The following is a 69634-nucleotide window of genomic DNA, read 5'->3' on the forward strand; positions in this document are numbered from 1 at the left end:
TTCGCGATGAAGGTGCTCATGCCAAAGGCGTCCTGCTTGTTTCAGACTGTAAAGGCTCTGACCAAGAAATAAGCCAACTTAATCCACGCTCTCAGCTCCGAGCGTCTTCAGCTCTTCCTCCGTGATAACGAGTCCTTCGGGGACGAACAGCAAAATCTCGATACCCTTCTCCGTTTTCGCCTTTACACACGCCTTTGGAACGTCGCCGTGTCTGGCAGGCACCTCCCATATGATCGCAATGACGGAGATGATCTTGACACCAGTCATGGTAATCACAGCCGCAAACACGAGAAAGAAGTTAACGCCGAACTTTTGCTCGTTGCCACACGCAACAAGTCGAGCCTTGAGCCCGATCAAGCCCGTGCATGTTCGTTTCTTCTTGTACACCCACTTGGTATACAATCGAACGCTGCCAGGCTCGAACTTGACCGGCTTCCACGTGTTATTTGCCGGTAGAGCTTCAAGTCCTTCCTTTTCAGCTGTCTCCCAAAGCGCGCTCTCGGCGCACTTTCGCGCCTGCCTGTAGTTCTTCGGTTCCGGGTCATTAGCGTGGGAATTGACATCTTCAGCTTCGGATACGGTCAAAGCCACAGGTTGAGTGTTCAGCCTCGACTCGTCAACCTCCACGTCTCCATCAGCTTCAGCACGGCGGCGCGACTTGCGGCGTGAGCGACGAGATCTTCGTGGTGTGGAACGTGGTGCCGGTGGCGTCGTCGTCGTGGGAGCTTGAGCAGTCGGTGTCTTCACATCGGATTTCTCCTCCAACGCGCGGATGTTCTGCACATGCCTTGTGACGATCACCTTACTCTCTGAAGGCAGGTACACCTTGTACCCCTTGGTCGATTCATCCTTGCCGACGACGACGCCCTCACACACCCTCTTCTTCATGGCGCGCTTTCCAGGGTCACGAAACACGGAGCACTTTGATCCAAACATGACAATGTCGCGAAGGTTTGGTGCTTCGCCAGTCAGCACTTCGAGCGGCGACTTTTGATCCTCGTTAGCGCGTGACGAGTTTCGGTTCAGCACGTACGTCGCGTACTCAGCCGCGTCACCCCAGAAACTCAGCGGCAATCCTGCATCGAACACCATGCACCGAGCCATGTTGAGAGCCGTGCGATGCATCTGCTCCGCCATGCCGTTTGCAGCTTGATTCCCGACTTCTGACACCTGACGAGTCACTCCGTTTTCTTGGATCCACGTTTCGGTACTCTCCTCCACTGTCCGTGCGAAGAACATGCACACGAACGTCGAACCGTTTTTCGAACTCGACAAGAGAGTCCTCGAACTTCTTTGCAGCCAGGTTCTTCTTCTCTGCCATGAACACCTTGCAGTAGTTCGACTTGTGGTCCACGAAGCTAGCCATGTAGCGGTTACCTTGGCGGTCAAGTGGCGTCATGGGACCCTTCAGGTCACTGCAGATGACTCCTTCGACTTTGTCGATCGGTGCATGTCCCCCCCCCCCCTTAGTCGGTTGATTCGCTCGAGTCTGTTTACCCTCAGCACAAATCATGCAGGGCTTACGGTCACGATTCGATATCTGATGCCGGATGCGGGGTCATTTGCCATACGTTCAATGGTGTCCAATGCCAAGTGACCGAAACGTGCATGGAAGCCCATCAACGTGTCCGTGGCAGCGACCGGCGAGGCTGTGTCCGTACTCGTGCCCACCACGTTCATGATCAGCTGCTCCATATTTGCATTGTTCGTAGCTACCGATGCAAGTCTAGCCACAAGCACGTTGTGCTTCACGTCGACATAGAATACCACTTCGTTGCTTTTCATCAACGCCAACTTTCCGCTGCGCTTGGTGAGAGAGCATCCCTTCGCTATCAGCCGTCCGTATGAGATCAGGTTCTGCGCGAGTTTCGGTGCGTAGTAGACCTCACTGAGCTTCACCTCAGCAGCGGCGCCGTCGACAATAGCTCTCAAAATCACCGATCCTTTCTTAACTACGTCCATCGTTCTACCATCCGGTAGCATGTACGTTAGCCAGTAGCGCAGGATTATTGACAAGATGTCGGCTGGCACCGCTGTCCAGAATTCAGCTCGTAGCGTCAACGGACTTGAAGTCATTACCGGCGGCAAGTGCGAACTTTACGGGCTGGTCCTTGTTGCTTCCAGCGGAACGATCCAGGCAGTTCTTCTTCAGGTGTCCAATCTTCTTGCACTTGTCGCATCGCCGCGTTTCCTCTTGGGACTCAGCCACTGCGTTCACGACTTCCTTACCAAGATGCTTTGGCGCTCGATCTTCATCGGTCATCATCTGTGCCCAAACGACCAGTTTGTTCGCTTGTTAGAGAGGATCCGGCACACTTGGCCATCAAGGCGTGCCTCAAGTCCGGGTCCACGAACTTGACGATGTTCTCCAGCACTAGCGTTGGTGACGCGTTCGTTGCCATCACGAGAGCATTCAAGTACAAGAAATGTTCATTCCGCGACCGCGACGGTTCCTTTTTCGCGCCGAAGAGCTTCATTCCTTGTTGCGTCGAGAGCGCCCGCTTGAACGACAAGTGCATCTGCTCCATCACAAACCAGAGCGTCCGCTGCGTGGCCCACCACCGCATGATGTGCTGCTGGAAGAAGCTCTCAGCTTTACCACATAGAAGCTGGCCGAACTTTTTCACGTTGTAGCGCTCAGGCTAGGCGTAGCCACACGCCTGCTCCGCCATCTCGATCTGCTCAATGAACAGCAGCGCCCACTGCTCGAAGCCGCTCCCAAGTCCCTTGTAGACCTCGCTGCCGTCAAGGTTTCGCGTGAAAATCTTCGCATCTTCGCATCCTTGGCAGGCGGCACTCTCTCGCTGAGATGCAGCGGCGAACGCCGATGTGCTGGGTACTGCACAGCCGGTTGTTGCTACTGTGGCGCCTGTTGAGCTGCTTCTTGGGCCTCGAACGGTGTGGCTTCTGCTTGTTGCCCAGCGCCCAGACCACCATACACCCCAGGCGTCTGCGCACCCATGCCGAAGTTCGACGCGCCGAGCTCATGCAGCTGCATGCGCTGAATGCCCAAGCTGCGTCCGTGCTGCAGTGCCTGACGGAACACGCTCTGGCCCAGCCCAGCCCCCGGACCGGGTGGCGTGACGGCCGCACGCTGCTGGTGCGTCTCCAGCGACCGCTCTAAGCTGTCCACTTTGACCGGGATCTTAGTTATGAGAGCCGCGAGCGCTCCGGCGTCCGGAGTGACCTTCTCTTCGTGATGCTTTTTGCCCCTATCGTGGGCAGCGGGGGAGGAGGGGACTGCCTCCGTAGCAGCGTCTGCGTCTGAGTTGCTGACCATTAGGTTTAAAACCTGTTGGTTTGGCACTTGCTCGGCAGAAGGTAGAAGTGAAAGTGAGAAATATATTCAAAGGGTTTTTTAGCTGGATTCTACACGCACACTACACAATAACCTGAACAGACAGGCGCCTACACTCGATTTGATTGCCCCCAAAAGTGAAACCAAGTAAAAATGTCGTACCTTCAACATTGTCGACTCGACACTTGCGTAAAGGTCCTTGGGGGTCTGGCTTCCAGTCGCCTGCCCGTTGGCTGGCTCTTACATTAATGTCCAACACTTTCCACCACCAGCTACTAGCTCAGCGTTCTAGAACTACAAGGGTCAGTAGCCACCAAACTGCATGCTGGCCGGCGGAGGTGATTTCAATAGAACGTTGGGCCCTCGTGCAGATAGGAGTTACCCCACGGCAGCGTTGACGCATGACTCGCCTTTTCTAAGACGCCGCTTTTGTCCTGCCAGCTCCTGGGCCTAGTGGAGGTCACATGTCCACTCAATAGTGCTAACACGTCATCACCTCAGTACCCACACGTATTACTACAAGGTGGACGGTTTAGCCTTCCATGCGTTGTACCAACTTTTGATATAATAGCTTCCTATTCCCAAAGCCCTATTCCAGCGTTTGTACAGGTGATATCGGGCTACAGTCTGGTTGTGGTACGCTTAGACGTCTTTTACCAATGCAAATATTGTACAGTGGCTCGCTCGCGTGAAGGGTTGCCCTGCGTAGACCACCTTGTAATCGATACACTTTCTGTGTCTTGGACACCTGTAGCTCCCGTTCTTTTGCTCTAACAACTGGTAGGGGAATAAAGTCGTAAAGGAGCCCTTGATTAGCATCGAGATCTGGGCTTGATTATCTGTGTAGCTATCCTTCCGGTCCTAGCCCTACGTACCGTTTTCCAGGGTCTTGCGGATCGCCGTCTACATGAGCAAGCTCTTCTGGAACGCCACAAACATAGCTTTCTTGTTGAAAGGCCAGTTTCTCTATCCTAGTTCATCAAACTCCGGGCTGACGGCAGTACGCCTCGGCTACCTTTCAACCATCACCCTGTACACTAATATCAAAGACGACTTAAACGTAGTCTCGCCGTCACAACGGACGGTGAGGTTTCCAGTATAGTTGACCATTTCATTTGGCCCACCATCTAGTCCTTTAGGTGCCCGACTGCATCATGCATGTATGTCGCCTTCCGCGAAAATGCCTGTTGATCCATCTCGTTTATCAAACGAACATAGCCATAGTCAACTAACTCGTTCCGAGTCAACCGAAAATGTCCCAGCACCACGGGAAGTTGTTGTGCTTCGTGTGGACAGAGTCTTTACATCGTTGAAACTGTAAAGACTCCCTTTTTTATAACAGTCAGCGAATACAACGGGTAGCCGATGGGTAACTGCACATAAGAGAAATAATGGAGGAAACAGGTGAAAACCTTACCGTTCACCGGGTCGGCAAATCATGTGACTTAATATATCCCTCAGTAGCCCCACACACGATGCAGGACTCTACCTGCGACTGCAGCTGCAGAATGAATCTCTGTTCTCCTCCTAAAATTGTTACCTTGATCCACGTTGAGCTTGGATCAGAGCTTCTTTTGGCATTTACGGTGTTGTTCTCTGACGAAGAAGCATTTGTTTCTACAACCGCTTCAGCCGCTGTTCTCGAGCTTCCAACATTATCTCTCTTGTCTAAAGCGCTTCCCTTTCCAATGAACTGGGCGTCTCACAGCTCCAAACTTTCTTTTACTTCTAGTTTTTGCTATCGAACTTCCAACTCCCTTTTATTTCCTCGGCTAGGGCTTTAGCTGGTTCGTCGGACGCTGCCCTTTTGACTGCCCAATCGACTCTATCTTCGACAGCTTCTCCCGTAAAATGCGCTGCTCCTCAAATTGGACCCCAAAAGTGAGCCCTCTGTGCCTCGGCTCGTAGTTGACCAGTGCGAAGTACAATTGCTTAATGAGCATGCATGAATTTATCCGAGGGCGAGACATTCTAAGATTATGAATCTAACCCAAAACAAGTCTAGCTAGTTAAGTAGTTTACGAACCGAAGTGAATATACCCTTCTCTACCAGTAGCTGTGCTAAACATCAGGTAAAAACATTATTCCTTTTTTGCGCTTGGCTGTGTTGTATCGGTATGCGATTGTCAGTATTTGGTGGCTTTGGAGCTTGCGACCATCTTTCTTCGTTCGTCGTGAGGTCTGTCGTTTCCCTTGTAATGTTTGAGAAATCTTTTGCCCCAAGGCTTCGTATGCTTCCTGGATATTGGCTGCTGTCTTCGTCTGCATCCTCCACGGGACGTCTACCGCAAAAACATTATGTGCTCAACATATACGTAGCAGTTACGCCAATCGATGTGGCGACACAAAATTTTAATGCGACGTTAAATCATTTCAACAAACACGCGTCTTCGCACTCATATGCCGTGTACTACAAATTTGTAAAGTTTATGCTGAACACCACTTCTTTGCAACTACCGTCACTCTGTAGTTGCATAAATCCTTTTTGCGACTTTGCGAGAAGGCACTCAGCTGCAATTTACTTCTGGGGGTGCTAGTGGGTGGTGTACATGTACAGACTGAAAGCAGACTTCATACTTATGTTTTCTCAAACCTCTGTTTTAGAAGCCATGGTGCATCTCTCTCACTCCGCGCTCACTGAAAATTCCGCTGCATCCAGGACACATCGGATTGCGAGGCCGAGAACACCTCGCCGAGCGTCGCGAGCTCACAGACATTCAACATCAAGCCCCCAGCGCCAAGACGTCTAACGAGAAGAGCAGAAACGTCAAGTCCCCAGAGTCGATACCTCCAGCGCCAAGACGTCTAACGCCAAGGGCAGCAACGTCAAGAACATCAATGCCATGAGCGGAAACGACAAGATCGGCAACAACGCGAGTTGGGATGACACGTCATCGACAGGGACCACCACCCCTCCTTTGATGTAGCCAGGCTTCACGAAGCTCGGCTACTCAAAGTACAGCACAACCCCGCCATCTTCGCAGTCTTCATCGGAGACGGAGATTTCTTCGCCGATGATGCTGGAGTCTACGCCACGACCGTCGCCACTGGCGATTACTCGCACCAAGAGACGGGAAAACCGTCGAGCTCGACGTGAAGCTTCAGATCCGTACGCTCGGGCGCGCACTCCCAGTGACTAAGAATGTCGACATTTCATCAGCTCTAAGGGCGGTATCCGTTCGGTGAGCGTGAGGCCCGCTGAAATCAAGTTCCGTTCACTTCGCATTGGGGGCTTGTTGGTACCGTCCGGTTAGCCGCACGATGAGTTCCATATGCGAGTAAAGTGCATCCTTTGGCAACAGTATTCCCGGTGGTGCCCCCTTTGGCCCCTGTAACTGGGAAGAACGATGCCGTGCGGACAGCTGCCAAAATGCTCTAATGCAAGGTACTGCAATACATATTGTTGACTGTACGAGGCAGTTGCGGTAATGGCCTACACGAGAACAAGAAGGTGTATCTGGCTCGCAAATTTGCAAGCGTCAACGCTGACAGCTGCAGCAGCTGACGATATCGAGGCAGGTGAAGTCCTCGGCCTAACCTGGAAGAGATGGAGCATCTGAGCATGGAGCGCCATCGGCGCCCAATAAATACTGGATATTGACTCGTCTTGCCCAGCGACCCGAGCGACCTGAGTACGCTGTTCGCGTGGAAATTAACGCTGAGAGGATGGGTGGTCTCATGTGATTCGTGAACCACTCATGCCACCCTGTAGTCAAGCTGGTGGAGGTGGGTAATGACAGGCGCACGACGGTTGTTGTCGTCACCACAGAACGAATTCATCAAAGCAGGAGGTCCCGGCTGACTACAGAGATAACCTCTGGTTTTGTGTGCCGTCACCACGACATTCAAGGCTGCAGCGATCCGTAGCCGCTACTGAGGCCCAAGGAAGACACGGAAGGCTTCAAGCTGAAGCACGTAGCGAGTGATACGTAGTATTACGCTATGGTAAGAATCACGTTCGTTGGTATGCCTGTTAGTATAACGTATCGTCGTAGTCCTAGACGTCACCACTTTAGCAACCTTTACAAATCCTATGAGTCAACAGGTGTCTGCAAATCACTGCAATAGAACATGTTAAACACATGTTTATTTGCTATCACTACGTATGTCATCCCCGGACCCGATGTCATCGTCCGCCGATATATCACCACTAGCAAGCTTGCTGCTCAGCTGTATGGGTCTTCGGGAGTAGTCTGGCCTTGTCTAGTGCGGGAACGAAGAGAAAAACTGTGCCGACGGAGGAACAGCTTAATCCAGGTAGGCAACGCGGCAAACTTGTCTGCCAAGTTGCACGCCGCCGCCACCTTTTTTGTCAAGCTTAGGCATCAATCTGGACACGGCGGCGCCATCTTATGCAGGGAGCCCACCAATAATACAACCTCCGGGGTAGAACAGTTGCCTCAAATAGCTTTCTAAGAACTTGTGAGGCCCTCGCCCATTTTTACGAGCATCACGAATTGTTTTTTATTGCACCATATGTTTATTTGTTTCTTCTTCGCTCTGATTTCGATCTCAGATAGCTCTCCGTAGAAATATGCGATTGCATCGTCGAGTGTCTGACCATTCTTGATGTAGTTGATTGCATCCCGTTTGTGCGAGTAGTATGAAGCGATGTGCTGGAACTTCTTGTGCTTCTTTCCTGGACCGTTACTCTGCGGACGCGCCATGGCGATTTTAATTCTTAAGGAATGAGAGCAAACCTACTTTTACACAGACCCTGGTCTAAAATGAGCCAATATGGAAGAGACAGTAGTTGACTCATATGTTCTGAATCAAAATTATCATTGGTGGAATATAGCTGACCCTTAGAAGTAAACGACGCCTATGACTACGACAATACGATACAGTTTAATTTCAGGTCTTCTTGCGATGTACATTAGACTGGCAAGAGATCTTTTACGAAAGGTCGTTACTTGTGAGCCGTCCGATTTCACGCCAAGGACTCCTAAATTAACTTGAGCTTCGATGAAAGATCCACGATGTCGTCGTGTGGCGACGACCGTTTGACAAGCGCGCGACGTTTACGCGCGCCTACAGCTTCGCGCCAGCTCAGGGAAAGTTCCGTGTATTGCTGGACCAAAGTGCGCTCATAGTCTTAGTCCAAGCTAGCACAGAGGTCCCGCGACTGCGCCGCCCCCATTTGCATCGATTCTCACTTTTGCATTTGCTGTCCATCTCTCAGCCCAAACCTCATCCCTTCAAGACCTCAAGCGACATGAGCAAGACCTCCAGCAGTACTAACGACAGGATGGCTGAGGCTAACCGACCGCTGGACCTGGTGGAGGAGTATCTACCGCTTAGGAAGGACGAATGGGAGCGGACAAGCAACTTCACAACGACACGCTCTCGTAGCTGGGCGAAACGCGACTTTGAAATTCTGCGTCGAACGTTTAAGCCCCTATACAGCACTCGGAAGCCGACTGGCAAGCCCAGCATCCCGCCACACATCGAGCGCGCGGAAAGCTTGAAGAGAGCCATGGACGAGAAGGCCAGCGTGATCGAGATGGATGACTGTGCCAACGAAGATAGCAACGATGAGCCCGACGAAGAGGACGGTCAGGAAGAAGACCGCCCAATTGAACCTGATTTCAGCTTCGACTACGAGCCTGATAACTTGCTGTTCCCAGATCGTGGTGGCGATGGCGGTGCCGTTGCTGACGGCGCCGACTCACCGACCGGCGTATCGCTCTCCACCTTCATTGGAACCGAAGCTTCGACAGACACTGCAGACGTTTCTTCACATCGATCTGAAGAGCCTATTTGTGCCAACGCGCAGCCCGCCTTCGATATTCGTGTGGGGGTGGATGATCTGGAGACGTTTGCGCCCGCCTCCAAACATGGCACTGCACTGCGATCGGCGGGGTTACACAAGTCAAAGAAGTACCACGTCGTTAAAAGGTACAAGCCCACGGTGACGAAGCCCAAGACTACGCAGCGTCCAGACAACCATAAAGAGGACAGTGCACGTGGCATCACCGACATGCAGACTGCTTCCAACCATCTCGGAGGCGGCAATTTGCGAGCCTTACAAGCGAGACTTCAAGCCAAGTGATCCAACGATGACGGCGATCCGGAATGCGCGGAGACGACCTTTGCTAAGACGAAGCGCATCCAAGCCGCCCGTGCACCCGAGGCCCTCAAGAAGAAGCTCACAGCGATCCAGCAAGCCTCCTCCGGCCTCGGAGGCAGCATGATGGAGATGTTGCTTCTCACGCGGGAAAAGAATAAGTTACAAGCCGAGACTCGTCGTGCTGATGAAGACCAATGCCGACGTGACGAACTAGTGCCCGCGAATATCTCTACCAAGCTGAAAAGCGAAAAACCGAAGAGCGCCGTTAGCAAGCAAGCTTAGAGAGAAAGAGGAACGAGATCAACGCGACAGAGCAGTCGCTCGTGCGCGCACGCTGGAGCTGGTGATGCCTGTCGGTGCATTGACCAAAACGACTCATCCTTGAGAGTATTGGGATGTTGACCTCCTCAACGATCAGCGTGATCGACCGTGGAGCAACGCCTTCGATTACCACCGAGATGAAAGAACGGGTCGATTGCAAGAGCTGTATGTTAGAGCGCTGACGAAACCCGGGAACAAGAAGACGCAGCGAAACGCCCTATTATTCAGCGTTTCATTTCCGATAAGCCTTGTTAAACTCCAGCAATGCAGCCAAACACGTTTGAAAAACAATTTTACTCCGTCGTAGTCGATAGATCCATTTCCCCGGTGCGTATTTGAGATATACCGACCATGCGCACTCTGTAGTTGATCAAGCGGAACATGGTTTTGACCCGCAGGCCACAGAGCTCGGGAGCATAGGGCAGCGGGAGGCTGAGCCGATTGTACACCTTCTGGATACTGTCTATGCCCCACTCTGTCGCTTGACGCACCGATGTGATGGTGTTGTGCATCGTCCGGGCGGCGCTTCACAGGGCGGGCTGGGTGCGATTAATTTCGATGGTTTTTAGCAGCGTCAAAATGCGGCCGGACATCTCGGTCGAGCACGGGAACGATCGCTTTAGATATATTCGCGCAGCGACTGATCCGGTAATTCGGAGCTTATGCAGCAAAACCCAGTTCGGCGTACGCTGAGACGCCATTAGTCGCTGTACATGGTCAGCAAAGCCTAAACACGTAGTTTAGGAATGATCATTGCTTTGTTTCATTGTACGCGTGATGTAGGTCCACCACACCAATACTATGTATGGTATTGTGGTAAAGCCCAAAGCGACTTTCCAAGTCCTGTACGGTACGCGAGGGCGTAGGCAACGCTCCGTTACTGAGCGAAAGGCGTTTTGGCGCCCAGTATACTACCCTCTCACCTTCGTGTACACGGCCAAGACTTCGTCGTAAATCTGTGCGCGCGGTTGCACAAAAGCAGCCTGTTCCCGCACCCAATAGGTCTGTGCTTCAGGCAGCCGAAGTCTTTTAGAGGTCTGAGCTGGGTCGTTGGCTGTCGAGCATTGGACAGGTGACGAGGTAACCAATGGCATGCCTCGACCGATGTTCGTTCTTAGCACAACAGCTGCAAGGTATGGTTGTGACGTGGCCAAATTAGCCAATCGGTGACCTTGCGTTGGCTGGCGCTCAATCTCAACTCGGGTTTCTGCCAATTGGTCGGTAGAACTGGCCATTGTCACCGCAGGTGTCCCAGTAGGGTTTGGTCTCATCACCTGAGACGAGGCATTGTCGGTGGACTTGACAGTAGAGGAATCCATGACACCCCGTCCCCGATGCAATGCTGCTCGTTGCAGCAAACAAAAATGCTACTGGGCACCAGTATGCAAGGAGCAACCTTGCAGGGACTTGAGGATGGCTTGACGAGCTCGAGGTACGTTCGAGAGTCAGCTGTCAAGCCCGTGTGCTCCGTTCGAGTGCATTTGCCGCTCCTCTCAACCCATGCGAGTAACATTAGGTCGGTATCCAACTGTGCTACAGCTATACTAACGGGCGAGCAGCGGCATCGTCTAGGCAACGACAGCGTCTGTTGCAGAACCAACTCACAGCAACGGTAGCATTCGATGCTTTCATTGCAGCGCTGCTGCAGGATGAGATGGCGTGGCGTCTTGTCCGGGCTTCACCGGCAGCGGTACTGGCAGCAAGCCACGATGTCTTGCTGAGGCTGAACTTGGCGGCGCTACTGGTGACAGTCCACGCGGGGCCCCATCCGGGCTTCACTGGCCACGCTACCGGCATGGGGCACACAAGAGCCTGCCGTGACGACAGCGCGCTGGACTCCATGCCTTGGTTGCATCCCGGCGAGAGTATGGTGCAACGCACCTGCTTCTTCTCGTACGCAGTATGGCTTGCCGTCGGCGCGTCGGATCTCGAGCCTTAACCACGAGCAGGCAGGACGCAAGGGCGAGGTGGAGCGCAGCTCGCCTCCTTCTCCAAGTACGGTAGAAGATCCTGGTCACCAAGAGCACAGTGCTGCGCACTTGCAGCTCGCGTACGGCAGTACGTCACAGTAGCGTCGCTGGTCACAGCTATTTTTCTTAGAAATCACGTTACCGCTCGATGAGAATCAACCGTCGACATTGTACGCATATTGCAACGTGTAATGTGTGATGCATCCACTGGAATCTAAATACGGTTGCCTGGGATCATTCACGCTATGGGCAGAGGGTACAAATTGAATGCAGCTAACCACCAGATCCAAGCGTCGGAGGCAGTACCATTGGAACACACAAGCGCACGGAAAATGTTCGTTTACGTTAAAAAAACGAGTCAATATTAAAGGTTGAAGCCACGCGATGCGTGCAAGGTCGTAGTCGTTTAGCATCGCTGCCAGCAATTATCCGCTCTTTTCAGCGTACGTGCCAGCGTGCTCGGCGGGACGCCAAGAAGCAGGCACAGCGTCGAGTTATTCATCGAGCCCACCTAGAAGCATAGAGCGAGGCCCAGTACTTGATGCAGATGCTGGAGCTTCGGAGGACGCCCTCTTGATGCTAAAGGCGAAATCCTGTAGAACCGCGCAAAGTGCGAAAGCAGCTGATTGAACGCAGCCCTGGTACATTGGAAAGTCAGCACTTTCTTTTTACTCCCTAAAAATGAGCGGTAGATACAAACCAGGTCAAACTCGTCGCATTCAGAAGTTGTTGTCGCTGCTGACCAGATACAGCGATATCCAGACCGACTCGGTTGGCTTATCCAGGCGTTGAACTGTGAGGTAATGCCGAGATCGCATGGCAACTCTCCAAAACCCCTGATCCAGGAGTTTTGGGTCTCAAGCGTTGACCGCATCCTTCTTGTAGTTAGCGAGAGCTTCGCTCATAAAGAGCGTTAGAGCGGTAGGACAAAAATCTTCTGCTTATCGTATTTGTGGTAGACACCAGCCATGATACGTCGGCGTATATATTTTTTAAACCCGTCTTATCTGCTGCAGATATGGCGGGTACATTATAAATTTTTGGTAGATGTCCACACCATTTGGTGGTTTTGGAGCTTGCGACCATCTTTCTTCGTTTGTCGGAAGGTCTGTCGTTTCCCTTGTCTGTCTCAAGAAACCTTTTGCCCCCAAGGCTTCGTATGCTTCCACAATATTCGCTGCTGGCTTCGTCTGCATCCTCCACTGGATCTTCATCGAGGAGTTCTTGTTTACTATTTTTTTAACTATCTGCGTCCTTGACAATCATCCGCCGCTTTGTGACAACGTTGATCGCCTTGGCGGCCGTGCAGTCTGTATGCTATTCACCGCTGGTACGAGCTTCTGCGGTGCTCACCTCTTCAACAGTGTTCAACTTCATGCGAAATTTAAAGTTCAAAACGGGTATTTTTATAATATCATATACTTTACAACCGTAACCCTGTCCTTGGCTTGACCCTGTCCTTGTCTTGAGCTTCAGATTTGCCACTTAACTTTTCTTCCCACTGCTTCAGCATGTCTTCCTTTGTCTCCAACGTCTGCTGGTATGCTATCGATTTTGACACCGATTCCGCTACACCACCACATCACTGATACGGGGTTAGCAGCTACAACTACGCATACGGGATCTAGACAAAGGCATTTGGTCATTCGGCCAAACCAAACCCGAGTTTGAATGAGAGTGGCTGCTGATACCATTTAAAGGACCAGTGACCATGAAGAAGACACTTCGACGAGGATAGTTTTTTATGCTATATAATAGTGTCCTAGGGTTTAGTTAGCTGCGCTAAGAGACAGTATATCTTACTGAAAGTAAGAAAGATTCAACACCCCCACCCCGCCTCGACATAAATGAGGGAGCGGATAATACATAGGACTGTGAGGCGACCAGACGCGAAAATGGGTAAGAACAGCGCAGACTCTTCAGGGCCGGCGTTCGCCTTTTCTTAGCTTTGCGTAATAGTCACAACACTCCGTTTTGACTTTGATAATTGGCTGTAAATTCAATTTTCTATTTGTGCGCTGTACCTAATATAAAGGGCGCTGGATATTTTGGCCCGTCCATCTTTCGCTAGTGTCCTTTGGCATGACTAGCCAGCATATTTCTTGAATATGTTGGATTAGTGTTTTTTTTTACCAAGGTTAATAAACGGGTAATAACTTTCCGCGGTAGTTTTTACAGCTAATAGGGAATGGTATTAACTATTTGGGTCATTTGTTGCCCATTTAATTTTGTTGGCAACACACCATTTTCGATCTTTACACTTGTGAGGTGCCTCGTTAGCTTCAGCAATGCGGCGGCTAGAATGCGACCCCGTCGAAGCCCGAAGCAGCCCGAAATGGTCGTCCCCTGATATGGAGTCAGCTGTAGCTGCATCGTGTACCTAATAACATATAAAGTCGCGGGTGCAACCAAGTCAACTTGCTGTAGGAGCTGAACACATATTGTCGTTCTTGGGTGGTGCTACCACGGCTGTGATGCAGGATTCAAGAGAGGCAACCGGCTCTTGACATGCTTGGGCTGGCAAGAATCTCCCATAAAAGAAGGTAAAGGAATATCTTAATGGGAATAGATATCGCTATGGCGCTGCATCACGATGTGATATTTCCTGGTAGTGTAAGCGGGCGGCAAGAAGATATGTCGTCTGTAGGCGACAGACCCTATCAAGCTGCTACCAGCAGTGTTGATTTTATGGGATGGATTTATGACCTGAGGAAGCACTATGCCACCTCGATCTTGGTTTTGGCACATACGGATGCTAAGGCGTCCACCATGACGCGTGAACAGGCTGTGTCTGGATCCAACAAAATGTAATTCAAGATGAAACTCACAAGAAACTTTAATCAAGGCTCAGGTTAATTAGTCCGTCGTATTTGATATTCAGATACCAGAGGCCGCGGCTGTACGTGGCGAAAAACAGAATCGCAGAGCCGGTGGCTGGCCGACAGAGTATCTTCGCGACAGCGTCTTCTGCATTTACAGCGCGTAGACAGCGAGTGAGTTGGATGCGACGTTCGTGACTGGGGCGGTGCATTACTTTGGCTATAAAAAAGCGAGCGTACGGGCCTGGATGTGACAAATGCAATTAAGGTTATGTCGGAGTAGCTCTCAATATTGCTGCTTGGCTCCATTGAGCCAATTTGGTTATCACAGTAGCTTGTGGACGCCTTCCGGCAGTCGTCCTCCATGGCCTAAAGCGCTCAGCGGCGAGCAGTGTCAGTGCGCCTCGTACGTGCATATTGAGTTGTCTGTCATAGCTTTTTAATGTGCGAGCACTGTTGTGTCGACTTATAAAAGCCATTTTCGTGAAAAAGAATACCGTGTGATATGGTTGAATATGACAATGTATCCGACCTAACTAAACTTTTGCATGGAATAAAATAGCAAATCATCATCAATGCGCAAATAATTCTCCAGTCACATCCCGGTAATATGTATTTTTGACCAATAAGACCGTACGAGGTTAGGCGAGTAGTGTAAGCCAGTCATTGCGACCTATCGGGTCGGAGCAATAGGAAAAATATGTGTATCGCCACTAATTAGGTAGGTCAACATCGTATTACTTGCATATTTTGCTTTTTTCCGACAAGGGCAATGGGCTAAGCGGAACTAGAGTGTGGAAACACAAAAAGCGCCACGGCAACAGCAGTGGCAAGTTTTAAGAAGTTTCTAAAAACTGAGACTTGTAAGTGAGGAATATGTACGAACCGCTTTGAACGTGATGAGACTGGAAAGTGTTTCGTATCAGTGATGGATAAGTTTGGTATGTATCTTTCATTTAAGGAGGGCAAAAAAGGCAAGCCGTTGGCTTGAAACACATTGATGCAATACTACCGGCAGGCTAAACTATGGCTACTCGAACAGTTCCCTCGGCACAGACCCGCACTTGAGGCTCGGTTGCTTAAATAGGGAAAACACTGGACAACTTTTGTATGAAGCGAGATGGTGGTGGCTTCATCATCAAAGCCCCGCCGTGCTCAAAGGGTGATTTAAAAAATGCCTATGTATTTGTATGTTAAAGCTAGCTGTTCAAGTGACTACCAAGACGCTGCTTAAACTGCCTGTTGTGGTATCTGTTCGGCCTAGCGTCCGACCTTGCACTACTCCGGAAGCAGAAATTGTCCATCGACGCGGTAAAGGTGCTCTTCGCTCGCTTCATCCGGATGAAGACATCCGAAGAGCAGGGCCTGTCGATCTTCCCTAACGCGGACTTTCCCTCCTCGCTGTCGCACTAGCGCTTCTCACCCAGGTAGCCCCGTCCGCAAACGTTATAGACAATCTGACTGAACAGCGAAGTCACGCTGCCATCGAGCTGGCCCCATACGTGCCGTTGTTGGAGACGCTCGACCACCTGATGACGACGTAAGGCCTGGCTGCTCCAACGTCTGGCTCGGACACGACCCCGACCATCGTTTCCCATGTGAGCCGCATACTAGACCGCATCGCCAAGCCGACTGGTGTCGAGGTCGCGCTGACGTCCCACTCGTTTCGTCGCGGCAGCGCTCAGCACGCGAACGCTTGTGGTCAGCTCACAGCTCGCTGGAGCTTCGACCGCAGTGGCTGGAACATGACAACAACAAATAAAGGATTCAACTACATCTTCAACACCAGCGCAGAGAGCCACAAGATCAGCAAGATATTTGTGGTTACGACGCTGAAGCACCGGTTGTTCTCCAGAAGCTCAATTCCTTTCGCCTCGCAGACGCGTACCAAAGTCAAAGCCGCTCAGCGTATCCTCTTCGCTACCTGCCAAGACCTTGAGACAACAAGCCACAATATCAACCAGTCTGTTCTTGATGCTCTTACCGCGTGTGTGCTGCGTCACTATCCCTTGCCTAAGGATATCTCCCTGACGCTTCAGCCGTCAAGCGCATCGAAGCATGCGTTCTTCACAGTGGCATCTCCATCGCAGAAGTGCTTGGATGGTCGTCGCACTTGGTGTCCGTAGCTCAACCTGCGACAAATCAAGCAGCAGCACCAAAACACAACCAACCTCGCAAGACGGCAAGCAAACCGAAGACACCAGCGACCAGAAGACTATTCAGTACCAAGCCGCTGTAATTAACCATTTAATCGAGCACGCCCAGCGCCATGATCAGCGCATGGACGCGCTCGGGGCCAATGCGAACAGCGATCCTATGCAGCCTACACACAAGCACCACCACCAAGACACTGTGAAGAAGCTTTCAGTGAACCTAAGAAAAAGCAACGCAGATCATCAGTCACTCACCTTCATGCTACGTGGCTCGCTTGGTACGCGCAGGAGCCAAGGATGTGGCAAGCACACATCTCAAAGCCGTAGAAGTCGGACGCCAAGCTGGTTGTGGCCTTCATAAAACTCTTCTTGGACGACGTCTTTAACCTTGACACGACAAACGCATGACTACCGCGATCAGGTTCTCAACTTGGCCAAACGGGCGGAGGAAGCAGTCCTCGCATTTTTAACCGAGCGGAAGATCACATCGCGCGGGTCAGCCGCCGACCTCAAGCACCTCCGCACTCTTCACCGCGCGGGAGTTTTGAATAGCAAGACTGAGCGCCACCAGCGCCTGCTCCAGACCGCAGCAATTAGGAATCCCGCCCCTGGGTACACACAGGACGTACTCGAGGTAGTTAACAATCCAGGCAAACAACAATAAAACAAACCACACAATAATAGCGGTTGGAGTCAGGACAAGACCCTGCGCTCTATCCATTGAGCTACACTGTCGTATTGGGAGGTTGAAAGGAATGTGACGTGGCGCCGTGTGCACACGCTGCATGCGGCAGTGCAACTTGGGAGGGTAATCCTAAGGTCTGCGCAGTAGCGCCGAAAAAAGAGCGAGTGAGGATTCGACCTCATTGTCGGGTACGACGTGGTCTATGTGTAACTGTGTATCGCCGACTGATAGAGAGATTATGGCCTGCCAAACGGCAGAATTTCATTGGAAGATGGTTGCCCTTGGTTTATTATATGTCAAATATGACGCGACTACGACAATGATTATCACTCGTCGTACTGTTTAACTCCGCATCACCGAAGAACTAGCGGTCGCTCCAGCAAACGCAGCAGAAAAACGAACAGCTTCATATCCAACAAAGCTGCCCCGAGTCCCTTGGGAGTGCAAAATGCATTCTGTGCTTCTACTAAAAGAGTCAGGGAATTGAAGCGTTTGGCTGTAGCAAATTGATAACAAGTGTCGAAATCAAAGAAAAGGCAATGATACTCCATCGAAAACGTGATTCGTGTTTGAATGTAGTACGATTCGTACTGTACGATCGAAGAACGATGATGCGCTACGAGCTCTACCAACTTGATGCTATCCAACTAGCAAATAGAGACATTGTTAGCGAGAACGCCAACACTAAAAAAGCTGAAGTCGGCAACAATACTCAATACTACAGTAGACAAACAACATATCAATAACAAAATCATCGTAGTACTAAGCAGCTTCCCAATTGCAACAGGAGCTAGTCGCTGTGAGCTGCCTACAAAACTGAAAGATCAGGTGACAGAAAAATGAGGACTAACAAGAGGCAATGATCAGACGTTGGACTCAAGCTCCCATATTTTCTTATTACTTTAGCCATCCAAACGCGGCAAAAGACGGCTAAAACCGCTTCACGAGAAGAATAATCGATCTGCCTGGTGTAAGCGCTGCTGATCGACGAGGTTGGCTGCTGATTGACTAGTTTCTTCACGTGGAGAGGCATTGACCCTTGCAGTGAGATGTTGAGGCAAATGCTCAGAAATTAGCTCACTTCGCTGATGCGGACGCATTATTAGGTATTCATCTGCGGGCGTGGACATATCTCCACTGAGCTCTGACGGCGTGGTTGAATCTTCATCTTCAGCTCGCGGGCGACAGTTGCTTGGAGAAAAACTTGCGGAGAAAGGACTGCTTGACGGCTCGAACGGCATGCGTCTTGCTGGCTGCGGTTCACTTGGGGATGATTGCGACCCGCGTGAATTTGAGCTGCGAAGGTTTCGTCGTGTACGACGGGATGTTGTAGCTGACGATTGGTGTCCGTGTGAGCATGAGCTGCAAAGGCTACGTCTTGTAAGACGGGACGCTGTTGAAGACGCTCGCTGTATACGAGGCGTTGCCGTCCTGAAACTTCTTGGAGTATATCGATCTAAAAACCTAGTTGGTGCCGAAGCATTGGCATCGTGTCTCGCGACGACGCCGACGTCACGGGCACCATTCATACGGCTCCTGTGTGTTGCTGAAGGTGACTCGTCGTCACTTTCGCTCGCATCGTCATCTACTTCGCTATTACTTGCATCTTGCCCTACTTTAATATAGTGAACACAGCTGATAGCATCCTTGTTTGCACATTTGAATACACAAACGCCAGTTTCTCGACTCGCTCGGGCTTAATTGGGCCATCGTTTGCTGTCAATAAACGAATGAGCACTCCAGGAGCGTTCGCTTGCTGCTGAGGACGTCGCAATGCTAAAGACACGGGTAGCAAGCGTGTACAAAACAAGGAGCTTCTTCCGGTAAATAAAAAAACCAATCCAAAGGCGCATCCACGGCATTTTCGGAGTGCTTCTCAGGACTTCAGCTCTCCTTCATCCGTACAAATCGTAGAGCCTCCTGCCAAAACGCTCGCGCACTCACACCCGAAGGTAATCCGACACGCAAAGCGAGGGCAACACATGCCTCAACGACCTTGATTAAGTCTGAATCCTCCAATTCAGCTATATGCTTTGACGGATCCAGCAAAAACGCTGCCAAAACGAACTCCCGCTGTAGCATTATCCATCGAGACTAAATTTGTCCGCGAATAATAGTGAGAACGCCTTCGGCTACGTCATCTGTCGTCATGGCGTCGATGCGGTTGTATTGCAGGTTACGAAAATAATGATAAATCATCAAAAGACAGCTCTTTTTCTTCTCGAGAGCATCTAGAGCCTTAGTTACTGGTTAAATCAGTCGTAATCCGGTACGAGCTCGAGTCCAAAAGTGACAGTCCACCAGTATTTTCTTGGGACCAACCGCCACGTCAGCTCAACAACGATATCCGAACATTTTGGATACATTAGTAGCAGTACACAAAGTTATTAACGGAATTAACTCGTATTAGGGTATTGATAGCGGTAAACGGTATTAACTCGGTAGTGGTTTTAGGGCGTCTCCACCGCGGGAGCAAAATGCTGCTGTGGCAGGAAACTAAAAATAAATTACCGCGGTCTCGCTCCACCGCGGGAGCAGAATAGCTCCAGCAGCATATGAGCAGCTTTCGCGGGAGCAAAACGAGCCGATTTGCTCTGAGTTTTGCTCCCCAGCAGCAAAACGATTGTCCCACTGAAGTGTCGTGAATAAACTATGGAAATATTCGGATTTCTGGGCACTTCGTCCGGACAATATTCGCGCCTCTCAAACATTTGCATTGCGGCACACGAAGACTATGACGTCCAAGCCTGGCGCGCGTGGGCCAAACTGGATAAGGGGTGAAGATCAAGCACTCGCGAAAGCATGACTGGCAGTATCTAGAGATAGCATTGTTGGCACTGACCAGTCTGGGCCTGCATTCTGGGAAAGAGCTACGGCAAAATACAACGAGACAAGGCCGCGAATCCAAGCCCGCTTTGAGCGCCCCCAAAACGCAGTGGCGAACCGCTGGAAGCCTTGCGGTAGGAAAATTTTGTGGCTGCATTGCTGCTGTCGAGCGACTGAAGCAGAAAGAATGATGAAGATATAATTCAAGATGCCGTCTCCATGTACGAGGTGGAGCAAAACGAGCAGTTTGACTTTTTGGATGCTTGGCGAGAGCGTCGCCAAGAGCCAAAGTGGAGAGCACTACCAGATGCTCGACCGTATCGCAAACGCGGCAGCAACCACCTTAATGAGCAACCAGAGAATAAGAAGCATCAATGCCTATAGTATAACGTACAGAACAAGCGTTAACACAATAATGGATAAGTAAGGGCGGACACGAGCTTACCTCGTCTTCCCTGTCACTAGCGCATCTCTCCAGCTCCTCATCACTCGACTCCATAGCGAGGGGGGGGATTGGGCCAGATTGGATCTGGAGCCGAAGAGGCGCCAATTTGCTTCTGCGCGGTGGAACTCAGCGTTTTTGCTACCGGCAGCAACTGGTCACATATAGGTTAAATTACACGTTTGCTGCTAGATTTGATGCTACGCGGTGGAGATTGCATGTATTTTTATTAAGCTATAGCTGAAAATAGCTACTTACGAGCGACCTTTACAAAGTTTCATATTAATTAGGCTGGACGGTCCAGCATAATGACCCCCGGCGCCCGGCGGCCCAAGCTTTATTGCGGCAATAGTACGGCCCAGCCATAAATTGGACCAAACGCTTCGAAAGAAAAAAAACAATATTTAAATAATTAAAAGGAAGAAGGCATCCATTTTGGCAGGCACCCAAACGCAGCCCCCATTTAACACGGCTTAATCAGTTTAATCGGTACTTGTAATTAAAAATAAATTACAAATCGGTTTAATGCGCACCAAAACGGCTGCTGTATGGCGACTTTCGGACATTTTCAGCCATGTGCTGAATCACGTCGCTACTTAAAGTCAGATTAGAATGGTCAGACAAATTAGAGTGAAGGGTGAAGTTGCACAAAATTTCCACCAATGAAAATATGTACGTGCTCTGATTGGATCGAAACCACGGTCTTGCTCGTTCCTAGGCATGACATCCCTCCCTATTTTGAAAATACACAGTCGGACGTCATAAAATAGATCCTCTATCGGACCCCCAGCCTCTCATCTTCAGCTACCATTGCAACAGTGCTGGCAATTGACTGTAAATAATAGAACGTCCAAATGTTTTAACAGTTTATACATTTTAGACGTGTGTTTAAACGGTTTTTACGAGAGCCAACAGGTAATTACCTGGATGAAGTTTAGCTTGCGTTAAGTAAGCTGGACTCTCCACCACAGGCCTTCTAATAAGAACAAAGCAGTATATCATTAATTCTAGGGACGCAAAGTTACGTTTAATCACGGCAGACGATGGATCCTTATGGTAATGCACGGCAGCATGGAGAAGTGTTCAAGCTGTATTCCAGCTGAAAACGAGCTTCACGGCAAGCTTTCACTGCCCGCGACCTCCAGAGCAAGCAATTTTCGTTGTAGCGAGACGCACAGCCAGGCCTAAGTGAGCAACGAGAATTTTTTATTGGAGGATGTCACCTATCTCCAACTGTACCAAGTGTCAACTGGTCCGTGCCATACGTGTACTAAACTTCTCTTTGGGCTATGGTGCAAACCCATACGTGTATTAATAATCTCTTTGTGTCGTGGTTTCCTTCTTGGTGTAGCCTCAGCGGGTAATGTCACTCGCCTCACTATCCGTCAATAGCAGGAGGTTCTAAAACCCAGGCAAGCCGCGAATTATTCTCTACCTGCGTGAAGCAATTCAGTATAAAATCTGATGGGTGGTGTTCGGCTGCCATTGGCCCCAGAAGACAATGCCAAGGATTTATTCATGAAATCACCCTAATTCGTGCCGAAGTATCGCTCAGGACCGTATGTACCATCTAGTTGTGACAAGTCCGGGCGGTGTTCGGCTTCGCCGATGTGGGAGGAAGCCGCGGTGGTATGCATCATGCAGCTGAACGCGAACGCGAAGCCAAAACCAGATCATTGCCGAATCCTGGTTAAGGAAGGTGAGCTCGACGTGGGTACCCAAACATCATATCTCCGAGAGAATTGCCAGATTCCCGCTACCAGTCGCTCAATTGTTTACCATACTGTTGCTGCGTGTAATTTGATAAAGATTGCCACTAGACCAGATTAATTTAATAGATCACACTCGATCTTTTCTTAGATAAAATATGCTTGCAGTTTCCGGTGGTAGTTTCAGAGCGCAGTCGGCATTTGGCATGCTTACTGTATCACAATAATCGAAAAACAAAGTATGAAGCAAAGCGTTGATCTCAATAGTGCGCGTGGATCCCGCTTCTGTAAACCTTGACAGAGCTACCTTTAAAATCTCGTTGAGCAGAAAGCGTCTGGTTTTTAGGGGCAGATGGGCAAGATACGTCTGCCTTGGAATTGAGACCTTAATGTATCTCACTGCAAAGGAATTCCAGATAACCTAAGAGGAAGGAAGATCAAATGGTTAAATATAAACAAATTGGACTTATCAGAAGCTAGTCTCGCGATATTGATAATGATTAGATGAGGGCTTGGTCGTCTTCTTTCTTATCAGAGCTACTGCAAATGTTTGCAAAGAATAAACCGAAGAATACGTGCGATTTAGCCTTGAATACGTGCTCCCGTGCCCGTAGGACCCGTGCTGCGACTACGTCTATGTCTCCACCTTGTAGTTCACACAACTAGTTGTGAACATGACGCAGAACGTAACGTCGTGCTACACAGAGTCAAGCTGAAAGCAGCATTCTGCTTCAACCAGAGAAACGTGCTTTGAAAGTAGTTTGAATAATGAGCCTTGAACACGATAAAGTAGGCTCCAATAGTAGTGCAATTAGTCGTCATGAAATCCGCTCTTCTTCGTACGCGTAGTTGTAATTGCTGCTGCACGTGCTGACGTTTTCAACGGTGAAAGTCTCCTCATTCTGGAGAGCGCTCTTCTTTCGTAGACGAGCCTCAAGCATAAAATCTCCGTACGCACGCTAACAGATATCGGTGAGGAATCTGGTGGTGTTGTAGAAAGCTACACACATTCAAACACTTGCGTCTAAGGACACAGGAACACAAAATAATACATTTATCGCGGTGATATCTACATGCTAGCCAGAGAAAACAAATCGACAAGGGTTACTTTAAGACCCCGAAGTCCTGGGAGAGTCTTTTCTTGCGGAAAATTCGGGTCGTTGTAGTTAAGAATAGGACGAGAGCGACGATCAACAGTGTCGTCTATACTGTCGACGGGCAGATCTCCACCTTCGTACATGTGCACGCTAGCACCACCAACTTCTTGCATGGTCACGTCTTCGGCTCGATTATCTGGGGCATCGCTCAATGTTAAGCTCGCCGAAGAGGCACCAGCCATTGCTGTCGAGTGCGATTCATCTTGAAGTTGTTCAAAACGCGAGCACCAGTATGAAATAACGCTATCAGGGGGCGTAGCTGACGCATCCATTGGGAGGCTGTCATCATTAGAGCTGTCACTTGCTGTGACGACATCAGTGGGCCCTGTTGCAACAAAACGCTGCTGGTGCGTTGTATCGCACCCTGAAAAGTCCAATCTTCGCGTAGGATCAAAACTGCCAGGTTCAAAACGACTTCGAGTACTAGTATCCAATACACCACTCGTAGTGGCAGGCGGCTGTCGTTGAACACCACGTGGCTGGTTCCGAGTAAAAGGCGGGATACTCAACGACAATGGCAGACGAGAAATGACATTCTGATGCAATGGTGTAGCATAAGAATCTCCGTTGTTGGTCCGGAATGGGCGCTCAGCTGCGTCGATAATACGACCGACGTATTTATTGCCCTCGCTATCTTCGTCTGTCACTTCATCATCAGAGTCTGAGCCGGTATCCTTCTCCTCACGATATTTCTCTCGGACGGCTTGCCGCATCATCGCGGCCTTATTAGCTTTATCCGCTTTCAGGCAATTACATGTCGGCGTGTGAATCCGTCCGACCTCGCTGAAATAGCGCTCACATGTTGCTGTATTTGCAGCGATTGACAGTACCGCAATAACAAGATCCGGCAGGTTGGATTTGGGCTTCATATTTCTTGCGTAACTCCAATATCTTACGACGTCCTCGAACTCCTCAGGTCTCAACGGCCTCTTATCTCTTTTAAGGTAAAGTTCACCAGTGCACCACAGATCCATGTGATCACGAAGTGTTCCAACATCACGGTCAGGAAAAAAACGCTGAAAGTAAAATACTGCGAAGTCACAGGCTGCATCGATGGAAGATATATCGGTGTACGGCAGTGCCTTGGCTGTTCCTACGTGAAAAGGGTGAAGAAACACCGCCAGCATGTACAACGGCTGTTCGCAGGCTTTCCAACGGTCTTCCACGAGATTGACAAGTGCGTTTGCATAACGATCAGCAAAAAAAACATCGAAGATGTCGCGATAACACAAGACGACGTCCACCAAGGTATTCTCATCGCGTTGGAGGATATAGGACGCGTTGCAAAGCGGCCTGATTGTTTTTTCTGCCTCTTTGAGAGACGTCCAGAATGTTTTGAGACCAAACACTTTAACGGCGCTGGGGAGATCTTTATACGTGTGATACCGTATTTCGAATTGCTGCAGGGATGTCTTTTTTTTTACTCGGAGTAGCGAAGCAAAGCAGCCCTGGATGGAGTTCCAACGTGTATCACAAAGCGTGAGCAGAGCAAGTGGCTTCTGGCCTCGCAGTTTGTAGGTAGTAATCATAACCTCTTCAAATCGTGGGAGCCACTTTGATGATGACCGATTTAGAGCCTTGACGGCCGCAGACGCTTGTCCTGCGATATCTTGAAATTCATGGATTTTTAAGACAGCCTTCACTAAATTGTTGATATCATGAGCAAAACACTTGCCGAAGTGTATAGTCGGCCAGCGCCAAGCCAAGATGCGCCGTGCACGCGCACATTGACCAGCATCATCAGTGATTACGGCTCCAACATTCCATCCATCATTAATCATTTCAATGAGGAGCGCTTCCATTTGTCGCGCGAGAGCGACTCCATCGTGCTCGGAGCCGACCGGCTTTAGCCCCTTGATGACCAATTTTCCAAACAAAACGAGATGAACCCCCAGTAAGTGCAGTTTGGCGATATTTTGCCACACATCACTTAGAAAATTTATGCGCCCTCCGGTTTTCTTCTGAGTAGCGCGCAGCTCTTCATCGCTTTCCTCGGCGTACTCGTTGGCATATTCGTCCAGGATACGACCACCAATAGTCCGGCGACGAGGAATTGACCCCACACATAGAGGATTCAGGAAGTAAAAAAGGCGTAGCGTTGCAGGATGTTCGACGTATGAATCCGGTAAGGCCAACGATACCTGAAACTCCAGCAAAAACCTCTCAAATTGCCGCTACTGGGCAGGCGTATACGCTCGCCGATAAACATCTGCAGACGAGCTACTCGTGGGTAGACACGTATAGCGATCGGGGTCGACATTGTCTTCGTTTCGATATTCTCGGCCCTGCTCGCGGCGAGGTGTCGGGTTAGCTGACGCTGACGGATAGTTTGAATGTGAAGTATTTGCGTGCGGCGGCAGGGGAGGGCGCTCTTGTAGGCGAGGTGTTTCAGGACGGAAAATGCGGACTTGGCCGTGTCGGGAAAGCGTTGGTGGCGGTGACAAAGATGGTGGGGGCCCTCGCAATATGTTAGCAGGTTGATCTTCCTCCTCAACAATATTGTGTTCCCTCAGAAGGTGCCTCGTGAACTTTTCCTTCCGCCCGACAATCGCATCAGGCAAAGGTGACTCAGGCTCTCGACTTGACGGGCTTTGGAGCTGACGTGCCTGCGCTCGCGCTTGATGAGCACGCAGACAATGCTTGCAGCGGGTCCAATAGTGGATCGAGTTTGCCCTTCGAGCTCCTACCTTCACGAAATGCTTACGAGCAGCGCTTGGTGGCCGGCCCATGAGTGATCTGATTTAGCATAGAAGCGAATAACAGTTAATAGGGATAAAGTACAGCACTGAATGTATCCTTACGTTTAGATGGCTCTGTGGACTGCTGAAGAAGGAAGGTTCTCGTCGTTGGAGTCAATTTGGGAACTGAGGGCTTTGATCTAATTCTCCACGTCGAGCAGGAGCAAATAGTCGACGTGAAACTAGTCTAGTGACACTGTAGCTAGCTCCATCGCGGCGAGTGTTGACTCAACCTCAGCCTGAGGAATCATCAGCGGTCCTTGAGTGCTTCTATTGGCAGGCCTCTTAAAACTAGGCTTTGTGTTGCGAGAAAATACTGACTACCTAAACGAAGTTTTGACAGCCGCCTAGTTGAAACCGGAAAGTTCCATACAAACCACAAGTGTAAAAGCTAACCACCGCCTGCGTGAAGCCCCAAAGCTCTTTAAACAGCTCTGGGTGTTGTCATTGTTCTATAATTCTCTCATTTACATGTAAGTGGTTTCACAACCGCCCAGCGCCTGTTCATTGTTCCCTTCTTCTCTCATTTCACGATTTCCGCTATGGCTCCACAGAAGAAGAAAGGGAAAGCTCGTACTCCACTACTCAAGCCTCGTCCGCTGAAGCTTAAACAAGCCAAATTACCGCAGTCAGAGCCACGTCAGCGATATCTTACGTCGTACGAGACCGAACTTGGGCTCCAGCCAGTACCCACTATTAGTAACGAAGTTTTAGAAGCACAATGCAAATTTTGTACAGCCTTTGGAAGGGAAGAGAAGCCAGCTTCTTCGACCGGGCCTTTTGATGTCCTGCTAGCGAAGGCAACACGTAAGAAGCCTGCAACTAAAAAGGTTTTCCGGTCTTTGAAAGATATGACCAAGTTTGGTCAGCTGATTTTGCCTTACAAGAAAAGACTGAGAGTCCAATACGGAAGTGGGGTGATCAGCTGCATTTGGATGCAGGTCCGTAAGTTGCGTGAAACGTACGAGCTCAACCCGGTTTTCAAGGCTTATGTCGACAGGTCTTACACCAAAGGTGTAGTCGAAGCATGGCGTATTGTGAACGGTTCTGGTGAGTATTCACGTTTAGTTTCGTTTGCGCTGGGGCTGGCTTCGATTCCACCCGGTACCCATACCGTGGAAGGTGATTTCAGCTCACTTAAAGGTGTCAAAACTGCCCACCGAGGATCGCTGACCAACTATGCACTTGAAGGTCAGTTGCAGGCAAAGCAATACTTCGATCTAATTCCCCTCGCGAGCTCCATTGCAGCAGAAACTCTCATCACAAAGTGAACTTCGAAGATTCTAGGCTTTTCATACATTTCACCATCTATCTAATACTATCATCAACATTGAATACCACCCTAGTTCGTATAGTAAATAAGGCACGAAAAATCCTAGTTGAGCATCTGCTAGGTTTTTAGGTAGTACTGCCTAGTTTTGAGAGGCCTGTCTATTGGGGTTGCTGCGGTATGGCTAAGTAGACCCTGAATTCAGTTTTGGTACACTGTGCCACGCGATTAGACGCTCCAATTTTCCATAATAACGTTTGTTCGTCGTATATACACTCAGGGAGGCGTTTTAACGCGTTTTGTACTTTGAACGTTTATACAGTCCTTGTCAGCACTGATTGCAAAGCAATACTTTAAGTAAAACCACAACCAATCGCTATGGGTAAGAAGCAGGGAGGTGTGAACACCAAGGTTGAAGCGGTTAAGGCCAAAAAGGCCGCCGCTAAGGCTGGCAAGGACGCCGTCAAGGCTGCTGCGGACGCCGCTGCCGAGTCCGCGGAATGGGCTAAGGGATCGGACGCGCGCGCTGACAAGCGTCGCCAGGAGGAGGAGCGCAAGCGCGCCGAGCAGGAGGCTAAGAAGGCCGAAAAACAGAAGCTATTGGCGCTGGAGGAGCACGCGTTGGATGAGGATAAGCACGCCATCCGCAAACAGAAGAAGACGGTCAAAGAGGTGGCCAAGCCCTGGGAGGACGCACTTAAGCCCGCAGTCAAGAAGAACAATCGCGGGTCCAAGAAGCCCTCAGCCTTCGCGGCGCTTCAAAACAACGGAGGCGCCAGTGAAAAGCTCACGCAGGCTGAGATGGCGGCGCTTAGAGAAGCCGAGGAGGCTCGCACAGCCGGAAAACCCGGTAAGAAGGCCATTAAGTTCGAGAACAACTTCCAAGCCAATAGAAACAGGAACCAGGATGAGCCATCGGATGCGCGCAGTTTGGACGCGGCGCTCGATTTACTTAGTGTGGGCGACAAGGAATTGGAGAAGCATCCCGAACGCAGAGCGAAGGCCGCCTACAAGGCCTTTGAGGAAGTTATGATGCCTCAGGTCAAGGAGGACTTCCCGGGATTGAAGTTGTCGCAGTACAAGCAAAAGCTTAGCGAGATGGTAAGGCTGCGGCTATTATTTCTTTCGTGCATTGCTGACAGGTGTTTGTGATACTGTATCGCTATGATTTTTATAGTGGCGCCGTTCTCCGGACAACCCCCTGAACCAGGAGAGTTTACGCTAAAAAGCCTTAGGAGACCTAAACCAATCTTTTTCGCGGTCTAAAATTACAGTTGCCATGGATTGTCATCTGTACGTCTTCGAAGTATTAATGCCTCTTAGCTCAGAGTCTTAGAGCATAAGAGCTGTAAATGCGAAAACGTTTTTTTTGTTTTAGCATGCCTTAAACGGTCACATGTGAATAAAAAACTCCCATTTTTATTCAGTCCAGATGGTGGCAGCGCACTGGCGAAACAATTTCTGAGATTTGAGTGCAACTTGTGGTCTAAACTTAGATTGAGCCGAGGAGGCACGAGAAAAAAAAACCAACGCCAGCTCTGACGACTTCTAATTCGGGACTTCGCTCCATCGCGTCGAGGGCGACTACACACAAAGGCGGACTAGTGAGCGATCTTTCGTGTAGGTTCAGCGTCTGTTGCAGCAGTTTCTTCCATTTTGGAGCGAAAGTCTCGTGACGCCAGCCAGCCAGGCTCTCAGTTTAGTTCAGAGCCCTCCCAGCACGCAGGCGAGCGAACTGGTCTCGTTCACTACCAAATACAAACCCTCACAGCACCCAAAGCAGAGACCATGACGGACGCAGAAGGCGTACAGCAGGAACTACAGGACTACCTGCACAAGAAGGGCATTAACACGCTCTTCATCAACCTCGTGGAGTCGCTGCTACTGGCCAAACCGGAGAACCCGATTCTGCACATCATCCAGTACCTGCACACCAACTACCCGGAGGAAGCCACGCCGCGTCACAAGCCCGGCGCAAAGGATGTTAACCCTGCCTCACCACGCTCGCAATGTACGCGACGGTTTTGAGTGCTAACCCTGGCAGAGAGAGGAGGGTATCTAACCGAGGGGTCTCTTGTCTGTGTTCACTAACAGATCACTCAGACGACAGCGAGAGTGAGGACGAGGACGAGGGTGGAGACGCCGTCGGTGAGATCGCTGCCAGCGTGCCGCCACCCAAGATCATGGCCAAGGGACGACGCACTTCGGTGTCCGCTGAAACTATTGACCCATTGAGGTTAGTGACGGTAGTGGTCCCGTCCTGTCTGATGCTGGTTGCACTAACTTGACCCTCCTTGTTGTTCTGAATGTGACGTGACAGTGCTCGCCAATTCGAGCGTGTGGTGCATCCCAAGTCTGCAGAGGAGAGGGAAGGGATCGGTCGCATGGTAGCCGAGAATATCCTGTTCAAGTCGTTGGATGAGAAGCAGCACGATATCGTGCTCGACGCCATGTTCCCAAAGGAGTTCGAGCCCGGTGACATTATCATCAAGCAGGGAGACGACGGAGACAACTTTTACATCCTGGAGAGCGGCGTCTGCGAGGTCTACAAGGACGGTGTGCTTGTTCAAACGGTGTGTACCCATTTTGATGTAGTAATAGTATTTTTTGTCTTATACTGTGATGCTGACATTTTGCTTCACCTAATGCAGTGTACCGAGGCGATGTCGTTCGGTGAGTTGGCACTCATGTACAACGCTCCACGTGCTGCAACTGTGAAGGCTGTGCAACACTCGAAGGCATGGGCATTGGACCGACAGACGTTCAAGTTCATCATTATGGAGACGACATTGAAGAAGCGAGAGGCACACAAGGGTTTCATCGAACGTGTGCCACTGCTCGAGTCATTGAGCGAATACGAGCGTCTGACCGTCGCAGATGCTCTCAAGACCGAGACGTTTAGTGACGGCGAAGTCATTATCACACAGGGTGATGACGGTAACCTGTTTTACATTATTGAGGAAGGCGTGGCAGTGTGTACGAAGCAGCTGTCGCCAGCAGACCCGCCTGAGGAAATGGGCGAGCTCACGTCAGGCGCGTACTTTGGTGAGATCGCACTACTCACGACCCGACCGCGCCAGGCAACAGTGACTGCTAAAGGCAAGGTCAAGTGCCTCATATTGGACCGTAAGACGTTCAAGCGAGTTATGGGTCCGCTAGAAGACATCCTGAAGCGCAACATTGACAAGTACAACTCCGTCATCGCCAACAACATTTAAGCAGGAAAAAAGCAGGATAGCGCACAGGCGCACCAATACATTTATACACGCCTTCCAACCATTGTCACGATTTTCGAGGAGCAAGGGACGAAAGGATCAAGTAGCAGCGCGCTGCAGACATCAACCTGTACACTGTCATGTAACTCGTCAGGCGGGGGTGATGTTGATGCAGTTAGTGTGACAACTGGTAGTGTTCTCATATCGTCCTCTTGCCGACTACTTCCTCTGGTCGGAAATGATCACGCGAAACCGACAAAATGACCAATCGCTTCAGCTCTATTTATCCAATACGGCATCTGATTGGACCAAACGGAAGCCCTGCACCTCCTCTTTTTAAAGCCACCGGTTGTGCGTAGAACGGACTTCTATAGCCTCTGCAATTTCAGTTTTAGCTCTCAAGGTTTCAAGCCTCGCCTGGAGTGCGACCCGCCACGCCTGCGCTACGCTGTTTCTTCCTCTATAAACATGCCGAAGTCCAACCTTATCGACAACGAGTGCAAAAGCCGTCATTGACGAGCTTCTAAAGATCAGCAACAACAGAGAACTACCCCGTGAAGCGTTTGATGTTCTTATGAGCCGACTTCCGGACACCGTGAAGTTAATTGAAGCTGTACAGCTCTGCAATGACGGCTGGTGTCGTAGGGGTGAGTGACTTAACCGGCTTAAGAAGAACAGCGGCAGAAAGCGGAAGAATCGAGACGAAGTACGTGACACACTGAAGAGCATTCCTATCGGGGATAGAGCAGTTGAAAGACGTGTCAGTTAGTATGATAGGTTTTTTCAAATTTATATCGAGGATTGAACAGTTGAAAGACCTATCATACTAACTTCGCGTGATCATTTCCGACCAGAGGAAGTATGATTTACTACAGTAGCATCATATTCATTCATTTTTTTCTCTTATCTAACGTTACAACAACGGTCTTTTTAAGGACACATGCAAGGATAACGTTTGGAAACTGGACGACTTACGTATTGATTTCGTATCTGTCGTGTCTTGCTGCAACTTCGATGCACTATGGTCTACGTCGCTTACTCCTCCTGTTTCTCCTCCTTGCTGTTGTCCTTGCCCTCCTCTAGCATCTCCACAACCACGTTTCCGTTCGTGTAGACACAGATGTCAGCGGCAATCTTCATAGCCTTGCGACCGATCGTCTCAGCGTCCAAGTCCTGGTCAATCAGGGCGCGAGCGGCAGCTACAGTATCCACGACACAATGGTATTGGTTATCTGCTATTTAACAACAAAACCGGTAGCAAAACTGCACGTACCCAGAGCGTAAGTGCCTCCTGAGCCGATGCCAATGATGCCATCATGAGGCTCCAACACGTCTCCATTGCCAGTGAGCGTGTATGATTGATTAATGTCCGAAACGATCAGGATAGCCTCCAGACGACGGAGGTACTTGTCCGTTCGCCAGTCCTTGGCCAGCTCCACGCATGAGCGAGTGAGCTGACCGGGGTACTCGTCAAGCTTGGCCTCCAGGCGCTCCATGAGTGTGAAAGCATCAGCCGTGGAGCCAGCAAAGCCTGCCACGATGTGCTCGCCGATGCGGCGCACCTTCTTGGCGTTAGGCTTGACCACGGTGTGACCCAGCGATACTTGGCCGTCTCCGATCAGACACTAGTAGTAGAACAGCACAGATTAGGAACTGTATCACCTTCATTCTAGCAGGTATTTACAGCGTACCACTTTGCCGTTCTTTCGGACGCACAGGATCGTCGTGCCGTGCATCTAAATACCCATTACAATCAGCATAAGTGAGTTTTTGGTTGAATTAAAGCAGCATTTCGAGGCAAATGATACCGTGGGGGCGTCGGAGAAGCGCGCAACTTGAGCAGCAGCGAAGTTGACAGGCGCGGCAGCCAGTGACGTACTGCGAACGCTGGATGCGGCTCGGAACAGCGAGCGGGCAAGCATCTTACTCTCCTCGTGTCAAGTAAGGGCGAATGAGCAGAGCCTTTGACAATCAATGTTCGTGTTGCACGAATGTAGAAAACTTGATTTCAAAAAATGTTACTTTTACCGGTAAGTGAAAAAGCAGGATAAAATACAGGATACGACTTTTGGGATTGCATACCGAACACTTGATTACTGCGGTTTTATGAGTTCCTCGTACGCGACTAGCGGCCCGCCCTCTTCCGGCGGGGGTACTGCACCCACGTCATCTCCACTTCCCCCGTCTGTGCAGCCAACTCTCAAAGGTGTGTATCTCTCCTTTCGTCAGCTCCATGCCTCTACGATGGAGTATATCGTAACTTTCGTAATTGTCTCAATCTTCGCAGTGATGCGGCTGTACAAACCCAAGCTGTACGTGCAAGGTGCCAGCGGTGGCTCCATGCTACCTACATCCATGGACGATTCCACTGCCACGCAGCACGAGTTCGCACTCTCCAGTATGCTCATCTTACCCGACAGCTTCGGGTGCGTTGGTCTTCTGTCCGCGTCATTTTTTTTTCTTGACTGTAATATTTCACCCCAGAGAAATCTTCCTAGGCAACACATTCAGCAGCTACATCAGCGTCATCAACCCCTACACCTGCGAGTTACGAGATGTGGGACTCTCGGCCAATATTCAATGTGCGAACGACCGCGTGGAGCTGCACGATAACCGGTACGCCCGCACAGGCAAACTTCCTCCTCCTAATCCCGTGGCAATGCTACCTGCTGGCTCCAGTCTGGATATGGTAGTGGACTACCCGCTCAACCTAGTGGGGAATCACGTTCTACGAGTCGGTGTGGCCTACGTAGACCCCGTCACGGGCGAGAACAAGTCGCTCCGGAAATTCTACCGGTTTGCCGTGCAGAACCCACTGGTAATCACCTTCAAACAGAACTCGCCGGCGTCGCAGCAACACGGAGAGGCCATTGTGGAGGCGCAGATCCGTAATGTATCCAAGTTGCCACTTTTTGTGGACAGTATCAAGTTTCTACCGCTAGCGCCGTTCACATCGGAAGAAATGGTCGTAAATTCTGGTGGCAACAGAGGAGAGCGGCCGTCAATTAAGGAATTGTTGTCTCTAAACAACGGCCCACAGACACTTGTGTACCCCCAGGAAGAGCTCCAACGAGTGTTCCGAGTGTGGTATGATCCAGCGTCAGATCCATCATTATTGACGACTCAGGTATGTTATTTAAAAACACACTGCTTGACAAAAAGTGTGTGTTTCTGATATATCTTTTGCATGTACATTGTAGGGCTCCCAGAATCTGGGGCGACTTCATGTGGGCTGGAAAACGTCAATGGGTGAAGCAGGCTCCGTACAGAGTCAACCGGTGGTGCGGAAGGTTCCGGGGACTTCTGGAGGTGGGCACAGCGAGGTTCTAGTAGCAATGCAGGAACTTCCTACGGAGGTTGTGGTTGGACAGCCATTCTTGGCTGCTATATCTGTGACGAACAATACCACGCGGAGTCTGGCGCTGCAGCTACAGTTTCGTAAGGAATTGATGCGTGGAATTGTGTGCTCGTCCGCGTCACATCAGGTATGTTCGTGAGATTTTCTCTAAATTGTCTGGAAGCGTACCTAACAATTTTGATGTCGTCATGCCAGAACCTTGGCTTGTTGGAAGCGCAGACGGTGCAGACAGTGTGGATCGAGCTCCTTCCGATCGTTGGTGGGCTTCAGGTCGTGGGCGGCCCCGTGTGCGTTGACATCCAATCAGGGCAAGAGTTCACACAAACTGCTGCACTAGCACACGTATTGGTTGGGCCAGGTTCGCTCTGTAAGACTCTTAAATAGGTGAAAACGCCGTCTATCCAACGTTTAACTACTAGTTTTCACAGTCTAGTTCGTGGCTAATTCACATTACACAGCAGAGACTGGCTTTGTTCCGCTCCGGATACGACGCGAGACAAGTGAATTCGATCTCTCCGGCTAGAAACACATCTCCAGGGTTGATATCGACGGCATTGTCGTCTTCGAGACGCACAAACGTCCCCCACTTACTCCCGTTGTCGTACAGCCAGTACCGACTGTCGTGGTATTCAATGACGGCATGTGTACGCGAGACATACCGGTCGTTCAGCTCGATATCAGCGCCGCTGAGCAGTCCTCCGACAGATGCCACGTTACGGACCACGTGGATATCTCCGCGTTGTGCCCCCGCTAGCACGTACAAGACCATTGCGTTGGATATCTGTGCGTCATTCTGCGTCTCCTGCACTATCTGATCCAGAAGCTGTTTGTTGCGCTTCTTGCGTCTCCATCGATACACTGCAGTGGAATCTCCTTCACCGTCGGACCCGTCCAGCGTGTCGTAGTTATCGTCATCACCGCTGCCATCAGAATGCAACGCACTGGTCACTACCTGGGAGTCGTGTATTCGCCTTCCTGACTTATTTCGCTTCATTGGAGACGGCATCTGAGCGGCTAAAGGGGCTTCGGATCCAGCACTCGGGGTGCCTATTGTCATACCATCGATCAAGTGTACTAGATGGGCTGCAGCTATGAAGTAACATTCAACGGAAGAATACGCTTTGAGGCGGAAAGACAAGTCACCGAAGTCCAGTATCGACGGAGAAGAACTTGAGCCCATAGCCACTACTGGGTCTTGGAACCTCCACCATTCGATTGGCTCATCTTCTGCCTCGTCATGGACATCGTCGACGCCTTCTGCGTTTGTTTTCTTCAGCTTCCGACGTTGTTTTTCGTGTTTACTTCTCACGATCTGAGCATTCCCACGGTTGAGTACAAGAAGACCATCACGGATCTGAAACGTGTCTACAGCGAACGTAGCTGGTACGAACAGCTTCCCGTCTTCGAATAACGTCGACCCAGCAGGATAGACGACGACTTCGGCCTGGGCTGCCAGTATTTGCATCTCTCGGAGTAGAATCCCCTGTAGCCAAGGTACACTAGTGCACGCAGCACGGATGATCCTGTCTCGACGTCGATCGTGCTTTAAGTGAGCGCGTATTACCTCCATGTATAGCTCGAGATATCCGCAGACATCTTCTCTCGCCAGGGCTAGCAGCTCACACGCTGCAGTTGCTCTCGCCGTGTCGAGATACTCAAGACCGCCACCATGCGGCCTTAAAGTGCACGCTTCGAACGGGTCCTCCAAGCTCACTTCTCCGAAGAACCCTCCAGTTGTCACTTGCTGGATCAGAGTACCGGACGTGCTGGCGACATGGAGATCTATCTCCCCGCTTATCACGATGAAGACGACGTTCGCGGCGTCTCCTTTCTCGTAGACCATGTCACCTGAACTCAACGTCATCCGTTGGCCACAACGTGCAACATTCGCGATAGTTTTTTCGTCGTTCACGATCGGCTGCAGCCACGACATGGCACTCAAGAACAGAACGTGTTGTTGCTCTATCGCAGCTGAAGTTTTGGTAGCCGAGGAGTTCTTCACACAGATGACTTCCACTTCACATCCTCCACACCGGAAGACGCACCCTTCAGACAGTAGCAGAGGTTTGCTCGTGTGCTTGACTATCTCAGCTTCAGTGTCGTCTGCGTTGTCAGCTCCAACTTCGTCACGCCCAATGAGGAAGTAGGTGCCAGCGTTGAGTCCTGTGGGCTTAGACGTGATCATGCAGGTGCCACGCTCGAGTTGGACACTAAATTGTTCCGTCGACAACGACGCAGTGAAGACTTGAGCGTCGCAGTCTCTGCCCTTACCGAACGTGACAGGTCCGCCACTACTGCCGCCCCACCCGCTACTGCCACTGGATGCTCCAGAGCCAGAAGCAGAGTGCAATCGGAAACCTACAGGAACGAACAATCCTTTTGTTCGTGGCTTTCGTTTGGACAACCGTAAGACGTCCAAGCGCATGGCTGCCTCCTTCATATCTGGACGACGATCCGAGTCGAACGCTCTCGTCACAGTTGTTACGTACAGTGCGCATGTACCGAGTAACAGCCAGTCTCCGCGCGTAACTCGCACGGGTCTTTGCGTAAGCAAGACGCGTGTTTGTCTCTGTGGATCTCGTTCGAAAGAGACGTCCTGCAGTACGAACGATGCGCCGTCAAACGAGATTTTAGCATGAACAGCACTGATCTTGATGCCTTCGGACGGGAGAATACGGACGTCGCATGCAGTGGAGGACCCGATGAGGTATGTTGCTTCACCCGGTAGCGTTACTTCTCGAGGATTCACAGACTCTGCGCTTGTATTCGTGGGGTCGTGCTGGAAAATGACGAGGCGAATGGAGGAAGACCGACGCGGTTTTGTGTTAGACTCAGGTGGATCATGTTCACTTCCAACAAGTTGCTTGATCATATCGTCGTCGGCGTCTTCGACTTGGGATGGCTCGTGATAGTGAAGTTCCTTGACTTCTGGACGTAAGTAGCGACTTCCCAGGAACACAGTTCCATCGGACATGAGTGGAGGTGTGTCGTTAAATCGGACACTTTTCTTCGATCGCACTGGTAAAGTGTCCTTGTTGTCGCCGGATACTTCGTCTCCTGGAGTCACTTTTGAGAGACGTCTACCGTCGTCGTTCATGAGTTCATCCTCGATGTCGGCAGCGAGAAGACGGAGCTCCTCGACGGTGGACATGCGCTTTAATACTGGTCTAGACGTTCCATTGCCTATGCTTCTAGTGCTATTTGATCTCTCAAACTTGTCGGATAGTGACGTGGATTGCTCTGTTGCTATAGTCAGACTGGAACACGAGTTCGAGCGAGACTTGTCGCTTCGTAGTGAGGTTTGATCGGTTGTGGTCTGCAGGTCTACAACTCGAATAGAAGTAGTTGGACCGATCCGAAAGACATCCCCGCGACGCAGACGAAAGCCATCTCGTTGTGGGAAGTGACGGAATTGTGTACTTAAGCAAAGGAACGTGCCTGATGTGCTCTGTGCGTCGCGTACAAAGTAGTCGTCACCAGCTACGGATACTTGGGCATGTACAGCATCCATCGACTTTTCTCTCGTGGCTACAATCGTTCCTTCTCCAGGTTCTCGGCCGATAACTCCTGATCCTAAGAACCAGGATTTCTGCGACCTGGTCCGGCCACCGTTTGTTGAGCGAGGTAGCACGATACAAAGCTCTTCCTTCGCGCGCAGTCTCCGTCGTGGCTTCGTTGCTGTCTTTGCAATCAGCGTATCTGAAGTCAGCGTTGTTTTTTCTTGTTGTATCCCGGAAGATGTTTCTTCTTTGAAGGAATCACCCGACGATGTAAATCTGCGCGTAAAACTCCGTTGACTGCTCACGGAGCTTTGACTGATAGCAGATCTCTCGAGTTTAGCTCTGGTGTTACTTGACTTTTGTTTAGTAAAAAAATGTGGCCGCTCTGTTGGGTTGTTGAGGAAAACGATGTTGTCATTGGGGTCAGTTTCCACAACTGGAGAAGGTGATGCTGTCGATCGTTGCTCAGACACTCGAAATGAATGTAACGTAGCTGGAGTTACCGTGCGCCTTTGTCTCCAGAGAAGTTGCAGACGTGTAGGTGACCTGACAGGCACATTTCCAATCCCTTCTTCAGATGCAGCACCTGCATCTGAGGACGTTGCTCTACTCGATCTGTAATTTGTTATCAGGGTATTTCGTAGCGTTCTGCGTGGTTGAGAGGGCATCGTATCGACTTTAATTACACGGCAACCCGCCACGATGTTGTAGCTGTTCTCCTATAGAGCAGAATCAGGTCGTGAAACGCTATCAATAGTGCTGGATGTCTTTTCTTAATCATCGACCAGAATACTTTTTGTCGTTCCTTGGTTTTATGACCCATTCATGCTATGTGAGCTCCATTGTATTTATTATGCAGTTTACATTGCTACTGTTTGGTAGAACCAACAGCCGTTCTTGTGACTCGGTGTGATAAGAAGAAATCTTTATTTGCAGTGCTCGTTCTTCCTAGTCCAAAGATAGATGAGCATGGTGTGGCCTAAATCGCTCTCTAATTACTGCTGGCACGACTGGTCGATCACCTTGTGAATCAACCAGTGCAATCGTGAGAAGACTGTTGACTCATGCCGGCCGACGCCAAGGGTGATAACGTATTACGTGAGATTGTCTACACGCTGGTACCCGCCCAGCCGCTTCCTGTAGTTGACTTGTCCAAGTCTTTTCGAGGTCGACTATTGCCGGCGAAGGTTCACACTTTCATCCGCCGCAAGTACTACAAGCACTACCGACCTGTCTTGGTGTGCGCTGTATTATCATATTGTTTGAATGTACTAGTTCCACTCGTCGAAGCACGAACCGGGCGCATGACTGCTGTATTGGCGGCTCTTCTGTGGATCCCGATAGGATTGGGAAGTATCACAACGTTGAGATACGATATCGTGCGTCTGGTGTTCCGAACTTTCGATTTCTGGTTTTTCTCCGCAATCACGACTACAATTACCGTCACAATGTCGATGTATTTTGGAGATTTACGCTCCGTACGGATGTTAATCGATTGGATTGGATACCACCACGTCGTTTTTGTTGATGCACATGTGCTGGGTCTCCGAAGTCTCACTTACATCCTGATCGCCACGATATTATCGGTTTGCGTCGTGCTTATCTGTATTTTGCTCGGGAAAGTAGATGGAGGTTCCACGTTTACGATTGTGAAGTACGAAATTCAGCAAAGAACTTTTGAATTGTCTGGTTTGGATGTGATCGGGAATGGCATGGTGTCACTAGGATTTCTTGTCGCCAAGATCGTTTTTCGAAGGCGTAAAGTACTTCGAGTGAAGAGAAGAAGGTCTTCGGGGATGGTAGAGTGTGTTATTTATCGATGTAGGCTCAAATTTGAGCGGAGAGGCGGGCCTTCCATAGCGTTGGCGTGGCCAAGTGAAGATTCGAGATGTCAGTCAAAAGAATCGTCACTTCGTGGTCCTGACGAGATCCAGAACTTGATGTTTGTCAGGTTCCCACTGACGATTCAGGCGAAGAACACGCTACTACCGTGCTGCATTCCACAACAAGTATCTTTTCCTAATTGGCTTCTAGCAATATTGTACGCAATTGGAGCAGTAGGGCTCATACTCTCGCATATCTCCGGGTCCGAACTCTTCGCAACACAAGAAAAGCACAAGTGTCTAGTACCATTTATTGCGCTACTGTGCACCGCCACATTTACTGGTCTCTTTGTCGTCTTCTACCAACGCCAATTGCTAAAACTTCTTTTTACCTCGTTCGACTTCGCGTTTTACTCGTTTCAAATCACCGGTACAGATATCGGTGCTTGTATCCTGTACAACTGGAATACTTCGCGCTGTCTTATGATACTATCGTGGTGGCTATGGGCTCAGTGGGCGTTCACACTAGACGCATTGACCCCGACCACACGAAATATGCTCAAGTTCCAGGTTCGCTTCGCCGCGCCCGTGTTGTGTCTTCTCCTCTTCGATCATCTCCGTATAATATATCAAATTTTTCGAACTGGAGATACCGAACTACGAGACTCAGTCATGATGGAAGGGACCATCTGGGATCATCATTTGGTGCTTCGTGTGGTACCGTTTTACATGAGTCGATCTTTGACGCTCTCGATTTGGTGTGTGCGGTTGAATTCACGGCTGGCCTCAGCCTGCGACGGTAATGTATCGATTCTTCGAGGTACAGTCTCGTACGATAACATTTTCTCGAGAGGAAGACAGAGAAGCTCACATATGTCACAAATCGTCGAAGTCAAGACATTGGCATCCGCTTTATCTCGACGCACTAGAGTGTCACCGGCTACGTCGTTCTGCCAAGAAAAGCCAAAATGAATGCAAATATCAAATATAGCTTCAAGCAAGATTTTATTTGCTACTTTTAAATAGTGTAGGAGTAGAAAATGCTCGTGGGATCCAGAGCCCTCGCTGTCCTCATATATGCTCTTGAACGGCTATAGATTTATCCAGATCCGTCCGAGGAGAGCTTCTTCCAGCGACAGTTCACAAAGCTAATCATCGTTCTCTCTTCGAGTATCACCGCTCATTATTACTGGCGAATATGGTCGGGATGGTGATGAACACCGTTGTTATAGGAGTCGGCTCTCGATCCGGACAAATTCTGGCAGTAATTGCCTTACGATATGGCTTTCCATGGGTCTCAGTGCTTCGAGTACGCTCAGATATGACATTGCACGCCTCGTTATGAAGACGTTCGACTTCTGGTTCTTCTCGTGTTCCACAACACTCCCAGTCTTAGTTACTTCTGGGATCTGCGTGTCTGCAGAATGATGATCGACTGGATCGGTATCCAGAATATCGTGTTTATTGACGCCCAAGTGCGAGGAATTCAACCTTTTATTATCGTCACTATCCTCGGTATTCCACCACTATTTTTTTTATGTTACTGTGGATCATGTTAGGGCGTCTAGACGGTTGTGTTAGCTTCTCGGTGCTTACTCACAGCAACAACCACGCGCGTTTCAGTCTCTTCGGAGTGGATATCATTGGGACCGGAATGATTACCTTCTCACTCTTAATCAATAAAATCGTCGTTAGGAAGCGTCAGACACTACAAATGAGGCAGAAATCGTCGATAATTGATGGAGCTTTTTGGTGTGGGTTATTGGACCTGCTCGAAATTGAGTCTGTATCGATAGATTACACACTCAACACGAAGAAAACACGCTGTCGCTGCGTCCCACTCATCTCAAATAGTTCATGAGCCGAGCATGATCCAATGATCCAACACATGATGTTGATTAAATATCCGGACACATTCGACTCAACCCACGTTATACTGCCTCTGTAGTAATTACGGGAAGTAGTCTGGTGCAGTTGTACGGTATTGATATCATTGCTATCGTCTTGTCCTTTTCTACTCTTGTCTGTGATTTTTCGTACCACCCACGCTAGTGTTGTCTTCACACAAGCATGGGGTGCTTTATTCTGTACCGTTATCTTCGTGATGCTAATCGTTGCTACTAGCGAGAGCTGCTCAAGCTTCTCGTTCGACTTTTTCTACTTCGTTTTCCAAGCTACCACAGCCACATTGTATGTCCGTGTACTTTATGAGTGGGAACGTTCACGGTATCTCATGTTGCTCACATGGTGGCTATGGAGCTTGTGGGCGTTCACTTTGGACGCTCTCACTCCTGCTATGAGAGAGAAGCTGCGCTTTCGACCAAGAATGGCAGCTTCTGTTGTTGCTCTGTGTCTTCTAGGACACATTATTATCATTGGCCATTTCTTCTTTGTGGAAGACGATAAATTACACGACGCAGTTCTCGTTCAAGGAATCATCTGGGATCACCACCTCATCGTCCGTGTCATGCCCTCCTACTCCAGTCGAATCGTGACGCTATCGCTGTGGTCTCCTCGTCTGGTCTGGAGACTTGGAACTGCGTCAATGTCCGATGTTTCCATTCGTGGCTGAGTTTGCTACGACAAATACTTCGCACAGATGACGTTCGCGCACGGTCAACCAAAGCTGCTCTTTCGAATTCCGGAGCCCGAATTGGCCCAAAGTAACAACATTTCGACCATAAGAGACATTGACCGAGGCCATGTATGTAGCTTAGCCACTTCACATGTCAGTCCAACCAAATATACAACACTTTCGTTCACGCATGACTACACCTTTAGATGTTACTTCGGTTACTTCACTCCGTTTTGGTTTACACTACCGCCAGTTAGGATTGGCAAAGGTGTAGAATTGCGGCAGCTGGTGCTATCGCTCGATATTTCTTATACGTCTTCCAGCCAGCAAACCCATTGCCTGTTATCGATCTGTCCAAGTCTCAAAGAGGGAACCTCCTTCCGACAAAAATTCACGAGATTGGTCTCAGCAAAAATCATCCGGCTTTAATGGTAGCAAATACTTCTGCTTTCGTCTTGATCAGCTTCGTGGCAGTAGTGAAGGCGCATACTGGCCAGATTCTATCTCTGATTAGTTTTTTTTTTATCTCTGGATGCCACTCGGGTAGGGGAGCTTTCAACACTGCTGCTTATAGGGACTTTCGACTTTTAGTTCTCCCCCGTTAGCACAAGCAGGATGGCTGTATTGGTTTCGCGCACATCAGCGATCTGCGGGTCCTGAGAATGGAGTATCGACTGATTACCACGTCGTTTGCATCGATGCTCACGTCCGAGGTGACGGTCAATTCGCGCTGATGACGATCGTCGAAGTTCCACCAGTTCTCGTCTGGGTCATGTGGATGGATGCACAAGCGTCTCCATCTTAGAATTCTCCAGCGTGCATCACAATTTCCAGCTCTCTGGCGTCGATATTATCGGGAATGGGTTGTCGACGCTAGCTCTGTTCATCACTAAGATCGCAGTGAGGAAGTGACGTGCATTAAAGATAAACCAAAGATCATCGTCGACTCCATCAAGTAGTAGTTCGTGTCGTGACGTATGACGAGTCGATGGCATTGTTGTTTACAGTCCAGTACGTCTCCGTTTGTTGGGAAATTTCCACTCCTTCCAGTCCGAAGTCTGGGATCCTATTCCGTCCTTTAGCTGCTCCCGAATACGAAAAGCGCGCTTGGATTCATCCACCACGACTTCAATTGAGCGAGCACGCTTCTTAGCATCTTCTGAATGGATAACTTGATAAACTTCTCGAGGTACGGACACTTTAACATGACGCAACAAAGGCACAAGTTCCCTAAAAAGGGAGCTGTCGTCCTGATTCACGAGTGTAAAAGCCTTCCCCGATACGTCATCCGTACGTCCGGTACGTCCAATGAGATGAACGTAGTCTGCAATCTTCTTGGGGAAGTCATAGACGACCACGTTCTCTACGTTTAGTAAATTCATCCCACGACTCAGCACGTTCGTGGACACGAGAACGGGGATCTCCAAGTTCACGAACGATTCAAGCAGCTTGAGTCGTTCTTGCTGCGTTTTATCCGCGTGAATGGCGGCTGCGCAGACTCCACAGCGTTTTTCCACGGCTTCGGCCAGCATCGTAGCGCCAATTCTCGAGCCAACAAAGACAAGCTATAACACCAGCAAGAATCACGGCATTAGCATACTCGCAGCTTCTCCAGAGCCCACCACTACTGCACGCACCGTTGATTCTTCGCCTTTCCCCTTCAAAAACTCGAATAATTGGCTCTTTTTCGCTTTATTCTCCGCCCACCGAACGTCGTGGCTCACACTTGGATTCAGCGAATAGCGCGGTGTTCGGTTGGATCCGCTATCGTCTATACGAACATCTATACGCGTATAAGAGCGGTCGCTTGGACGCTTCAGAATCTGCCGAACCAGAGCTTCAACCTCATCCGAAACGGTAGCGCTGAAGAAGAGGAATTGGGTATCTTTTCCAGCTAATAGAGCCACCATTTGAGAAATCTGCGGTCGAAAACCCACGTCCAGCATGATGTCGACTTCGTCGATCACGCACAAGCGAACAGCAGGCAAGATGGCGTCGCCTCCGCTGTAGTTCGTAAAGATATCGAGAAAACGACCCGGTGTAGCCACAATCAGTTGGACGCCACTTTGAAGCCGATAGCGCTGCGTCGGAACGGGAAAACCGCCCACCAAGAGCGCAGTCTTCATATCTGCTATACCCCGCATCAACATCTTGGCCACAGTTTCAATCTGGATCGCCAGCTCTCGAACAGGAGCCAAGACCAACACCAGAACCTCCTCCTTCTCGTCTCTGGCGTGTAAGATCTGTGCGATTGCTGGGATCAAATACGACGCCGTCTTACCTGTTCCTGTCGGGGCGCTCACCAATATCTGGTAAACAGTTAGCTGTCAGCATATCAGTTATAATGCTTCATTTTACGGTACTTACATTGTGTCCCTCTAGCACGCAAGGAATCGTTTGCATCTGCACGGGTGTCGGTCTCTCGAATCCATTGGCATTGAGGTTAGCTAGCAATAATTGAGGCAATTGCACGCCTTCCTGCGGTTGCGCGAAGTCCACCAATGGAGTTGGCCATGACTGGGCGCTTTTCACCGTCTCAGGGGCAGATCCAGCGGTGATTTTGATCCCTAATTTACGTCGAAGCTCTTCAGATCGCTGGGCTTGTTGTCTATCCTGTTGGAGCTTCGTCTCGTGTCTGGATATACAGAGATCGCGGCATTCGAGACTGCAGACGTCTTCATCTGTGGCATCACACACGTATTCGCCGTATTTACCGCAGACCTGCACGTGCAATGCTTTAGTTACTAAATAAAATGTATTACATATGACTGTATGCTCTTCTTACCGCGCACAAAGGCTCGCCAGGTTGCGGTTGACGCTGGGCAGCGCTATGCGGAACAATGGATGAAGTGTCCGCCATTTTGACCAACCAAAGAGGCTGAGAATTGAAGGTACACCACTGCGCCACTTAGTACAGTTACTTAACCATCGCTCAAGGAATCACACATGTACGAATGTCCTCGTTGTCTCGAGAAAGGGGCTATTAATAATCTCCGACAATCGGTTCGATTGATAGGGAAGGTATAAACATCTACGAAGACTCCGTTTCGTGTTTTTAGTTTTTTATTGATGACGTGGGAGCGTGTGCTAAATGAAGAGCCAATTGATTGTCAACCAAAGAAGATGAGCCTGGTATTTCAGCTTACCCCCCTGCTCGTGCTTTTGTCCCTTGACATTCTCTCTTTTCACCTCGGTACAGTCGCTTACTCCAGCGCCTTCTTGGCCTCGCGAGCCTTGCGGCGGCATTCGCGGTCAAGCAGGTCGCAGTTCGACTCAGGCCACGGGAAGGGCTTGGTGCGCATCTTTAGGTACGGGTAAGCGGGAGTCTTCTCCTCGTGGTGCTCGTGGCTTAGGTGGTCACCGATAGCGTACACCGTGTACACTCCGACCAGGCCGATCATGCCCTTGGAGATTGTGCGCCATCGGTACATCTGCTCCTGGGCCTCGTGCTCCGTAGCGCTCGACATGTTGCGGGCACCAGCACGGAGCGACTGGGTCATAAGACGTGATCCCTTGTTAAGAAGCGACTGCATCAGCGTAGAGAGAGGGTGTTAGTGGCCTGCATGCAGCGATTTAAACGACCCGTGCCTCGCTTCCGGCGGTGCAGTCCTCACCATTGTAGAGCGACGTGCTGCTTGCTAAGCGATACAAGAACTGAGAGGCGGAGGGGGAGCTCAACGAGCGGCTACGATTGTAATACTGCATAACAACTTTTTTATGCATTAAATGAATTCATTGGTCGAAAAGCCAGTGTTACTTCAGAGCTCACTTCAACTTGCTTGATCAATGATCAGATACCCAACCTCTTCAATGAAGGGCCCCGCTGGTTCGATTCGAGCTCAGAGGGCATATCTCCTAGGGGGTCAATGGGCCCGGTTAGGATCCGACCGTCGCGCGACTGAGATGAGGGCAAAAACAGCGTCAATATCGTCAACACCAAAGAAATAATACTGTGAGCGTTTGAGTTACCTTGATTGCGGGACTTTGTCGACGCGCATGGGGCGGATACATCTGCGCTCTTATGTAGGCAGATCCAGGGCGCGAGAAGGACGAGATCTACATGTAGCAATAAGGCTTAGGTCCCGTGTGTAGCCACACTTAGGTGCGCACAGGGCTTACACTCTCGTGTTTGTCGCTCAGCTGGACCTCCTCAGGTTGCTCCTGGATTTTGCGAATGATTCCTTTCGCGACAAGGTCCGACTTGAGACTCTTCGTGTGGCCTTGCGCTGAGCAGAGAGAATAAATATCAAAGAGGCATTATATAAACAAATATATGGGCTGATGTACCGGCGAAGAAGGGCCAAATGGCCTCCGAGATGCTGGCGTAGTCCATTGCTCTTCGTCCTTCCACGTCGACCATTTTCGGGTCAGCTTTGTGGGCCAAGAGAATACGTACAACTTTTCCGTGCTCTTGAAAAGATGCCGCATGTAGAGCTGTCCACCCCGTGCCTTACCGCCAGGTAGTGTACGTCAGCTAATCTACCCAAAAAAAAGACCACATGTAGTAGTAATAAAACAAGCATACCTTCGTTTCTAGCAGATACGTCGGCGCCTTTGTCGAGTAAAAAGGCGACCATGGCATCATTTCCCCAGAGAGCAGCAGCACATAGTGGAGTCGTTCCATCTAGCAGTTAGCAGTAGCCATCAGTGACTTTGTTTTATTTCACAAAGCACAATTAGAGGCCAACCTTTCCCTGGGGTATCGATTTGCATGCCGTTGTCAAGTAAGAAATCAACCTAGTGGGTTGTCACACAACCTCGGTTACGCTTACTACAGACAAACGTCGACACTGCGAGCGTACCATTCCACGAGAGCCGTTGGCTGCTGCCTCTGCAAGGTCAATGTGCGAGCGAATCACTCCTTCTTGTGCCCGCTGGTTGTCAACGTGTGCCATAGTTCGTATCTTTTCTTCCAAGAGAACTTCTTAAGCAATGACGAAGTCGAAACGGATTGTGACGCTTCACAACAATGCAAAAGCACAAAATTGTTGAAAAGCAATGATAGATATTCGGCATGTTTTGTTACGATGTGGTTAAATTCTCCAGACATTTCGCGATCGATACACGATAAACGTTCGTGCCATGCATCGTCGTCTTGCGTCGTGATGAGTGATGTAGATGCCGCTCAACGAAACTCGGGTCAACAATCAAGTTTCCCGAAACGTCAAGTGAAATTTCAGTCCCCACATGCTGATACAGTCCCCACTGGTAACAATAAAACAAAAACACAAGAAATACGTAAGTAAAAGACTTCATCGACGAAGCAACAACAACAACGTAGACGCACAAATCTCGGCCAACCCGGTACGATGTCGCCGTCCATGACAACTCGGTAGCTTGTGGGGACACAGCTGTCGTAGTGCTGACGGAAGCTCGGGTTGCCCACGCGAGGTCCGCCGAAGTTGTACATGTTGACTTTGATGCTGAAATTTACAGCAAGGTCGTACGCCGCTATAACCGCGAGAGCGCCGCCCATACTGTGGCCTGTGATATACACCGAAATTCCAGGATTCTCGTCTAGAATGAGTCGCGTCACCTCCTTCAGTTCGTCTTGGATTGACTCGTACGCCAACCAGAATCCTACACGACAGCACAGAACTTAGACAACAGCTACATTTATTACACGCATCAAGGTCAACTTACCCCGATGTACTCGTGGCAACGCCATGTTCAACAAAGGGATCTTCGCAGCGACATCCTTGACTTTTTCAAGACACGATTTCCTCCAACGCAGCCCTCGAGATTTTATCCACAGCACCGTCTGGTCCGCTCGAAGGTTGCTCTTCCAGTTGGCTTTACTGGTTGTGCCTCGGAAGGATATGACTAATCGTCGATGATCTTCTTGGCTCCAAGCGACGACGACGTGTGTATCCGTGAGGTTACTTCGTAGATGAGTGATCAGCTCAAAGCCGTATCTCTCCAGTGCGAGTTCACCGTACCCAGACGACGACGGACACCCAGGAGGATCGAAGTAAGCTTGATACGCCAACTCCAGCAGCCAACCAGCCGTCTCCACGCAAAACAAATTCGAATCCGGTGTAAGGAAGCCGTACGAGTCCACGCGCGGCTTCTCTTCGACATGGAACGCAGTGGAGGTTAGAAGTCCCGTACTGTCTCCCGCAAGTGGAGGCAGATGCACGAACATGACCAAGTAGACATACACCGACAAGAACAGGAACTTCCCCAGTGATGGATGACCCGTGTGCATCTTAGCGAAAGTATGGACTGAGTCTTGGATGAACGCATCGTAGCCGACGAAGTACCACGATTGAGTCAGGTGGAAGATCAGGAGAGCTGACAGCAACAAGGTGTAGACGAGAATAAGCAGCGTCTCCAGTACGAGGAATCGATACGACAGCTGCTTGAAGCGCGTTGCCATGTACGGTAATGCCTTCAGATAGCGACCCGATCTTGCTCCAACTGTCAAGATCCACGCGAGCCAAAACAGCACTAAACTCGTCCGAATGAAGCCAAGAAGCGCATACAGCTCTTTGAGGTGGAAATCATGAGTCGATGATGCTTCTTCCGCTCGGAAAAATAACTTTGGCATCCGTAGCACAGTCATATACGTGTCCACCGCGAAAAGCACCAAGCCAAAGAGAACTTTCGTGCCAAACGAACATCGTCGAGAAGAGAAATCTCCACTGTGCTGGTCCATCAGACTCAGCCAAAACACGTAGAAGAATGCCTCTGCAAATGATTGGCACGTGATGGATACGAATCGTGTACGCATGCTCACAGTGGTGTACAGCTCAGATACTGCGTACACGGGGTTCTGCCAGAGTACGAGCGCGACACCGACGCCCAGCAACCATTTTTGCACTGTAAGAACTTGACTCCACCCACCGTGGAAATTTAACACTGAAATGAACCAACAAGGAAGCGCCAAGATGGATACAAGCACCAACACCCCACGAACAACGACTTCGCCCACATGAATAGCTGGTTTCCTACGGATAAAACGCGGTGACAAGAGCAATTAATACACGACCAACAACAAAGAATACAATGGTATGCGTACGTGTATGCAAACTCGTAGACCACGTTCTTGCCAAAGACATTCGGATAGAGTCCCCTGAAGGTCACGACAGCGAAGTATGCGTCGTATCCACTGCCACCCTGAAACAACCAATATTCGTCGTAAGTACGATAAAGCGAGAAGCCACTGCTTTGCGCTTACCAGTCGGTCCACGTCTTGCGTAATCTCCATGATCCTCACAATTTCACATGGACCTGCTGATCGACAGCTGACCCAAATACTCTGATTGCGTTCGTCTACAACAAGGTCCTTCGTGGCTGGTGTCACGTCGTGGTCAATGCCGTACAGTCTGGCATCATAGGTCAGCACGTATCCTGCGTCTTGCTCCACCTCTTCGTCCTCAACCTCGGAGATACTCGTCGCTTGATTCGCTAAACTATTTTTCACTCCTCGGTTCATCGACCATGCAGCCCCCACCCGCTGTAACTCTTGGAACGTATTGCTATTCTCTAGCGACGACAGCGTTTCTGACAACGTTGAAGTGTTCACCTGCTCCCGAACGTCAAGCTTGATCTCGATAGATCCGGTATACCGTGAGACGTTGGTCACATAGGCAGCCCATTGAGCGATATTCCTCGTCTTGTCCACCTGAATACAGGGCTCTCTCCTCATTTCGTCCTTGCATACTGCTCCTGACAACTCGATCGTCTAAAGTTGAAGTGCACAGAATCAGATAATCTTCGAGACTAATTTCTGATTCTATAAGATTCACCGCACCGTTTCCAGGTATCCTTTGCTCTGTAAATAGGGCAGTGTCATCGCCAATAAGAACGCCAGGTACGTCATCCATAGCACTGCTGTAGCAGCTCGTGATGACAGCGTTTCCAGGCGAATTTGTGGCTCGAATACATGTCTCTGTTTCTGATTCTCAAGTAAGCTGGTGGCAGTAGTCTCTACTCCTAATAGAGGCGCCGTCGAAGATGCTGTAGGCATCCTCGAGTGCATCTCGTACGAGTCGCGGAATAGCTCCGAAGACGCATAACCAGTGGACTGGAACAGTAGCGGGCGATACACGCGTTCTTCCTCCGCATCTTCCTCGCCCAGTGCCGCGCCGCCCTGCCGGTCAAGCGGCATCTTGAATCTGATTCCAGAAAAGTGATTTCACCTTATTTTGGCCAATAAGAAATAGTTCAGTTATCGAATTTCGTGTGAAAATCTCAAGTTGAAGTTGTCTTTTTAACTCTACAGGAAGTTGCCCCACTGTTCATCCGAAGCTGGGGTGGTCTCGGGGGCTCTCATTTGCTCTGGTTGGCTGCGCGCGAAGGAAGACATGCTGCGGTCCGTGGGTACGCTCACGTCTTTGTGGAAGCTCGTGGTGGATCGCACGTCCGGCGTGAAGGTTGAGGCGGCGCTGCTCATTGGCCGATCTATCGGTTGCATGGGAGCAGGTACAGGAGTGGAGAATGCGTCGTCGAATGGCGATGGGGCTGTTGGCAATGGTGCTGCAGTATTGGCTGCGTTGCTGAGTGGTGTGGACGTGTGGACAGGCTCGCGTTGTGGTACTGGATCGTTGCAGAGACGCACGTGATCTCCGCTAAAGAGACGAGTCGTGTCTCTCGGCCATTTTTTGAACTCTCGGATGTTTTCACTGGTTGACCGAACTTCCAGAACACCCGACCAACTAGAATCGGACTCGAGGGTCATTGTCAATACAGCGGTGATGTATGATCCCCATCGTGTCTGAGTGACCATAGCAATCTGAAAAGTACATACAGAGAGTCAGTGTGAACACGATAGAAATCAATACAGCGGTCAACGTACGTGAAAGTGCATCGGCAGGTCGAGTAGCAATTCGGAAACAACAGCCAGCTTTGCATTCATGACGTGGAGTGCGTGCTGGCAAGCTCCGAGTTTCTGTGCTTTTGATTCGGGAGCTTTGACTCGCCACAAGACACCCGAGTTAGCGCTACAGTGCAGTGGGCATGCAGTTAACGATGATGAACAACTTAACAAGTAGGAATCACGCCATTATACCTTTGCCAGCAGTGCCGGAAGAATGAACCAGTCGCAATTTGAGGCTGCGGAAGTCGCAGTAACGTGTCGAAATGCAGCACGTATCGGTCACTGAATGCCAGATAGATTGGCGTGGGAGATGTCTCCTCAGCAGGAATGTCCCCCATCGTGTCTCCGTCTTGGCTAGGATCTTGGACTAGCACTGCTTGCAGCAGGAGCGTAACTTGTGTGAACTTACATACTCGGAACTTCTTCTGAGCTTTAATCACACCAAATGGCGGTAAGCTCGTGCAGCCTCCACTTGTACCAACACTGACGGTCTCTCCAGAACGTAACATACGTAACTTTAAATCTTTCGATGTATCCACGCATTGAACAACCCCGACACCCCCAAGCGGGCGGAATTGGATTTCCAGATCGCTCAAAGCCCAAGTAGTGAGATTGCAGCAACTGACATCCAGTGTAACCACATCTTCCTTCTTAGACAGGAAGTGGTGGTGAGATATCCGGATGGAGACGGGGTCAGAACTACCGGAAACAGTGATCGGCTCTCGATATTCTTCATCGTTAGGACGGTCCATGTCTTCAACGTGTTTCCGTGGTAGGAAAATGTCTCGAGGGTCGAATATTTCTTTCGAAAAGTGAGTTTCCGGTGCTGATGCTAAATTTGTTGGCGGTGTCGAAAGCTGTGCCATTACATCTTCAATCCTACACAACACAGAGACATACAACGTATTGAGTAAACCAAGACTGCATCAGAGTACCAGCTTAACGCTTAAACGTACACACGGTACTGCTGGGATGTGATCGCGGGGGGACTTCCCGCTGCTGATAACGTTGCGATCATTTTCTCGCACAGTTGGAGAAATTGTGGCTGCGTTTGTGGCTGAAGCTGAGCTAGTAGTGTAATGCAGTCGCCAATGACCATCAGTGCGTCGACGTTGTTAGCATCGCCTGCGCGCTCCCGACTTCCAGGTATTTCCTCGACACCGGCACCAAGTAAACCATCGTCGAAAGTGGCTCCTTCCATCTCGTCGTCGTCATTCCAGATAGCAGTGAACAACCGGCCAGTCTCGCACTGGAGCTCTCGCACTAGAGCGTCGAAAGGTACGTGAGTAGAGTAATTACGATGGAGACGAACGCCAATCCAAAGTATTTGAAGACGGGCACATTGAGACGCGATCTGGGCCATGGTAGGGAGCAGTTCTTGCTGGAAAAAGTCTAAAGACTCACGAAGTGCAAGCTCGGGACACGCCAGCATATCCTGGAAATGGGAGGTTAGTAATCCTGTGTAGTACACGATGTTCTCGCTCATCTCGCAAGAGCGAAGATACGCCTTTGGCGAGGTAGTAGCTGAGCCACCTAATTTCAGTAGCAAGAGCCCTCGAAACACTCTCAAAGCAATAAGCTGCGATATTTGATGCTCCACATTACGTCGCGGTGGTGACGACAGCTCGATCGTATTGGAAAGAGCTTGAAACAGTGCTCGAAACACTTCGGAGCCATTCGTTCGTGGTGATAGCCGTGAGAACCCTCTGGGTTGTCTGAAGAATGCCATTGTGCACAATCCTTGGAGCAGTTGAAAGTCTCGATTGACGACAACATGCTCGACGATCGTGTCCATGAGCGTCTGCACGAGATCACGTCGGTCTTTGTCATGATCCAAAAGGTAAATCGCTTCAGTTGTACGCACGAAGAGCGACTGGCAGTTGACGCCAGATAGCCAGGCAAAGGTTTTCACCAACATCCCACAGAGCTCAAGCTTGAGCTCGGAACTAGAGACACCGTTATTGTTGCTTCGGTTGGCAAGATAGCACTGTGCGATCAAGTGGTTGGCCAGTTGAGCGGCCCACCGCATGCGAGTGAACGTCTGTAAGGGGTGCGCCAACAGAATGAAGATAGCTCGACACATATTCGTAGCCTGAGCCAGCGACACGCGTCTGGATACGGTAGGAAATGCCCAGGATTCGAGCAGACCACGCACGAGTTCATCCACCCGAACAGGCTCAGTGGAAGCATGAGGCGCGTCGTCGTCATCTCCGTCTTCGATGTTGTTATCTTCGGTATCAATTTCCATGTACGGCACACTCACACTGGGACATCTCGCCCCACTCCGTTCCATCATCGTGTAAAGTAGCATCGAAATCCACAGCATCGCGTCTGGCTGCTGCTTCATGGGTAGACTACGTGCTGTAGCTATCAGCGCTCGAATGCGTGGGAAGGCTTGCTTGTAGACCACGGAAGTGACATCATCGATAGGTGCTTGGACGCGGAGAGATTCCTGAATACTCGGAAAGAATGGAGCCATCGTACTGGAACGTGCGAACAAGCTCGTTAAAGCCGTAAATGCGGTACCAGCAGCCCAAGGAGCACTCTGAGATTGCCCGTCAAATGACAGGGTGTGGAAGATGAGCTTCCAACAATCGTTGACCATCGTCTCCAGATCTTGCTGACAGCAAATTCGTGCCTCGTGCGACTCGAATGGGAAGACGAACAGTCCGTCCCCAGCGACATTGATAGCCACGTCTAACGTTAATTGCGACAGCGTCGTAATAGCGTTGCAGTGAACTTCGATATCCTCGTGAGTCAGAATTGAACGCAGCTTATTCATGGGCTCCCTTTCGGGAGTCAGCAAAAAGCCAAGCACAAGAGGCAATGGAACCTGTCTAAGTACTGGGATTGCAGCGGCCAACGCTGACGTATTCTCGGAACTGCCCAGCTCGTTCACAACCGCTTCCATGATGAACTTCCAGACTTCGTGTGTGGAGCAGCCAGGACCAATTCCAGCGAGTTGAAACCCAAGAATTTTCATAGCGGGGATGCCTTCCGGCTTTAGACATTCCTGCGTGTGTGAATCAAGAGGTTAGAGTCTGTCGAACGTTTTCGGTTAGCGTCCTTACCTCCAATCCCTCGCGATATTCACGTAAAGTCAAAGCATTCGGTCTGACAGAAGCGAGTTGTAGCAACTTTTGCACCTGAGCTTGTGCTCTCTTTGTGCTGGTAGCCGAATCTCCGCCACCACCTAAGCTCTCCTGTAGCATCTTGTACACAAATGCTGTTGATCGTTACTATGGGGGCGAACGATCCTTGGGTTGCCAACGTCCTTTGGTAAAAACGACTGGTGACATAAGGATGGCTACATCTTAGTTCTCTTATTTCTGTTGAGAATTCTTCTAATCTAAGATTATTTGAGATTGGGTCTCGTCGCTGAGAGTGTAGGCCTGAAGTGTGCTGCTTTAAGTGTTGGAACTCTCAACGTCCAACTCTTTCCTAATGCAAATAGCTGGCTTATGCTCTCTGTTCAAGTAGCCTCTACAGAAATCTGCCTGAATAAGGAACGCCTGATATAAATTAAGAAAGAGATTGCATAAGCTGACAATGCCTCGCTAAGAACATGTGCATGTATTGAATTATGTTAGGATAATTGGCAGTGCTGAATCGTGGAAGCGTTAACTTTAGACCATGCAGCCTCGCACCAGAGCAGTGCAGTTAGCTGGTCGACGTTGTACGAGTTATCGAGACCTTCGCCTAGGTGATCCAATGCGAACTCAGTTTTTTGCGATAAGATGTAGCTTTAATGCTGTTGATGATCCTGATCCAGCGGCTGGATCTTGGCGGTGGTGTTCGGGGATAGCTTCTCAACACGGACATTGCTTAGTGGACGCAGTCGGCTAGTGAGCTTGAATGTAAATGTAGGAATGAAGTTCGGCTCGTAGGGCTTGAAGCGAAGGAGGATCATCTACTGCGCACCATTTTTTAAATTGAAATCAAAGTCAGTGCCTGGATTGTTGTCAGTACCTTGCCCATCACTATCCCATCTCCCTAAATCTTTCCCGACTATAAAAATTGCGAGGTTATTAATTGAAACCCCGTTCCTTATTCAGGCAGATTTCTGTAAGCAGTTTGATTACCTTGACCTAGTTACTCCAAGATATTATAATGAGATTTAGGAGGTCCTGTTTAAGTCGGTATGACTGGCTTAAACTATACAAACACTAATGGCTGGTGTGCAGCTATTGGTGGCTTCCTAATACTAATAAAGTGCTCACTTCGTCCTTTGACGCCTACAAACAACGTCTTCTTCTTCTCTCTACCTATTCTCGACCTGTCATACGAGCTATAGGTTATGAGCCCAAGCCAAGCCTCAAGCGACGACTTCCCACGTCTCATCGGCGCCGAGAATTTCGACGTCTGGAAAATTCGTGTGTGCGCAGCACTAGATGACAAGCACCTACTCGGCTACGTGAAGCAGCCCGATTACGACGGTGTGTCTGAAGACGAGAGTGAAGACAGCGGCAGCGATATGTCTGATGCCAACGATGAACCGCATGCCAAAACTACCAAGAACGTCGAAATCAACTCCGACGCTGTGGACTACGACGAGAGCGACGACGAGCTCAAGCCGCCCTCGGACTCGGACGAAAACTCTGGAGCCAGCTGTGATTCGTCAATCAAGAGGAAGGACCTCCCGGTAGTTCGATCGTTTAACCATCGCGAGGCTCGCCGTGCACGCAAACGCGCCAAGAAAGAGAAGCGCCAGCCTCTTAGCCAGCGCGAACGCCGTCGACAAGAAGCCAAGACCAAAGCCTTCTTGATTAACAAGATGGACAACATGCACGTACGGCTGGTCAAGAATCTCACGACATCCTACGAGATGTTCAACTACATCTGCCAGAAGTACGAGGGAGCAGCCTTTTATGGTGATCCGTACTTCATTCAACACTACTTGATGAAGATCAAGTACGAGGAAGGTTCCGACTTAACTGAGTTCTTTCTAAAGCTTGAGAACGCGATGAAAGCCGCGTCAGAAGCCACCGAATCGGTGATGACCGATGGACAGAAGTCTATCCACCTGTTCCACTCGATGCCCAAGTCGTGGAAGGACGATCTCCGCATCTGGAAGGGTCAGCGGAAGTATATCCTGTATGAAGACCTCAAGCAGAGCATTGAAGGCAAGGTTCGCGATCTTCAAGCTCAAGATCGCTACACCTTGGCCAAGGGCACACCAGAGTCCTCTGCAACCAAGGGTGAGCGAGCTCTAGTGGCTACCGGACCTCCTGTGTCACAAGCCCAAGGCCGTGACAGCGCCAATGTCTGCTTCTACTGTGATCGCCCACGCCACAACATTCGCCAATACCGAGGCCTTCAAAATGATTTACGAGATGGACGAGTTAAAGCTGGGACAGTGCTACCTGCTAACTTCGCCTTCAAGGGTAACTCGAAACGCGATCACCCGTACCAGAACTCGAACAAAAGTGGCAATGGGCGACACGGCAAGAAAAACAGCAACCGCGACTTCAAGGGCAACAACAGTAGTAGCAAGAACAAGCACGGAAATGGCGGCAAACAACGCGGTCAAGATCGCTACAAGGACCGCCCGCTTGAGTCATACAATGACGAGGAAGATGACGACGACAGTGATTCTGGAAACAACCGCAAGGTAACTCGCCAAGGACGTCGTGACACCGGTCTCATCGCTGTTGCTACCACAGTCAATCTCCCGTTTAGCCTCACTGCTCAAGCCAAGATAGAACCCGACCCCACCTGGACAATCGACTCTGGCTGCACTCGACACGTCACCCATGAGTCTCAGTGGTTTACCGACATCACCTCCAGTGGTGGATCCATTACGGTTGGTGGTAATAACCAAATCCCCATCGAAGGCATTGGACGGGCCGATCTGGGAGTCACTGACTCCAAGGGGACTATGCCGAAGCTTATCCTTCATGGAGTCCTGTATGCCCCCCAGCTCCGATTCAGTCTGCTTTCAATTCCAGCAGCTGTGAAGCACGACTTTCGCTTCAACTTTGACCGCAAACAGTGCCCTATGCAAACTGACCAGCGCTTCAAGATCAAAGCGCTCATGGCTACCAACACGGATCTGTAGCAGTTCCAAGCCAAACCAGCGGCACCTTCAGCGGCTCTTATTGCCTCAGGTAAGCAACGTTCCTTTCTGCTCTTACACAAACGCCTTGGACACCCTAACGTTCGTGTCTTGAATGACCTATCTAGGAGTCAGGCCATACATGTACTCGATGGATCTATACCTCTAGGTTCAAAGGCAGAATTCTTTTGTGCTGCCTGCACGTTAGCGAAGGCACACCGCTCCCCATTTACTCTAATAAAGTTGTTAAACGTGCTACATCACCTTTGTCAAAAGTCCATTCAGATACCTGTGGTCCACTACCTGTGCCTAGCCTTACTGGTTGTCGTTACTTCTTGATATTCATCGATGACTTTTTTCGATTCATGTTCACTTATGCAATTAAGAACCGTAGCGAGTTGTATGGCTGTTACGAAGACTTCAGGAAGAAAGCCCTGAATATTTTCAGACAAGATATATCTGTCATAGAGTACGCGCTCAGTGTTGACGACAATGCAAACCAGAGTAAATTTGAGATTCAGCGGCTTCAAGCAGACAACGCTAAAGAGTACGAGAAGATTGGCCGCATCATATTTAAAAATATGGAACTCACGCCCAGTTTACCAATGCATACACACCTCAGCAAAACGGAGTTGCAGAACGCCGCATGCGTACCATTATGGAGCGTGTCCGAGCCCTTCTACTTGACGGCAAGCTACCGAAGCAGTTATGGGCTGAGTGTGTCTGTCATGTGACCACTCTCATCAATATGACTCCTAGCTCCAAGACGGATGAACAAACCCCGTACGAGCTTTGGCACAACCGTATTCCATCCATGCAGTACATCAAAGTATTCGGATGCAGCGGATATGTCCACATCACGGAGCAATACCGAGACAAACTCGACGCTAGAGCCCGTTTGTGTATGTATCTTGGTGTATCTGACCATAAGAAAGGCTACCGTCTGATGGACATCAATACTCATGCAATTATCTAAAGTCGTGATGTAGTCTTTAAAGAGGACGAATTTCCCTCTCTCACAGGCCTGACGTCTACTCCAGAGCCCACACAGTTCACGAATCGGCAGAAATCTACCGCTACACTTGCACCTGTACCTCTGCCACCTGCAACCGCTACTACAGTAGCACCGGAGCCTGAACATGTGTTAGAACCAGTGACCACAACGTCACCCACATCAGGCCCTGCAATGACAACAGCGCCAGGCACAGTGAACCAACGTGTACTGCCCTCACTGAGGGAGGCTGTTGATCGAACAGCCATACATTATTCTTTTCGAACAGAGACGGACTCTGATCCTCCGCATCATTCGACTCCTAAGCGACCCCGCCTCTCTGCGGAAGCCATTGATAGCTCTGAGGAAGCCAATGACGTAACCATCAACTCTGAGGAGGACATACACGAACAGGAGCAACGTCAGCATTTAATGTACACATTACTAGCTATTCGGTATGTGTCTGAGCCCACTACGTATCGGGGAGCAATGAAGTCTTCCCACGCTAACCAGTGGCGTAAAGCAGCTTAATCGGAATACAAGTCCCTCATGGGCAATCACACTTGGGTGTTGGTATCCCCTCCTAAAGGAAGGAAGCTTTAAGGTAGCCGATGGATCTTTGTTGTAAAGTATACCGGCTGGCGAAATCGACCGCTTTAAAGCGCGTCTTGTGATCAAAGAATTCCTTCAGGAATATGGCATCGACTACAACGAGATATTCTCTCCTGTCATCAGGATGGAGGTACTTAGACTACTTCTTACTATTGCAGCTCTTCTCGACTGTGAAGTTCACCAAATGGATGTTAAGACAGCTTTCCGGAATGGTTATTTGGAAGAGGAGATTTACATGGCTCAACCGGAAGGTTTCAAAATCCCGGGCAAGGAGCACCTAGTGTGTAAACTTCCTAAGAGCTTATACGGGCTGAAGCAAGCGCCCCGTGTCTGGTACCAAACCCTGACTGCCTTCCTAGAGAGTCTTGGGTTCCTAAAACTTATTAAAGATCGATGTGTCCTTCGACGCACAGTTGGTGACATCACCTGTTACATTGCAGTGTACTTTGATGACTTACTGATTATTGCGCCAACACCAGCACTCGTCAATGAGCTGAAATCAGCCCTGAATAAGCGATTTTTCATGCCAGATTTAGGGGAGGTGAAGTACTTACTCGGCTGGTCCATTCAACGTGACCGTACAAATCGAACGATATTTATCCACCAGCACAAGTACGCTACGAAGGTCATTGATCGCTTCAGTGACTACATTCCGTACCCTATTGCAACACCAGCGGAACGGAACGCCAAACTCTCCGTAAGCAGCCAGCCTAGCAGTGAGCACGAGAAAGATGCGATGAAATCGATTCCGTATCGCCAAGCCGTAGGCAGTATCATGTACCTAATGGTCGGTACTCGACCCGATATGGCATTCTACATGCGAGAGGTCAGCCAATTTCTAGTGAATCCAGGTATGGATCACTGGAAAGCAGGCATTCGTGGTCTAAAGTACCTATCTGGAACGAAAGAATACGGTCTTCTTCTGGGAGGATTGACCGATATTACATCGGAAAACCTTGCCGATCAACTGATTGCCTACAGCGACTCTGACTAGGCCAACTGCCCCGACTCGAGACGCTCCATTGGCGGATACGTGACAATGCTAGCTAGCGGTCCTATCTCATGGCTTTCGCGAAAGCATCATACTGTAGTTCTCTCTACAACAGAGGCAGAATATATTGCCCTATGTCACTGCATGCAAGAGATGATATTCCTTAAACATCTCCTCAAAGAACTTGGCTTCGCTACAACACAGGCTAACACTTTATACGAGGATAATCAGAGCTGCATCAAAATCTGGTATAACCCCGAGCTTCACGGACGATCAAAACATATACACGTACGATACTGTTTTGTACAAGAGAAAGTAGAGCGGCATGAGTTCAACGTCACCTACTGCAATACGAAAGATATGATAGCTGACATCTTCACTAAAGCTTTAGACAAACACCAGTTTAGAGAACTAAGGGCCAAGCTCAGAATGCAATCTCTGAAAGCAGAATCCGGTCACTCAGTATAGAAATACACCGATCATACAAGCGCATGAAGCGTGTCTATATTTTGCGTTCTTTTAAGATTTGTTTTTTTCAATGGGTTTTATCTTTTTGTTCGCACAAGGTTTTCCCTCGTTGAGGTTTCCCTGGTCAAGTACCAAATTATCTAGACACACGGGTTCATTTAAAATTATCCATGCATCACAACCTATTTGCTGGGAAAGTTCATTATCAGTTACTCAAACCCGCTGAAATCCTACTGACTCCTATCATTTACTTCTGCTTGCAGACAATGAGCGGACGAACAAACGCATAGAAATCAATCCAATCCTCCGCTGACTCAGCAGGCTTACCTTCTTCCAAATCGTAAATAAGCCGGTCATTGCCTTGGACTGTGAGTACGAAAGCATGCCCAACGTTTTGGTGGCTGTAAGCAGCAACAACATAGACACCATTCTTGAGCTTGATCTTGTTGAGTACACGGACGCCACGCCGACCAGGAACCGCGAAATTATCCAGAGCAATGGCTCTACAAATGAAGTCGGGGCCAGCATCACGTAGGCGACGCAAGAAGACGAGAACCACCTTCCACGATGTCCCCTTCGTTAAGTCCTCTCCACGTGAAGTCCTCTGGTGCTCCACAAAGTCGTCGATGTCCTTCCTTGTAACAATATCCGGACGGCCGGTTAATTATGCTGCACGTTTCAACGCGTGGAAAATGCAGAGTCCTTCCATGTCCGCACCGATAGCATTCTTGCCAAATTCATCGGTAGGCCAGAAATGATCGAACGTCTTGACTTTAGAAGCTTTCCACCTGTCGACCAGCTCGATCTCCTTCCGGAAATTATCGGCAAGCAGCTGAGAACGGGGTTCCCATGTCCACTGATAATACCGTCGTTTCTTGACGAGAGGACTATTCCACAGCACTTGGTATGTATATTCCAATAGCAAGTCACCGCGCCGGTCATTAATCCTAGCAATCTGCCACGTTTCCTTGGTTGGCACGTAGTTTGCGGTGATAGTCAACTTCGACCGCTCGTAATTCTTGTCATAAATGCGCCAAAACATCTCACTGTCGCTGCCACTATCATCATTTGTGTCACTAGACACATAGTCGGTGTCAGAATATGTCACGTTTGTGGTTTCAGTGTGGCAAATGGAAACATCATTAAATTCCTCCGCTTTAGTGACATAGGTTGGAGTGATGGCCACGAGTGCTAGAGAAGCCTTCTCTTCATCCTCCAGCGCGGCGATGAGAGCTGACGCAAGCTGCTGTGTTGTCCGTGATGCTCGCTTCTTCTTGTCCCTCATAGAAGCGCCCTCTGCAACTGGAAAAGACTCTCTGCCCTCCGAAACAGCCTCTGCCGATGCTTGAGCCATTGAACCTTCTGGCACAGCGTCACACGCTGGTCGCCCAGTCTCAGAGACTGCTTCATCCTCTGGAACGGCCTGAGGAGCTGTAGTGCGCGACGTGACCGTCGCAGTGTGCGTGGCGGCAGCTCGAGCAGCAATTCGTGCCTTCTTTCGAGCGCGCAATCGCTTTGCGGTGTGTTCTTCTTCTTTCTTTTGTTTATGCGTGGGGGAGCCTGCTTCGTAGCAGCGGCAAGTAGAGACGACATGTTGGGCTCCATCCTCGAGTTTATACCAGGCGTGTCACTTAGCGTCCTCCTTCCCTAGCAGAAACTGCAGATAACGTCAGATCGGCTAGCCTAAGCGACTTCCTTGGCGGCGTTTCAAGGCCTGAGGAAAGTCCTTTAAAGAAAGTTTTACCTCTGTTATAACATAGAATTGTCAGTTGATAAAATATGTTCAGAGGCAGGGAGGCTGTTGAAGTAGCCTCTAAACAGTTTGACTACCTTGACCTCGTCACTCCAAGATATTATAATGAGATTTAGGAGGTCCTGTTTAAGTCGGCATGACTGGCTTAAGCTATACAAACACTAATGGCTGGTGTACAGCTATTGATGGCTTCCTAATACTAATAAAGTGCTCACTTCGTCTTTTGACGCCTACAAGTAACGTCGTCTTCTTCTCTCTATTTCTTCTCGACCTGTCATATGAGCTATACGCTCCAGTTTCTTTCGACTGGTAGTTTTTTTCGCGCTAGCGTGTAGGCCAAAGCTTAGTTTAGTAGGAATCGAAAGAGATGAGCCCGTTAGAGAAGAGGAGAAAAACATCGGGACGGGACTATGGTCAACTAAGCCACTCTGCTTTCTCATGGACACTCCTCGTTCGTGAAGGCAGTATTGTTCAAGCCAAGCAGGGATCGGGAAGTAAGATGTTTTATTTTACGGAAGAACGATCACCTGCGTAATAGCGACTGCAATACGACAGGAAACAATGATAACAACTTTGCAATACAATGAATATATTGGACTTATGCGTCTCCATCGTCGAACGTACGTCCTCATTAACACCTCTCAGTCGCTTGCAGTGGTGTCAACGATGGTGCTTGCATTCCACATATCAAGGTTAGCACGGAGAAAGGTTAGCACCTCAAAATTGGCATCTGTCAACCGCCCTCTCTGCGGAGTGAGAATAAGCTTCGTCTACGAGAACAGACGCTCGCACGCATTACTCGTCGGCGGGATCTTCGTTAGTAGAGCATTATAGACCACAGACGAGCGACCTGTCCCGCGCGCTGCCGAGCCTTCCAGCAGAATCGTCGTGGCGAAGTCTGGAGCGCGGCCTCTCTTGCGTTTATCGCCAACGCCAGTCGGTCGATCCGAAGCAAATTTCGAGACGGATTTGGTCTCAGCAGTAGTTAATGGAGAACCATTTGCCACCTTAATTACCGCGTTCTCAAAAGTCGGTGAGTGCACTAGTTTTGAAGACGGATCCAGGTGGGAGCCCAAAGGTTGGAGTAGCCGGTAGCGGGGACCTGCTTGCGAGCCCCGTTGCAGATCTTGCACGTGTAGCGATAGTCGGCTCCCGCTTCGAAAAAGAAAGCACAGATGTCAGCGCTTGTGAACATAGTGGTGCTGGCGGGTTGCAAAAGGGAAAGTTGCTGGTCTTGAGCTGTGGTAATGCTTGTAAATAGCGAAGTGAGATTGAAAAGGGTTTGAAAACAAAGTCGCAGTCGGAAAGAGCGAGAATGCACAATGGTTGGCCCACGCAGACACCAGTTCTTTGACTTTGTTTCTCTATACTCTTCTATTTTATCTTTTAAGGTATTGTATTGGGTATTATTGCCCAATTTTTGTATTTAGTTTTTGCAGTTTGCTCCAATAATAAATATTGTCCCCACTATTGTACGTATTATTGCCCAAAAAGTTATTTTTTCCGATCCCTGAAGCCAAGTATTAGCGCAGTAGGCTCATCGCCGATGAGCCTACTACTGCCGATGAGTCATCGGTGATCTCTTCGTGATAAACGGTGATTTGAAACAGACAACCCCGGCTTCCCCCAAATTTACGGTCCTTGTTGACAGATTCAAATCTCCCGGACCAAGATCGCCGAAAGCTTCGAGACTGGGAGCGCGCTTTACTGCAGGATATCAAGGGGAACGCAGTAGATCTGGTAGATCTCCGTTCAGACAATTTTGACCGTACCTGGATACATTGTATCCGGGTGTGTGCTACCCCCACGAGGGTAACCTGGATGGCCTATGTCTTGATGAGCTAGACTTTGCGGTGAGGAAGCAGGCAGGTTTGTTGAGCGGCACCGACATCACAAAGGTACTTTTGATACTAGTAGTATTTAAAATGGCGGACAGAGCTGGATAAATGGCTGTTGTTTTGACATTTTAAGTTCAAGGCTTCAGAGTTGATTAACTGCGAGTGTCAACGCCTGCGTTGATACTTCTAAGCTTGACTGGGAAACCCTGGGCAATGCCGTCGGAATGTGCTTTCGATCGGTGCCGGAGACCGATTTCACGTGAGGTGGAGCGCTAATTTAATCGTCTGTATTCCAATAATCAGACCATTATTTGGGTATGTGAGGTTTGGTATGTTGGACACTAAAGTTTTCAAGAAGAAGAAGAAGAAGCCTCGACGACTCCTGCGAGACAAGAAGTCCAGTCGGGCGTATAAACTCCGAAGGTTAGGAATACTGGGGAAATCTGCTTATGCACGCTATGGGAGCTAATATCTAGTTTGTTTTAAGAAAAAAGGGTATCCAGGATGCACAGGCTCGACGCTTGGGTACTCTAGAAACTGCAATTAAAAACGAAATCGGACAAAGGGTGCCGCTTTTTGATGTGGCATTGGATTCAACGAAGTAAAGTTTCTAAAATGCTTCATTAAGTTGCTTGAATATTTACAATACAGGGCTTTCCTCATTTAAAATGTTTTCGACTGTTGAGAATCCGTTCGACACATCGTTTCTGGTACAAAGTGGATCGCTCGAAATTGGAGTGGACAATGCCACCGGCCTTCTATATCCAGTAGACTGCGGAGATGTTTGAGACGTATCATATTAGAGATAGAAATTAAATAATAGAGGGGCTCTCTCAACCAACTGTTTGGTTGAAAGCCGTTGGTCGGGGAGACCAGCACACTTTGCTTTCTCCCCGCTAGACCCCAGACGGTCTTCCTTTCCTCTTCAGGGCCAGTGTTCTTACACTGGTAGCACTTGTTGGTCTAGACTCGACAACCATGGCCCCTGCTACGCGCAAGAACGACCAGATCGCGCTACCCACGGGAGGAGAGAGACGAGCGGAGTTGGAAGCTCAGCTCGTACAGCGAGCCGAGATGGCAGCACGCCAAGCTGAAACCCAAGCGCAACACTCTCCGACCAACGCCAAACTCGCGTTCCGAGCAGTCTGACCAAGTATAAGGGGAAGCGCGATGACGACGTGCGCCAGTGGATTTTCCAAGTGGAGACACTATGCCGAATCAATAACCACGATGCGACGGACGACAACTACACGCTGCTTTCGATCGCTGGGACAGCGATGGAGGAACCTGCGTCAGGATGGTTCCTGTTCTGGGCCTCAAGAACTCCTGCGGGCGAGCAGACGTGGCGTCGGCTCACGGATGACACCCTCGCACACTTCGAAGCCTCCAACTACCAAGCGGTGCCGCGGCAGAAGCTACGTGAGCTCCACCAGGTCAATGACATCGAAGAGTACAATGGAAAGTACTCGTCGTTAATCTTCAGCGTTGAGGACATGAGTGAAGTCGACCAAGTCAGCTACAATTGTGATGGCCTCAAGCGGGCGACACAAGCCTACGTCGAGCTGCAAAACGCGGCAACGCTGAGTGAGGCAATGGACCAAGCTGCCAAGTATGAGATGTCTCATTTCGGTGGTGAACGCAAGCCGGCTCGCGAGAAACCAGAGCGTGAGCAACAGTCTCGTGGACGGGTGAGATCTAATCAATCGAATGTTAAGAAGCCGTTCAGTAAAACGTTCTTCATGCCAGGCCACTACGCCCCTATGGGACAGACCAAGGAAGGACCGGTGGGCTACTACAGCAAGAAGCCAGGACACTTCAAGCGTGACTGCAAGAAGCTGAAGAGCGACGAGGAAAACGAGCAGCCACGCCAGTAGAAGAGGGACTTGACGTGGCGAAGGATAGCGAAGAAGATTTTAACCGTAAACGAGGATACGTTGAATCTGCTGTGCGAAGACCCTCTCGTCTATACTCGTGCATCGTTGTTTTCGATTGAAGGGTCAATGGTACAGGATGGGAACACCTTCGCTACCAAGTACCAGTTGGGCTGCGGTGCTACGACCGTCTACGTACCACGTGGATTTGCCAAGAAGAATGAACTTAAGACACACATTTATCCTGATCGGACCATCAAAGTAAAGCTTGGTGACAACAAGATTGAAGTGTCTACCCTGACGTTGGTGAAGATTGAGGTCCGATTCACTGATGTCCCGGATTATCAGTGTGTTGCGGTTGTCTTTGATATTCCTGCAGAGTTTGACTATGTACTCGGATTGCCATTCTTTGTGGACGTACATCCGGATATCGACTAGAAGAATCGATGCTTCAAGATATGCGTCTCAGATGGAGCCTCGACGGCGGACATTTCGACCCCCTGTCGGAAGTGCAGTCCGGCTAATGGCTCTGTGCCTCACGATGCTGTGGATAGCGAAAGCACTTCCGCGATAGGCCGTGACTCCTGTCGAGCCGCCGTGCCAGAAACACAGCTGAAGGGCGGAGCTGAAGGCGTTGAAAGGCCAGCTGAGGGCGTGGGGAAGCTCTCAAAGAGTGAGAAGAAGAGCGCCAGAGCTGAATCAATATTTACTCTTGGCGTTGCTGACTCGGAAGGAGCTGAGATCCAGTACATCACAAGGAAGAAGCTACGGAAGTTCTTACGGCGACCTGCGAAGGACCAACCAGAACATGATTTCATGGTTGTGGTGACAAATGATACGGTCAGAGAGATCGAACGAGACCTCAGGAGGAACGATGAACCTGACACGTTGGATCGGAGAAAACTAAGCGATTCCTGAGCAGAGACTGGGAAACCTTTAAGGATAACCCAGCGTATACTGTTCTTGCCGAGTACAAGGATAATGTATTCAAGCCGGAGTTGCCCGATGGACTACCAATGGAGCGCGAAATCGAACACCGTATCGACGTGAAGAACCCGAGCATTGCAATGTATCGACAGCAGTGGCGTCTTTCGCCGCAGCAGAAGGCAGAGATCGACAAGTGGGTACGCGAGATGATTGTGAAGGGGCTAATCCGACCGAGCATCAGCCCTCACGCAGCACCGACTTTCTGTGTGCGGAAACCTATGGGATAGCACATTGTCCATGACTACCGGTGCGTGACAGCAACATAATCCGACAAAGCGTACCCATGACGCGAAAGGAAGACGTTTTCGGCAGTATGGCCGGTGCTTATTACTTTTCGTGTATGGATTAATGTCAGCGTGCTACCAAGTTCGGATGAAGATGGATCATGTCAAGTACACAGCGTTCCAAGCTCCAAACCGTCTCTACGAATACCTGGTGCTACCTATGGAAGTCAGCAATGCTCCTGCGACCATGCATCGACTGACGTCGTCATTAATCAAGGGGTTGTTGCACACTAGATCATTTTACGATGACATCTACGTGTTTACGAAGTCAAAGAACATTGACGATCACCTGCAAAATCCGCGTGACGTGTTGGAGATTCTAAAGGAGAACAAGCTGTATGTGAAGTTGTTAAAGTGTGTGCTCTGCGCTGACGAGATCCCGTATCTTGGTGATTTTATTGGTCGGAACGGAGTTCGCATCGACCCAGACAAGGTGCAGACAATCCATTGGTCAGTACCAAGAGCCCGAAAGTAGCTTCACAGCTTCTCAGTTTGACCGGATACGTCCAACGATTCTGTGAGCAGTACGCTGAGCTGACAGCACCGCTATTTACTCTATTTGAAAAAGAAAACCAGCGCAATTTCGAGGATTACGCCCACGCAGTGCAACTGAAGAACTTCAAGGATCTGAAGCGACGACTCTCAGGTGCTGCAATTACCTGATTTTACGTCACAGATGCACTTACGTACGGATGCAAGCCAGTTTGTGGTGGGCGGTGTGCCGTTCCAAGTCGTCGATGGGGTCGAGCGACCATTCGCATACACTAGCCGGAAGATGAAATCAGCGGAGCTCAAGTATCCAATGCAGCAGCAGGAACTACTTGCAATCGCCAATGCTTTAGCAGCGTTTCAAATCTATTGTTTACATCGACTAGCAATGATTGAGAAGGACCACAAGTCACTCGAGGGTATTTTCCCGCAGAAGATGGCGAATCGACGGTTGGCCCGGTGGTACGACATCCTCGCCGAATACCCACCAGTTTTCACGTACTTACCTGGAGCGAAGAATGGTATTGCGGACGCCCTGATTCGAAGACCGGATACCAAGCCTGAAACAAAGTAGTTCCATGATTTGCTTGTCCCAGGTTTCAAAGAGACGAATGACCAGCTTCGCGTAGCGGAAATTCGACCTACGAATGACCTGATCGAGTCCGCTATCAGCGGTATACAAAAGACAAAGTCATTCGGGAGATTCGACGCGCGATCGAGCGGCGTGGTACGACATCAGGCGTTTGTGGTGTTTCTGAGAAACAGTACAAGCTTTCTTCGAGAAGAAGAACTTACTCTGGTATCAAGGAGCGACTGACAAAAAACATCGGATCGTAGTCCCGAACGTGGTAGCGCTGAAACATCGCGTTATCGCTGAAGTACACGATTCTAATTACGGTGGTCATCCCGGCACGGATCACACATTCCTGAAGCTACGTGCTGACTGGTATTGGCCGCGGATAGTCCGTACGATCAGAAAGTACATCACCGATTGTGAAGAGTGCAGACGGAACAATCCTCGATTGACGAAGACCCCTGGGAAGTTGGAGCCTCTACAGATTCCGGAAGAATGATGGCGTTCGATTTCAATGGATTTCATCACGGACTTACCGGACACGAAGAGCGAGAAGAACTCGATTTGGGTAGTTGTGGACCGGTCGACCAAGCATCCAAATTTCATCGCGACGACGAAGACGGTTTCTGCTAAAGAGGTCGCGACACTGTTCATCGACAACAAGCTTCACGGTCTACAGCAAGACATTGTGTCGGATAGGGATACCACGTTCGTCTCTGGATTCTGGAGCCAAGTTTTTGACAATGTGGGCACCAAACGCAAGATGACAGTAGCATACCGAGCTTAAGGTGATGGACAAACAGAGAGGATGAACCGGACTCTAGAAAAGTACCTTAGCTGTTTCGTATCCCCGCGACAGGATGACTGGGATGTGCACCTTGCGAATGCATAGTTTGCCATCAACTTAGCCGTCAACTCGAGCATCAAGATGTCGCCATTAGAAGCTGACATTGGCTACGTCCCGCACAACATACAAACAAGGACGGTGAAACTCAACCCCCCGTAGACATGCATTTTCAAATCATTTTTAGAAAGGCCAACAAGACAAAAAAACTCGACCCCTTTCGTGGTCTCACCTGCGATTGGTAAAAATTAAACCGACCCAACAGTTTATAAAAAGTAGAAAAAAAACAATTTAAACAAACGCACACCACCGAAAAAAGCAAAGACCTGTAATATTTTGCTCTACACCATCACGACAGGGTCTTTTGGGATTGCTTTTTCAAAGCTTTTAATAACACATTCCGTAGATGTGTTCACCCACGCTCTAATTGTGCGTGTTACGGCAGCCAGACGCTTTTCCTTCGCATTTCTTGTAACGGCAACCTTCTCTCGTAGCCATTTAGCTGTCAACGTTTTCTTGAGTGGTCCCATAACGCCCACGTCAAGGGGCTGACTCACAGAGGCGCTGTTAGCAGATACGGGGACCACAATTGCAGATGTCTCTTCAGCCACAACGCTCTGACCTGCTTCGGAAATATGAGAGTCAAAATTGTCCAGCAAGAGGACTGACGGAGCATCAATCTCGTACTTTAGCAACCTCAAAACGTACGTTTGCCACACTGTGGCGTCCATCCAGCCTTTTTCTTTGACGGTGCACACGTGGCCTTCAGGATACGTCGGAAGTTCATTCGTCTCCATAGTCCCGCCCGGCATTCCTCGTAGTATGAGCAGTATTGGTTGTTTTTTTCCCTGAAAGATAAATAAGTTAGTTTAAACATAAGAAAATCATTAAATCATTAAACAAAATTTATCACCCGCTCTAATGGTAAGAACTGCAGTGAGTCTACCAGAGTTTTTCTGCGTGTGTTTCACTTTAGCGGAGCCACGACGGCCTTTGAGAGCACAAATCTTGTGGGGTGGGGTGTCAAAATATATTGATGTCTTGTCGACATTGTATATGGCGGATTGCTGGAAGTGAGAATGCTGTTTCCAAACCTCGATGGCAAAGTTCAAATGGATTTCTTGTAG

At 49.7% G+C, this 69634-nt stretch overlaps 13 protein-coding genes across 13 annotated transcripts; 6 read left to right on the top strand and 7 right to left on the bottom strand.

Moving 5' to 3' along the window:
- Window positions 1–22192: 22192 nt before the first annotated feature.
- PITG_02669 (uncharacterized protein) lies at window positions 22193–25300 on the top strand (the record flags this gene model as incomplete). The annotated part of the gene is made up of 6 exons (XM_002907529.1): window positions 22193–22283; window positions 22561–22580; window positions 23220–23265; window positions 23743–23797; window positions 24367–24627; window positions 25138–25300. The coding sequence occupies 6 exons, from the start codon at window positions 22193–22195 to the stop codon at window positions 25298–25300; spliced, it is 636 nt and encodes a 211-aa protein (XP_002907575.1).
- A 2524-nt stretch (window positions 25301–27824) lies between these two features.
- On the top strand, window positions 27825–28693 carry PITG_02670 (uncharacterized protein; the record flags this gene model as incomplete). Its single annotated transcript, XM_002907530.1, has 2 exons — window positions 27825–28606; window positions 28669–28693. 2 exons carry the CDS (start codon window positions 27837–27839, stop codon window positions 28691–28693), a joined length of 795 nt encoding a protein of 264 aa, XP_002907576.1.
- A 266-nt stretch (window positions 28694–28959) lies between these two features.
- Window positions 28960–30734, top strand: PITG_02671 (cAMP-dependent protein kinase regulatory subunit; the record flags this gene model as incomplete). The annotated part of the gene is made up of 4 exons (XM_002907531.1): window positions 28960–29469; window positions 29553–29694; window positions 29779–30031; window positions 30110–30734. The coding sequence occupies 4 exons, from the start codon at window positions 29247–29249 to the stop codon at window positions 30674–30676; spliced, it is 1185 nt and encodes a 394-aa protein (XP_002907577.1).
- A 974-nt stretch (window positions 30735–31708) lies between these two features.
- PITG_02672 (ATP-dependent protease hslV) lies at window positions 31709–32595 on the bottom strand (the record flags this gene model as incomplete). Its single annotated transcript, XM_002907532.1, has 5 exons — window positions 31709–31872; window positions 31947–32298; window positions 32365–32409; window positions 32482–32507; window positions 32553–32595. The coding sequence occupies 5 exons, from the start codon at window positions 32593–32595 to the stop codon at window positions 31709–31711; spliced, it is 630 nt and encodes a 209-aa protein (XP_002907578.1).
- Window positions 32596–32778: 183 nt separating this feature from the next.
- PITG_02673 (uncharacterized protein) lies at window positions 32779–34170 on the top strand (the record flags this gene model as incomplete). Its single annotated transcript, XM_002907533.1, has 4 exons — window positions 32779–32879; window positions 32961–33099; window positions 33158–33800; window positions 33874–34170. The coding sequence occupies 3 exons, from the start codon at window positions 32963–32965 to the stop codon at window positions 34168–34170; spliced, it is 1077 nt and encodes a 358-aa protein (XP_002907579.1).
- Window positions 34171–34476: 306 nt separating this feature from the next.
- PITG_02674 (uncharacterized protein) lies at window positions 34477–37542 on the bottom strand (the record flags this gene model as incomplete). Its single annotated transcript, XM_002907534.1, has 8 exons — window positions 34477–34979; window positions 35091–35288; window positions 35334–35685; window positions 35746–35775; window positions 35833–35991; window positions 36043–37038; window positions 37099–37219; window positions 37262–37542. 8 exons carry the CDS (start codon window positions 37540–37542, stop codon window positions 34477–34479), a joined length of 2640 nt encoding a protein of 879 aa, XP_002907580.1.
- Window positions 37543–38595: 1053 nt separating this feature from the next.
- Window positions 38596–40030, top strand: PITG_02675 (uncharacterized protein; the record flags this gene model as incomplete). The annotated part of the gene is made up of 4 exons (XM_002907535.1): window positions 38596–39337; window positions 39460–39482; window positions 39652–39942; window positions 40004–40030. The coding sequence occupies 4 exons, from the start codon at window positions 38596–38598 to the stop codon at window positions 40028–40030; spliced, it is 1083 nt and encodes a 360-aa protein (XP_002907581.1).
- Window positions 40031–41953: 1923 nt separating this feature from the next.
- Window positions 41954–42663, top strand: PITG_02676 (uncharacterized protein; the record flags this gene model as incomplete). The annotated part of the gene is made up of 2 exons (XM_002907536.1): window positions 41954–42058; window positions 42535–42663. The coding sequence occupies 2 exons, from the start codon at window positions 41954–41956 to the stop codon at window positions 42661–42663; spliced, it is 234 nt and encodes a 77-aa protein (XP_002907582.1).
- Window positions 42664–42930: 267 nt separating this feature from the next.
- PITG_02677 (DEAD/DEAH box RNA helicase, putative) lies at window positions 42931–44789 on the bottom strand (the record flags this gene model as incomplete). The annotated part of the gene is made up of 4 exons (XM_002907537.1): window positions 42931–43494; window positions 43567–44238; window positions 44297–44650; window positions 44715–44789. The coding sequence occupies 4 exons, from the start codon at window positions 44787–44789 to the stop codon at window positions 42931–42933; spliced, it is 1665 nt and encodes a 554-aa protein (XP_002907583.1).
- Window positions 44790–45719: 930 nt separating this feature from the next.
- On the bottom strand, window positions 45720–46824 carry PITG_02678 (uncharacterized protein; the record flags this gene model as incomplete). The annotated part of the gene is made up of 7 exons (XM_002907538.1): window positions 45720–45827; window positions 45899–45985; window positions 46049–46155; window positions 46217–46378; window positions 46455–46553; window positions 46618–46666; window positions 46732–46824. 7 exons carry the CDS (start codon window positions 46822–46824, stop codon window positions 45720–45722), a joined length of 705 nt encoding a protein of 234 aa, XP_002907584.1.
- Window positions 46825–46928: 104 nt separating this feature from the next.
- PITG_02679 (uncharacterized protein) lies at window positions 46929–50042 on the bottom strand (the record flags this gene model as incomplete). Its single annotated transcript, XM_002907539.1, has 6 exons — window positions 46929–47134; window positions 47217–47509; window positions 47573–48879; window positions 48951–49048; window positions 49110–49616; window positions 49686–50042. 6 exons carry the CDS (start codon window positions 50040–50042, stop codon window positions 46952–46954), a joined length of 2745 nt encoding a protein of 914 aa, XP_002907585.1.
- Window positions 50043–50150: 108 nt separating this feature from the next.
- On the bottom strand, window positions 50151–53962 carry PITG_02680 (uncharacterized protein; the record flags this gene model as incomplete). The annotated part of the gene is made up of 5 exons (XM_002907540.1): window positions 50151–50666; window positions 50730–50874; window positions 50943–51629; window positions 51707–53763; window positions 53822–53962. The coding sequence occupies 5 exons, from the start codon at window positions 53960–53962 to the stop codon at window positions 50151–50153; spliced, it is 3546 nt and encodes a 1181-aa protein (XP_002907586.1).
- A 13795-nt stretch (window positions 53963–67757) lies between these two features.
- PITG_02681 (uncharacterized protein) lies at window positions 67758–68188 on the bottom strand (the record flags this gene model as incomplete). The annotated part of the gene is made up of 3 exons (XM_002907541.1): window positions 67758–67860; window positions 67915–68015; window positions 68060–68188. The coding sequence occupies 3 exons, from the start codon at window positions 68186–68188 to the stop codon at window positions 67758–67760; spliced, it is 333 nt and encodes a 110-aa protein (XP_002907587.1).
- Between the last annotated feature and the right edge of the window lie 1446 nt (window positions 68189–69634).

This window comes from Phytophthora infestans, genomic scaffold (assembly GCF_000142945.1).
Source record: "Phytophthora infestans T30-4 supercont1.3 genomic scaffold, whole genome shotgun sequence".
Classification (NCBI taxonomy): domain Eukaryota; phylum Oomycota; class Peronosporomycetes; order Peronosporales; family Peronosporaceae; genus Phytophthora; species Phytophthora infestans.